The 72,089-nt window shown below is 31.2% G+C and overlaps 3 protein-coding genes and 2 pseudogenes across 4 annotated transcripts; all 5 read right to left on the bottom strand.

The window, feature by feature from the left end:
• Positions 1-4,374: 4,374 nt before the first annotated feature.
• Positions 4,375-6,547, bottom strand: LOC111288991 (cell morphogenesis protein PAG1-like; annotated as a pseudogene).
• A 20,539-nt stretch (positions 6,548-27,086) lies between these two features.
• LOC149519334 (cell morphogenesis protein PAG1-like) lies at positions 27,087-28,566 on the bottom strand. The gene has a single exon (XM_089758866.1). The coding sequence runs from the start codon at positions 28,416-28,418 to the stop codon at positions 27,087-27,089; it is 1,332 nt and encodes a 443-aa protein (XP_089614992.1). The 5' UTR covers positions 28,419-28,566.
• Positions 28,567-33,561: 4,995 nt separating this feature from the next.
• LOC111288702 (putative nucleoredoxin 1) lies at positions 33,562-36,632 on the bottom strand. Its single transcript, XM_022879701.2, has 4 exons — positions 36,447-36,632; positions 35,376-35,855; positions 34,778-35,254; positions 33,562-34,447 (listed from the first exon to the last, which is right to left on the bottom strand). Exons 1-4 carry the CDS (start codon positions 36,558-36,560, stop codon positions 33,773-33,775), a joined length of 1,746 nt encoding a protein of 581 aa, XP_022735436.1. The 5' UTR covers positions 36,561-36,632; the 3' UTR covers positions 33,562-33,772.
• Positions 36,633-37,702: 1,070 nt separating this feature from the next.
• LOC111288700 (uncharacterized) lies at positions 37,703-63,176 on the bottom strand. Of its 2 annotated transcripts, XM_022879697.2 has the most exons (19): positions 63,014-63,176; positions 62,785-62,907; positions 61,373-61,491; positions 60,696-60,741; positions 60,356-60,428; positions 60,215-60,272; positions 59,554-59,649; positions 57,842-57,959; positions 57,497-57,763; positions 47,603-47,704; positions 47,036-47,393; positions 46,840-46,953; positions 45,006-45,637; positions 44,711-44,907; positions 43,945-44,167; positions 42,649-42,768; positions 41,591-42,364; positions 39,848-41,168; positions 37,703-39,733 (listed from the first exon to the last, which is right to left on the bottom strand). In XM_022879697.2, the coding sequence occupies exons 2-19, from the start codon at positions 62,878-62,880 to the stop codon at positions 38,112-38,114; spliced, it is 6,336 nt and encodes a 2,111-aa protein (XP_022735432.2). In that variant the 5' UTR covers positions 62,881-62,907; positions 63,014-63,176; the 3' UTR covers positions 37,703-38,111. The 2 variants fall into 2 exon arrangements, with proteins under 2 accessions (XP_022735432.2, XP_022735428.2); XM_022879693.2 differs by having other exon boundaries at positions 37,703-41,168.
• A 1,232-nt stretch (positions 63,177-64,408) lies between these two features.
• LOC111288990 (glucan endo-1,3-beta-glucosidase pseudogene) lies at positions 64,409-65,381 on the bottom strand (annotated as a pseudogene).
• Between the last annotated feature and the right edge of the window lie 6,708 nt (positions 65,382-72,089).

Genomic DNA, 72,089 nt, shown 5'->3' with positions numbered 1-72,089 from the left:
TATTATATTTTGATTGTATTAGATATTAATTTATAATTTTGTATATGAAATTTAATAATTTTTTTTGTTGTTTTGATATTTATATTGTTGTCAATTCTTTTGATATTAGATTAGTTCTTATTATTTTTGTGTAATTATTGAAGATTGTATTTATTATATAATTATTTGAAGTTATTTGTGATAAAAAAAATTAATATCAATTAGTGTATCAAAAAGATTAAGTTATTTAATAATATTCTTAAGATTAAAAACTAAAAATTAAAAAATTTAGTTTAAAATCAATTTTTAATGATGTAATAAGTAATATTAATATTTCTAAATATAAGTTTATTTTGTTTTTATACAAAATAGTAAGTATGCCACCACGTGAAGAGTTCTCAAGTAAAGGAGTAGAGGGCATGCTAAATGATGATATAGGTTGGCATTTTGAAACACCTGTGCCAAATATAAGAGGAAATGTTTCATGTAAACATTGTGGTAAAGTAGTAAAAGGAAGAATAACACGTTTCAAAGAACACATTGCTCGTAAAACTGACAATGTTGCACCATGCCCCAACGTTATTGGTATGTTATGTTTTTTTAATTTCTTTGAAAATATTATTGTTAATTTCTTAATAAAAATTATAAAATTATATAAGCATGTGCAACTAATTTTCTCTTTTTTTTTAAACTATATTATTAATAGGTATAGTAAGAGAAAGTATAATAAAACTCCTCAAGAAAGCAAATAAAAAAAAAGCTGACAACAAAAGGAGAAAAAATAAAATTTTTATCACAGTTAAAAGGGGAAGATGATTATGAAGGATTTATTGATGAAGACATTGCTACTAGACAAGCCGTGCGAGATAGTATTCAATCACAACATGAATGACACAGAAGATAAGAATTCAGACAAAAAACTAGTGGTTGGAGTAACATATATGAAGAATGATGAAGCTCTCATGGTTCAGTTGCTGAATATTTTGAAGAAAGAACAAGGAAATCAACTCCAAATGAGTCTGAATTTTCATTAAGGGGAGCTATTCTTGAATTAGTTAGAAGTAAAAGTTCAAGACAACCAAAAGTAAGTGATTCATTTCTAAAGACATTAAGAAGAAAAATGGGTGAATCAGTATCAAAATTTTTGATATATGATCGACTTTCTTTTCAATTAGCAAATTCCCCATGGTTGCATAATTTGATTTATGTGGCAGTAGAAGTTGGCCAACATGTAAGACTTCTAATTCCTTTTGAAGTCTCAGATGTGTATTTAGAGTCTGAGTATCAACAAGTTCATGAATGGGTTAATGGATTAAAAGCTTATTAGAATGAATTGGGTGTCACTTTGATGTGTGATGGTTGGACCAATAGTTTGAATCAAATGCATATCATTAATTTCCTTATTTATTGTACTAAAAGGATCATTTTTTGAAAATCTGTAGATGTCTCAAGTGTTCGTAGTAGAGATACAAATTTTTACTACAGATTATTAGATGAAGTTGTGAAAGAAATTGGAGAAAAATATATTGTTCAAATAGTCACTGATAACGAGGCAGCACTTAAAGCCGCAGGAAAAAGACTAATAGAGAAGAGAAAATATTTGTATTGGACAGCATGTTCAACTCATTGTTTGGACTTGTGCCTTGAAGATATTTGGAGGAAAAAAATGTGGCAAAGGTTTTGGATGATGCAGAGAAAGTGACTTGTTTTATATACAATCACATTTGGACTGTTAATTTGATGAAGAAATATACACAAGGGAAGCAAATACTTCGTCCTGCTCTTACTCGATTTACCACTCATTTCATACAATTAGAAGAAATAATGAGGCAAAAGCAAAGTTTGAGAGAGATGTTCAATTCAAAGGTTAGTACTTAGTAATTAGTACAATTATTTAAATCTAGCATCTTTTTATGATATTATTGTTTTAAAATATTAATTTAAAATATATTACTCTAAAAATTTATTGATGAATATATAGGAATTTAAAGATTCAAAATGGGGACAACAAAAATCAGGACCTACTTATGAAGTCAAAAAAATCATTTTGAGAAAAGATTTTTGAAAAAAAGCAAGCGATATAATAAAAGTTTATGAGCCTTTGGTAAAAGTGTTGCGCCTTGTGGATGGTGATGAAAAACCAACAATGGGCTTTATTTACGAGGCTGTGGATAGAGCTAAACAAGCAATTCAACAAACTTGTCGTTATTCTGCTAAATATGAAAATATTATTGATAATAGATGAAGTTTCACGCACTCTGACTTGCATTCAGCTGGTAAGTAAACCAAAAATATAAATGGTATTTAAAAAATATATTTATTTTTTATACTTAAATTGCTTATATATTTATTTTTTATTACTTTAATATAATATTGTTATAAATTATGTTTAGGTTATTATCTAAATTCACAATTTCAATTTGGAGTGAAACATTCTGCAAATGTATTTAAGGAAACATTAGAGGGTATAAAAGCAGTTATTAAAAGATTTGAACCTTCGATAGATACTCAAATCAGAATGATTAATCAGGTTAGTATTTAATACTATTTTATAACTTTAACATTTATTTTATGTATTAAAAATTAAATTATTTTTTATTTATTCATTTATTATTGTATTTTCAATCGATGTAGTTGTTATTATTTCGATACAAGCATGAAACATTTAGTAGTCCACAAACACAAAGAGCTTGGAAGCAAATGAATCCAGGTAAATAGTAAGTTAAATAATTATAATTTATTTATATTATTTAATTATATAGCCCATTGAAATTTAATTTAAATAATTTTATACAGTTGAGTTGTGGATGATATATGGCACTTGTGTTCCTGAATTACAAAAACTAGCAATCAAAGTGCTTAGTCAAACAACATCTGCATCAAATTGTGAACATAATTGGAGCACATTTAGCTATATTCACACCAAAGCAAGAAACAGATTGAAGTTTGAAAGACTCCAGAAACTTGTATATACCTATTATAACATGAGGTTGATGATAAGACATCAGAAAAGAATGAGCATTGATGAAATAAATAATAGTTTTAATCCTATTAGCCTTGATCATATTTTTGAAAATGATGATCCACTACCAGAATGGCTGTAAGAGAAAGAAAATCCTCTATTAGATGGTCAAAACTCTGATTGGTTGCCTGCAAATAATTCTGATAATGAAATGAATGTTGAACGATCACGTCAATCTCAAAAAAGGAACGTGTCTCATTTAAGTTCAAGTCTAACACTAAGTCAGAGTGATGATGTGGTGGTTTAAGTCCAGATGATGATGGTGATGGAAATGGTGATGGTGATGGTGCGAATTTTGGTGATAATATGGATGCAAATCAACCTTACAGCCCACTTGGAGGAGAATTTGGGCTTGCTGCTACTGGTGGACTTTTCATTAATATGGCAGAATACGAAGAAAATCCATTTGCTGAATCTAGTGAGGGTTAAAGTGCACGTACAGCTCGATCAAAAGGAAAAGTGAAGGAGTACCACTAAGAAATTTCTAGAGGTTCTTCATCTTCAGGTGAGAGACAAATTCTAGTAACTTTGAGTATAGTGAATCATCTACTAGTACTCAAAGACATTACTATCCACCAGAACAACATAATTTTTGACCTCCTCATGGTTGTCCACCTTCATATGGTTATTATCCACCTCAAATGTATCATCCACCTCCTCAAATGTATCAGTTACCACAAATGTATCAGTTACCACAAATGTATCATCCTCAAATATATCCTCCACCTTAAATGTATCAAGAACAAAAGCTTTAGGGATGGAGATGGAGTCAACTTGGCTCTTAAAGTGAAGATAGAGAATCTGATCCTCCTCGTCATTCTACCATGTGGTAAAATTTGAAATATGTATCAATAATTGTAGTTGATGGAATTTAAATTTATTATATTTTTAAGTTTGTAATTTTATTAAATTAAATGCTTGGTATTTAACATATTATATTTTGTTAATATTTGATTTGTCTAGAATTAATATTGAATATGAACTTGGCCAAGAAAAATTTTATGGATAAACCAAATATGAATGCTTTTTATAATCGAAATAAAATTGTGAATAATTTTTTTAGAAAATAAAAAACATAGAGTGTCATAAACTATTTTTAAAATCATTGAATAAGAATTTTTATAATTATAATTATTACATTTTATAATAAATTATGCAACAAAAAAAATATTTAGGACCGTGATGACTGTAGTGACAACAATTATCTCCGTTGTATCCGAAAACACGATAAATGTTACGTGACCGAAAACGTGATCGCGATCACTATTTAAATCCCTGATGCAAACATTTACACAGCCAATCAAATTCCCAATGTAAAATTATTGATAACATCCTTCAGGACCATGACAGCGGGCTTAAAAAAAATAAAAATAAAAACTGGAAGTTTGATGGTAGCAAAAGCGAAGGAATGGTTTGAGAGAAATTTAGGAATTACACAGTTATAAAGAATAGGCATGGAATGCTAACACTTCCAAAAATATTACACCACTATCAACAAGTACAGACTTATGATGCCCAGAGCCAGGTCCCAAGTTTTCCCAGCGCTTGATCTAAAAGTATAATGTAAGCTACTTAAAATTAATAGCAAAAGGAAAAGAATTAAAAATATATATAAAAATATTAAATGTGCAGGCTTGCAGGTCATGGGTTTCCAATTGTGGTCACAAAAGGCACCAGCCTTCTATATTCCCTTCTTCTCCCCAGTGCGCAGCTGTCGAGCACCCTCCCAAGGATCAATCGAGTGTTTTGCAAAGCCACTTCTCTAGGTGTCATAACTGACTCCGTGGAAACTGCTTGTGGAACTGATGTTGAACTTACCCCGAAACCAGATACCATGGCATACTGTAGTGGCCCACTTCGAGCCATGAATGAGGTCTAAGAAGCTAGCATCTTGTCATCTGTCCCATTTTCAATTGGCCCAGACTCAAGTGGGTGTGAACCAGGCAATGAACTACAACTCTGCAAAAGAGCTTCTAACACACTTGGTGCCTCCCAACACAAGGTGCTCTCAACTAGCTGTGATACAATGGCATACATGTGTGGGCTCTGAGCCGAATCCATGGGGGTATGCTGGAGCAATGCCTTAAGCATGAGCAATATTACACGTTGATACTCAACTGGACCTCTCTCCAGTAGCCGTAGCAGGTGTCCAAAAGCCAGAGCTGAGTGCTTAGGGAGCCATTCGTTGGACAATAACGGTGAGACACAGGCACGGAGATTATCAATGCTTTTGGTCTCACGTCAGGTGTAAGCCATAAACACAGTGGCTAATTCATCCGATGATTCTGCTCGACACAAAATTGAGATGTTGGCAGCAACGGAGCAGGCTTTTTGGTACTGTTGTTGCAGTGGTGAAGCTGGGCCCTCCAATGGGTCTTTTCTGAGCTGTAAGCAAAGCCAGGGAAGCAATCCTGTAATCTGCATCAGTAGTCTAGTCTTGCGATCCCCAAAAATGGAGTCACATGAGTGCACTATGATACGAGAGAGGACCTGAATTGCTATGACTAACAGTGGACATGAGTCCTTTAAGTACAAGGGACTGCACTCCTTCAAATGCTGGCAGATTGCCACTGGTGTTTGGCAAATCATAGCCCCTATATTCAATATACTGAAAATCCCCAATATCAACATTATCAAGCTCATCTCGAGGCATGCTGGAAAGGAGAACATTTTCAATTGTTCTGTCCTGGAATGATAAAAGGTCAATCATATGCGAGAAAAGCTCAAGAACCTGGTAGTTGACATGAATGAAAACTGTGTGCATCATGGCCACACAACCCCAAAAGAGTTGTGGGTAGAGAATCACCTTTTCTGGCTCCATGTTCTCCACCATTACTTTCAAGTTAAGTAAAATTTCCATGATGAAGCCCAGAACAGGAGGTATTGGATTTCCCAAGCATCTATGTAGGCAACGAAGGAGTAATACACATGTATCACTTGTAACACTAGGCCGCAATGCAGGATAGATCTGGTGAGAACGACAGGCAAGGTGTCTTGACGTGCATTCCATAGCCCATTTGAGTGCCTCAACACCCCAAGTCTCTTGAAGATCTCCTTGGAAGAAGATTGCATCAAACCATACTCTAAACAAGTGCAGACAGAAGTGCAGCACTAGGAAGCTCTGTCCTTGTAACTGTAGGGTCCTCATTCTCCCACACCATACTCCCTCGCTTTGACTGAACATACTTGATCAAACTGACAACCTGCTGCTTGTTCTCTCCATCGTTGCTTTCAACCTCATACAGCTCCAAGTGCCGACCTGCAAGTGAGTATAGTTGATTAACAAGCAAATGCTGGCAGTGCTCCAGTACAATATCCTCAGAGCTATCCATTGAAACAAATGTGACATGAAAGGGCAGAGGTAAGTGCTCGCGAAAGTCTTCATCATTCTCATATGCAATTTCTGCAAGTAGAATCAATGCTATATCTGCATGAGTGAGTGCTGCTGATGCCCTAGCAAAGCTGACTGAAGTTCTTTAGCATTAACACCGTGCATCCTAACCCCAGAATGCAAGATATCTTCACCAGAATTTCTTTTGGAGTGTTGTTGTTGAGTACTTAAATTTTCATGATTCATCAGATGTATCCGATTCTTGAAAAAATCTCTTAACAGTACTCAAAAATTTAGGAATTAAAATTTTACTTTTCCGTGATATTCTAAGATTTTGAAAAAAAAAAAACCTTTATTTCATATTTAATTTGAATAAAAAAATTTTTTTATTTTATTTTTTTAAAAATCAATATATGATAATGAAATTTAAAATTTTTTAACAAAAAATAAATATCACAAATATTATGTTTATTGAAAAATGTGGGATAGCATTTGAGTTTTTTTTTTTTTAAATGTCAAATATGACATTTATATAAAAAAATACAATAATTATGAATTTTTTTATTTTTTTCATTCAAATACTGAAATTATAAATTTTAAAATACAATAATTATAATATTTACCACGTTTCTTTAAATAAAAAATACTATTTGACTACTATGAAATTTTTTTATATTTTTTAATTGAATATTACGTTTGAAGATTTTGAAATGCAATAATTATGATCGTTTACTGCGTTTTTATTTTTCACATGCCATTCCACTCTTTTGAAGTCGTTAGATATGTGGCAGCGGCTAATATGAGTCTCTCCGTTGCATTAATTGAAGATGGGATCAACGCGCTATGAAATGAGGGGACCAAATAAAATGTAGAAGGAACAATTGGAGATGGGACCCATGCGATGGATCTAAAATTTTTTTTAGCTATCTACTTATAATATATACAATGCCGATGAATTGTTGAAAAATAAATAATTATTGCGTTTCAGTAAAATTAAACGTAGTAATTATTTTTGTAATTTTTTGTAAAATATATAAAAAGCTTAATCATTGTATTTTTTAATAAATGTAATAATTTAATTATTATAATTTATTTAAAATAATTAAATACTACATCTTTTAAAAAGTAATAATTATTCATTATAATTTTTTAAAATAATCAATTATTATATTTTGTTTAGTCATAAATGCAGTAATTATATATTGTAATTTTAATAAAATAATTAATTATTATATTCTTTTGAAAATAAATGCAATAATTATTCATTATATTTTTTTAAATAATTAATTATTTTATTTTTTAAAGATAAACGTAATAATTGTATATTATAATTTTTTAAATTAATCAATTGCTGTATTTCTTTAAAGCTAAATACAATAATTATTTATTATAATTTTTTTAAAACATATGTAAAATCAATTACAGCATGAAATTAATGCTATAATTGATGATTAATTCTTTTTTTTTATAATTAGTTAGTCGAACACTGGGTTTCTATAATTTGAAACATATTATTTGTTGATTATTTTTATTTAACAAATTGTTATGTTATTATGTAGTGAATGATATTATAATAAAAATAATGACTAAATAATCTTATTTTCTCTCTAACCAAACATAAAAATTTAAAAGTGAGATACTATGAAAAATTACACTTTCTCAGAAATCATGATTTTAATTTTTTAAAATCTAAAATTTTGTGAACCAAACATCCCATAATAATTAAAACTATATACCAATGATTAAGAGTTTGAGAGATATTAGTACTACAAATAGTATTTTTTATTTTTTTATGATTAATGTCACAAATGATTTTGAATAATAAATATTTAACGTGATGCATAAATTTAAAAATTTTTTAATATAATATTTAAATTACAGATTTATTAATTAATATAATATTTAAATATTATTTATTTGTCACGTATCATTATTTTAGATTAATTATATTAGAAGCAAACACCATATTAACTAATAGATCCATTATTCAACTACCTAAAAATTTTTAAAATTCTAATATCACATTAAATATTTTATTATAATTTAAAAAGCATTCATAACGTTATATATATATATATATATAATTAGAAAGGTGTTCATATGTTATCACAGATAGACCTATCAATTCGTGTATTCGTGTTATATAAAATATTAAGAATTCATATATTTATATTGTGTTTTTTACGAAAATTACGTATTATAATTCTTATGGATACAAAAAAAAAAAATGAAATGCATTTTTTATTTATTTTGCTACAATTTTAAGTTGTGTTATTGTCATTTTTTATATCTTTTTCATATCATGCCATTGAGCCATGTTTTGAACTATTTGATCTAATTGCAAGTAAATTTTTTTTTTTTGTTTTACCATATCTAATTATCATTTTTTGTTGCAAAATTTATCAAATTAAAAAATATGTAAAATACTATAAGAAAATGAAAGATTAGTGACTGCTTTATATTGGCATTTCACTTACAAACGTCGCTAACTTTTTTGCTTTTATAAAACTTAAGGCGTTTATTATCAAAATACCACTAAATATTCAAATAGTGGTGTTTTTACTTATAAATGCTACCCAAGACTTGATGTTAGCGGCGTTTATCGACTAAAACACCTTGAATAATCTTGTTTTAAAAATTTGAGTGAATACTAAAGGCGTTTTTGGTAGACAACACCTTGAATAATCCCTCATAAAAAATATATGTGATTATTGAAGGTATTTTCTGCAAAAAACACCTTTAATAAATTCCACGAAAAAATTTCACAGGATTATTAAAGGTGTTTTTGGTCAAAAACACCTTTAATAAATATCCTATCAAAATTTAAGAATCACATGGTTGTTAACCATAAGGCAGTAGGTTTGATCACTTCTTTTAGCTTTTTTTGGATTTTTGAAGGGATTATTTATAATGGATTATTCTATGCGTTTTTTGGGTAAAAATGCCTTTACCAATCGATTTAAAAAATTTTGAAGAGAGAATATTAAAAGCGTTTTCGATAGAAAAACGCCCTTAATATATCCAAAGGAAAAATATGGAATGAATTCTTGAAGATGTTTTTGGCCAAATGTGTCTTTAATAATCGAATCAATAAATTTTTATGAGTGATTATTGAAGGCGATTTTGGTAAAAAATACCTTTAATAATCCATACAAAAAAAGTTGGAACGAATTCTTGAAAGCATTTTTAGCCTAAAACGCCTTTAATAATCCAGACAACAAATTTTTAGGTGAGATTATTGAAATCAATTTTGGTTAAAAACACCTTCAATGACATTTTGTTAAGAGATTATACAAGGTATTTTTTTGCTAAAAACACATTCAGTAACATTTTGTTTAATTATATATATGAAATCAATTGTAGATTTATGACCAAAAAATATTTGAAGTCAGTTGTAGGTATACCAAAAAATATTTGGCTTATATATGTAATATTACAAATTACATTTCAAAATTTACATTATGAATATTATTGTATTTCAATAAATGGATCACACAGTCGAATTTAAAATTGATAATGTTGCCATATTAATATACTTTTCTCAAATAATCGTGCACAATATATGTGTATTCATATAAAATAAATACATACCAATAATATTAAATCAATACCCTAATCTACAACATAGCATGTTAAAAATATTATAACAAACGATCCTCATATATTTACATTAAACCAATAATGTTAACCTCAAGGTCTATCAATATCTGATAATACATACTCACACCATTTTTTACGAACTTCATTCAGTTCATTTACCGTGAAGCTTTCTTTACTCTTCCACTAAAAAAAAAAAATCAAAAGTAAATGCTAATAAACGAAAACATAATTTAGCTTTTTATTTTTTTAAAGATATAACGACTTTATGAAATTTATTCTAATCTTGAATGGTGTGGTCACAAAATCATATAAAATTATCTCCTATATAAAACGAACGATATAATATCTACATTCAGTATTTTTGAGTTGACGAGGTACCTGAAAATTAAATTGAGTGGGTTTAAGAAACATTTATCTACACAAACTCAGCATGAAAGAATAAATTTTATATTTATCGATAATGACACTCATTTTTTCTTTGCCTTCTTATAGAATGCAGATATTACCTTAAATTGAAATGAAAAAAATTACTTAATACATAAATAAAATTACTTATAAAGAAACAAAAGATATATAATATAATAACAAGTAATACCTCTTTATAAAAGTTTGAACTTCGAGGTTAGGCATCGTTATTGGATTAGCTGAATTAAGTAAGTATGGCATTACGGATTTAATATCAATCATAATAAGCACCCAATGATAACTGCAAAATAATAATAATGATATACTCAAATTAGGCATCATATCAGATTCGAGTAAAGTTAGAATAATTATTTGTATGAATATAACTTACTACGCATTATATGGAGCAAATAATAATCAATTGATTTTTTCATGCATTCAATCACATGATTAGTATGATAAGTGACTGTGCCACTTTGCTCACTAATGAAGTTGAAATCAACGAATCTAAATTTGTGGGTCAACTATCTCACCTTGACCTCTTATATAAGAAGCTGCATGATAACAACAACCATACTAATTAGTATTACATCGTAATATAGATTAATACATATTGAGTATGTAAATTTGTATTTATAAGTTAACCTCATATAAGCAACAATATCAACAGCTGATATTTCATCCAGTTCATAAAATTCTTTAACCTCATCTACACCAATGTAAGAAAATAATAGTTTATCAAATAACCCTTCCTCAGACTCAATGGTTACGTAATTTTTTTCGAATAAATGCTCAAGGGAATAATTAGATAACTCATCCATGGTAGCCTGAGCAAGGGTCATACTTTGAGTTCCAACATCCTACTACAATATATAATGAAATATAAGTATTAAAACCAAATCAATAAATATAACAAACAAATTAATATTAAACATATCAACAAAATCATACTTCATGGCCAATAACGGAGGTTAGGTTCCCTACTTGACTTGCAATGAAAACTTGTCCTACATGGACGATGCTATTCGAGTGACCTACAGGCATGCTATGCTACATTGCTGCCAACATGGCCTTCAAAGCAGTGAGTCTTTGATGTTGCTCATTGAAGCGTTGCTCCCAGTCATTAAGTCATTGCTGTTGTTGCTTAATGATTGCTTTATGCTGTGCATTTTTCATTCATAGGGTTTTAGGTTAATTACTAAAACACTTTGATGGCAACACAAATTTACCAACTCCACGAACTTGACCAAGCCTTTTTTTAGCTCCTAATGCTAAAGACAATGGATCTTCACCATATTGGGTTGCCAATTCTTCGGATTTAACTCTGGTAACATAATCATCCTGAAAAATAATAATAAGATGGGCTGTAATAACAAATCTATAGAAGCTAGTATAGACTTATGCATACAAGCACAATGCCAATCATACATAATATTAAACAAACAGTTATATATATAATCTTTTTAGCCACTTCTTCGGTTGCTTCATAAAAAAAAAATCTATCTTTTCATAGATGTCCTTGTTTTCAGACATCCCATCTAAAAATTTTGATGTTAGAGCTCATTGATAGTATTAAATTACCATAATATAAGAATCAAAATGTATAAAATGAATATTCATAAATATTCATTAATGATTATAAAATAAGTGTGCGAATACTTACAAGCTCATACTTCATAGTTGTATATTCCTTTCTTATTGTCCAATAGTGATATATTTGTTTGGCCTGAATGTTCTGTTGGTTTTCTTTGATTTTTTACAAAAGAAAGAAATTACGTCAATCACATATGAAGATATCAATATATTGCAAAAAATCTTATAAATAATTTTTTTGGTAATGAGTTTATGAACTGAGAAATCTTTTGATAGTCGATCTCGAACAAAATTTCTCTAATCTTTAACACTTATTTCATCCGCATATGATGTAGGTGAAATAGCCAATACATCACATTGATCAACCAACAATAAAATATATTGGATTGTCAATCTGCTTTTAAAGTCTTTGAATGCTTTCCCAGCAGATTATAACATAATCTTTTTATAGTAAATTGAGACATTGAACCGTTCTTAAATAATTTAACACAATTAGTATGAACACATTTAATTTCAAATAAATGATCATTTAATAAATTTTATGAATAGTTGAATAAACATACCATGATCGACTGCCATATACCATCTTTGAGATTATCAAGAACTTATTGCCAATTGGTGTATGTAATTGAAATGCTACTATGGACGACAACACCAATATGAGTAGCCAACTTGGCAACTCATTCAAACACAGGCTACCTACTTTGATTGAATTCAATGTAAATTTTTGTGTCACTCACTTTAATTTATTTATTTCGTCCCCTTTTTTTTCTTTTTTGGCCTAAGGTGTGTCTTGTACAAGTTTAGTATGAGGAGATTTATATTGTTCAGAGTCCATAATGCATGCAATTTTGATCATAATTATACAAAAATACACCAAAATGATCATTTAAATTTAACACTATACATAATTAAATACAACCAATACCATACTACATACAAAAATACCATTTAGTAAACTAATCAGCAATGTGTTGAGAAATACCATTAAACAAATCAATGAGCAATGTGTTCAGAAACACCATTCAGCAAATCATTGAGAAAAATCATTCAGCAAACCATTCAGTAAACCATTCAACATACGATTTAGTATACCAATATACAATACCATTCAGCAAAATAATATTACACATTACCATTCAGCAAAATAATATTACACATTACCATTCAGCAAACCACAATATCAACCCGTAAACTACATAAAAACAACATACATGCAATGAAATGTGCTTGGATGACTATGGTTATGGTGAAATGAATAAAAATATATATATGCATATATAAATAGTAAAGAATAAAAAAAAATAACTTTATCAAATAATATAAATAATACAGTAAACAAAAAAAATAAAAACATACAGGTAAACGGAGAGGTGCGTGCCGTTGAGTTGTTGAAGGTCGATGGTGACGATAGAGATAAAGAAACCAAAAGTCTTATAGAAATATGTTCATGGTTTTGGTTTGGTTTATTAATGTAGCTTTTAATCGATCTCTATACTTGCAGTTTGTGATTCTGATGTTCAAGATAGGGGAATGAATATAAAAATTATAAATGAAAGCATTTTTTTGAAAAAAAATACCCTTAATAATCCCCTTAAAATTTTAGTATGAGATTATTGAAGGCGTTTAACTAAGAGATGCCTTTAATAATCACAAAAAAATTTTGCAAACAAAATTATTAAAAACGTTTTTCCTCAAAAAATGCCTTTGATAATTCTAAACAAATATTATTGAAGGTATTTTTAGTAGAAAACTGCCTCCATTGATATTCCCTTGATAAGAATAGAAGAAATTATTGATGCCATATTATGCAGAAAATGTATTCAATAAATTCATTCAAAAAATTACAGCAAATTAGTATTTATCTGAAAAAAAACACCTTCAATAATCCCCTTAAAATTATTGAAGGCATTTTATACTAAAATACGCCTTTAATAATCTTAAACAATTTTTCAAAGAAAATTATTGAAAGTGTTTAATCCTCTTAAAATTATTGAAGGCATTTTAGACTAAAATACGCCTTTAATAATCTTAAACAATTTTTCAAAAAAATTATTGAAGGTGTTTCCTTTAAAAGAAAAAAAACACCTTCAATAATTTTGTTACAATTGGTTATTGAAGGTGTATGATGAGAAAATGCCTTCAATAATTTTCACTTAACAATTGGAGTGAATTATTAAAGGCGTATTATGCAGAAAATACCTTTAACAAATTCTTTCAAAATATTATAACAAATTAGTGAAGGCATTTTTTTAGAATAAACACCTTCAATAACCAACTTAAAATTTTAGTAGTATAATATTGAAGGCATTTTCTACTAAAAGACACATTTAATAACGTTCACAAAATTATAGTAGTGGAATATTGAAGGCATTTTCTACTATAAGATGCCTTTAATAATCTCAAATAATTTTTAAAATGAAATTATTTAAGGCATTTTGCATCAAGAAACACCTTCAATATTTCTTTACAAAAATCATTTAAGGCATATAATGCAAAAAATACTTTCAATAAATTACTTAAAAAATTAAAAAAAATTAGTGAAAGCATTTTCCTGGAATAAACACCTCCAATAACCATATAAAAATTTTACTAGTAGAATATCAAAGGCATGTTTTATTAGAAGATGCCTTTAATAATCCCAAACAATTTATAAAAAAAAAATTATTGATGGCGTATAATGCAAAAAATGTCTTCAATAAATTCTTTCAAAAATTAGAACGAATTAGTAAAGGTGTTTTTCTGGAATAAATACGTTCAATAACTGTTCACAAAATTATAGTATTAGAATATTGAAGGCATTTTCTACTAGAAGACGCTTTTAATAATCCCAAACAATTTTTAAAATGAAATTATTGAAGACATTTTACATCAAGAAATGCCTCCAATAATTCTCTACCAAAATTATTGAAGGTGTATAATGCAAAAACGCCTTCAATAAATTACTTCAAAAATTAAAATGAATTAGTGAAGGTGTTTTCCTAAAATAAACGCTTTCCATAATCGTCTAAAAAATTTACTAATGGAATATCAAAGGCATTTTCTACTAGAAGATGCATTTAATAATTCCAAACAATTTATAAAAAGAAATTATTGAAGGCGTTTTTCTCGTAAAACACTATCAATAATTTTGGACAAAAATTATTGAAGGCATATAATGCAAAAAACGCCTTCAATAAATTCTTTCAAAAATTAGAATGAATTAGTGAAGGTATTTTTTGGAATAAAAGCCTTCAATAACCATTTATAAAATTATAGTAGTAAAATATTGAAGATGTTTTTTACTAGAAAACGCCTTTAATAATCTCAAACAATTTTTAAAATGAAATTATTAAAGGCGTTTTGCTTTAGAGAATGCCTTCAATAATTCTCTACAAAAATTATTGAAGGCATATAATGCAAAAAACGCCTTCAATAAATTACTTCAAAAATTAGAATGAATTAGTGAAGGCGTTTTTTGGAATAAACGTCTTTAATAACCATTTAAAAATTTTACTAATGGAATATCGAAGACATTTTCTACTAGAAGACGTTTTTAATAATCTCAAATAATTTATAAAAAAAAATTATTGAAGGCGTTTTTTCTCATAAAATGCCATCAATAATTCTGAACAAAAATTATTAAAAGCGTATAATGCAAAAAATGCCTTCAATAAATTCCTTTAAAAATTAGAATGAATTAGTGAAGGTATTTTTTTTAAATAAACGCCTTCAATAACAATTCACACAATTATAGTAGTGGAATATTGAAGGTGATTTTTACTAGAAAATACATTTAATAATCTTAAATAATTTTTAAAATAAAATTATTGAAGATATTTTGCATTAAAAAACACCTTCAATAATTCTCTACAAAAATTATTGAAGGCGTATAATGCAAAAACGTCTTTAATAAATTACTTCAAAAATTAGAGTGAATTAGTGAAGGTATTTTTCTAGAATAAACGACTTCAATAACTATCTAAAAATTTTACTAGTGAAATATCGAAGACGTTTTTTACTAGAAAATGCTTTTAATAATCTCAAATAATTTATGAAAGAAAATTATTAAAGGTATTTTTTCTCATAAAATGCCATTAATAATTCTGGACAAAATTTATTGAAGGCGTATAATGCAAAAAATACCTTCAATAAATTCTTTCAAAAATTAGAATGAATTAGTGAAGGCATTTTTTTTTTTGAATAAACGCCTTTAATAACCATTCACAAAATTTTAGTAGTGGAATATTGAAGGCATTTTCTACTAGAAGATGGCTTTAATAATCCCAAACAATTTTTTAAAATAAAATTATTGAATGTGTTTTGCATCAAGAAGAGCCTTCAATAATTCTCTACAAAAATTATTGAAAGTGTATAATGCAAAAAAAACATTTAATAAATTACTTCAAAAATTAAAACAAATTAGTAAAGGTGTTTTCTTGGAATAAACACCTTCAATAACTATCTAAAAATTTTACTAGTGAAATATTGAAGGCATTTTTTTATTAGAAAACACTTTTAATAATGCCAAACAATTTATAAAAAAAAAATATTGAAGGCATTTTTTCTCATAAAATGCCATCAATAATTTTGAACAAAAATTATTGAAGGCGTATAATGCAAAAAAAATACCTTCAATAAATTCTTTTAAAAATTAAAATGAATTAGTGAAAGTATTTTTCTAGAATAAACGTCTTTAATAATCGTTCACAAAATTTTAATAGTAAAATATTGAAGGCGTTTTCTACTAGAAGACACCTTTGATAATCCTAAATAATTTTCAAAATAAAATTATTAAAGGTGTTTTGCATCAAGAAATGCATTTACTAATTCTCTACAAAACTATTAAAGGTGTATTATGCAAAAAATATCTTTAATACATTACTTCAAAAATTAAAACGAATTAGTGAAGGTGTTTTCCTGGATTAAATACATTTAATAACCATATAAAAATTTTACTAGTGGAATATCAAAGGCGTTTTCTACTAGAAGATGCCTTTAATAATCTCAAACAATTTATAAAAAAAAAAAAACTATTGAAGGCATTTTTTCTCATAAAATGCCATCAATAATTTTGGATAAAAATTATTGAAGGTGTTGAATACAAAAAACGCATTCAATAAGTTCTTTCAAAAATTACAACAAATTAGTGAAGGTATTTTTTTAGAAAAAAAGCCTTCAATAACCGTCTAAAAATTTTAGTAGTGAAATATTAAAGGTATTTTCTACTAGAAGATGCCTTTAATAATCCCACATAATTTTTAAAATGAAATTATTAAAGGCGTATTATGCAAAAAATACCTTCAATAAATACATCATAAAAATTAAAAAAAATTAGTTAAGGCATTTTTCGAGCAAAAACACCTTTAATAATCGCTTAAGATTTTACTGTGAGAATATTAAAGATGCCTATAATATAGCCAAAAAATATTTAAGAGGAAATTATTAAAGGCATTTTTCTTCGTAAACACCTTCAATAATCTAGTCTAATTAAATTATCCCCAAACTTAGAGCATCTAATCACCAACTTCAAGGTTCATCTTCATTATTGTACTATTTCTCTTTCTAGGTCAACTACAAATTACTTTCCCTTTCCTTCAGCTTTTAGTATTTGAGCTTTATCTTTTAGAACCATATTTTGACTATTCATTAGTTATTTACTTTAGCATTTGTTTCATTCTACTATTTCTTCAGCTTTTGCTATTCGTAATATTTTTTTTGGTATAAATTTTCTCCAAAACCCACCTTCCTAAAATATCCATTTGGAACCTATCATCCACTTCTCCTTTCCCTTTCATTTTCTTATTTTTCTAGGTTTTCTCTGAACTTGTTTTACCTTATTTCAACTCTAACTACAAATACTCTAGGATATTATCTAGGTTAACAGCATAATTTTAAATGCTTAATATCAACTAGCTAAGAAAATACTTCACAATAAGGAGTTCTAGTCTTCTGTAAGTACTAGTCTTGTTATTATCTTTTGTTTAAAATATAGTAAACTTAAGTATTTTACATGTTCATTTTTATATAAATTATTTATATACATTTGGTATGGTAATGTAGCAAGTAGTAAATGGATATGAGTTGGATGCAAAAGTCAAGATTAAGTCAATAGTACAAAGATAGAGTGAAAAATTTTCTTAATTTTGTATTTGAGAATACAAATGAAGATAATATGATATTATGCCCATGTGTGAAGTGTGCTAATATCGATTGACAAATGCATGAAGTTATTTTTGAATATTTAATTTGTATTGGATTTATCTTAGGATATGTTAATTGATATTTCATGAAAAGTCTGTACCATCAAGATCTTCCACTAGAGTTTCTTCAACTTTAAGGGCTCCCCTACACCAACATAATCCTTTTATAATAGATGACATTAAAGACATGTTATGAGATGCTTTTAACATTCATAACCAACATTTTGTAATCCATCTCCCCAAAACGATGGATTTAATCATTTTAATGTTGAAATGAATGAATTTGGTAAACCTATGATAGGTGTAGGTGACCAATAACCTAGAGAAAAAGTATCAAAGTTTTATAAGTTGATTGAAGATATGAATGAAAAACTTTATGAAGGATCGAAACATTCAAGGTTATCTTTCTATGTTCATATTTTTCACTTGTAATGCTTATATAGATTGATGAAAAACTCTCTGAATTTATTATTAGAGTTTATGAAAGAAATATTTTATTTTACAAAAATCCCTGAATCTTGTAAGGGATCAAAAGATATCAAAGATTTGGGCCTCAGATATGAGAAAATTCATAGTTGTCCCAATGATTGCATGTTGTATTAGGGTGATAGAAAAAATCAAAAATCTTGTCATTTGTGTGGTATTTCTCATTGGGTGGACAAAACCCCCGATAAAAGGTTGAATGAAGATGGTGATAAGGTTTATGTAAAAAAGAAGGCTATTAAGGTTTTATGCTATTTTTTTATTAATATCAAGACTTCAACGACTCTTCATATCTTTAAAAACTACAGATTTAATGAAGTGGCATTATGAAAAGCGAATGGATGATGGATCATCGAGGATCTTACAGATTATTTGGCATGGAAATCATTTCATTCTAGGTTTCTAGACTTTGCATCTGATCCTCAAAATGTTATACTTGAACTGGCATCTAATGGATTCAATTTGTTCAAAATAATGAGTACTTCTTATAGTACTTGGCCAGTTGTATTAATTCTTAACAATTTACCACCATAGATTGCTATGAAGCAACAGTCATTTATATTGTCTATGATAATTTTAAGAAAAAAAACTGGATAATGATATAGACATCTACTTATAACCTCTTATTACAGAGTTAAAATAATTATGGGAAAGAGTTAAGACCTATGATGCATTAAAAAAAAAGAACTTCAATATGCGTGCTACTTTATTATGGATTATCAATGATTTTTTTGCTTATGCGAATTTGTCTGGTTATAGTACAAAATGTCATTATGCTTATCCATATTGTGCTACATAGACATGTTCAAAGTAGTTACCTAATGGTAGAAAGCTCTATTATATGAGACATCATCGATGGTTAGATGATAATCATGGATTTAGATTTCAAAAATATCGTTTTGAAAGAACTGAAAAGTTAAAGAGATTGCCTTTACCAATTAGTGGATCTAATATTTTATCAAAGTTAAAAGATATCAATTTCACTTATGAAAAAAAAAAAACTCCATAAAAAAAAAGAGTAAGGAAAATCTTTGAAGGTATTTGGCCTTAGATTACGCAAGTTGGTGATACTAATACTCAAGTTAGTAATCTTAATATTCAAAGTGATGAAGAGGACAATGAAAAAAATGATCTCAATGAGTCTGAGTTGTGAAAAAAAAAGAAGTATTTTTTCTTAGTTACCTTATTGAGAATATAATTTATTATGTCATAACATTGATTTGATGTATATAGAGAAGAATGCTTGTGAAAATTTTATTGGAACAACTCTCAATGTGAATAGAAGATCAAATAATGACTTAAAGAGTCAACTTAACCTAGTTGATATGGGGATTCACCTTGACCTTCATCCGAAGTTACTTTCTAATGGCAAATATCGATTGCCTCCTACCAGTTTTGATATTTCTAAAGCTAAGAAAGATATGTTTTGTAAGGTTTTGAAAAATGTCAAAGTTTTGGATAGCTATGTGTCAAATATATCAAGACGTATAAATCTAAAGGGGCAAAAACTTTTTTTATTGAAGTCACATGATTATCACATTTTGATGTAAGACTTACTTTCAATTGCTTTACATTCATAAATGTCAAAACAAGTCACTTCTGTGATAATTGAATTGAGTAATATATTTAAATCTTTATGTGAGAAATATATGAATGTGGAAGAGCTTAACAAACTTCAACATCAAGTCGTAATTACTTTATGCCATTTAAAGAAGATTTTTCCTCCAAACTCCTTCACTATTATTATGCATTTGGTTATCCACCTTTCATATGAAACAAAAGTCAATGGGCCAATTTATTATCGATGGATGTATTCTATCAAAAAATATTATTTATTAATAGATTGATTAGGTTGTTATTGATGATTATGCCACTCTAGTTAAAAAGATATATGACTAATATTTTATGAGGTAGGTTTTTGGGGAGGTTAAAGTCTTATTGTCGCAACAAACACTATCCGAAAGGTACTATTATTGAAGGATTTTTAACAGAAGAGTGTATGATATTTTGTTCTCATTATTTGGAAGATATTGAAATGAGATTTAACAGACTATCGAGAAATATTAGTATGTAGCATATTGACTCTGCCTACAGTTATCTTTTTGAAACTTTTGGACAACCATTAGGCAAAGCTGAAATAGTGAAGTTAGATGATAAATCTTAGGCACAAGCACATCGATATATTCTTTTCTATCATGACTCAATTGAATTGTTTCACACGTAAGTTTTTTAGCAAAAAAATTATTCATTTTATTAAGCATAATTTATTATTTTTTTATTGTTAATACTTTATCATGATGCTTTATAATGAGTATAAAAATAATTTGAGAGCTCTTGCACATTATAAGTGATCAAACCCTTGAGAGCTTGATAAGTTATTCATCGAAAACTTTCATGAATGGTTAGGAGTAACTGTAAGTAATGTTATACTTCTCGTTATGAGAAATCTACATAGAATGTTTACGGTATAACTAACATTAATAACATATATATTTATTCCACCTCTATAGGTTTGTAGTGGAAGGCTCATTAGTGAAAAGGTGAACTATCTTTCACAAGGTCTGAACAAGATTGTGAAACGATATAAAGATTTCATCATCAATGGATTTAGATTTCATGCTAAATCCCGTAAGAGATTTAGAAGTATACAAAATTCAGGAGTTGTTACTTCATCAACTATTAGTTATGCTAGTTTTAGGGACACCAACCCTTTAGAGAGAAATGTTAATTATTATGGTATGATTAATGATATCATTGAGTTGGATAATTATGGCAAGTGAAAAGTTATCTTATTTTGCTATGATTGGGCTAATGTGAATAGTATGAAAGGTATTAAGAAAAATTAGTATGGATTTATAATTATGAATTTTTCTTGATTAATTTACACTAGACAACAGCTCATCGATAAACCTTATATTTTTTCATCTCAAGTTAAATAAGTTTTTTATTCTAAAGATCCCAAAGAATTGGGTTGGTTTATTATTCTTCGAAACACACCTAAAGATTTATTTGATATGGGGTTACATACCAGAGATGATGTTGAACATAGAACTGAATGTTATCTTTTTGCTGAATAAAACTTGGATGAAAATATCTCCAGTACCTATGCTCAGTGGGTTTACGAAGATGTTACTGAAGATATTTATGAATCATGATGGATCATCTATATTTTGTAATTTGAGTATTTAAGACATAATGTAGTAAATGCTTGTATGTAATTAATGTTGTATTCGCTATTGTATATTTATTGTATTGTAAATCATACATTATCTTTTGATTTCATTAAATCGATATGCTTTTTATATATCATAGATTATGATTGTTTAACTTCTCAATGTCTTTATATATGTTCTAAACTAATATATTTTATATATTCGTTTTTATGATGTAGGTAAGCTAGAATGTAGAGGAATAGATTGAAAGGAATACATATCAGATATATTAGTTCATAATCATCTATGGCACCCGTTGATATTGGCTATGGACTAAATCTTTTGGAGGGGAATGATCATACTGTCGGATCTAACTCAGTCACTTCTAACCCTTCAACTACTATTGGATTTAGCAATACGAGAGGTTTCAGTTTAGATAGCATCTCGTCAATTGATTATGTTTTAAATTTAAATTTAGGTATCATATACCCCATATTTAGAATTCGATTATAATGATTAAAGTATTGGCATTTTACAAATTAATTTTTTTTATAGTTGATAACAATGATCAATGGAGGACTAGAGGCTGGACAACTTTGAAAGAATTATTTGCACTACCTTCGAACAAGCGTATTGTATTATCTGCAAACTCTTATAGGCAACCAATTGGTGAAGAGGCTCAACTGTTGATTGGATTCCTAGGCATGCTTGCCCGTAATGGAATGAAGTTGCCTATTCACTATAAAACATAGCATAAAGTTCTAGCAGAAGTTAAGGCCGATGCTTTAAACTTTATTGAGGTATTACTATAATTAATTACATATAAAAATATAATTATTTTATATTTTGTTTACTTATTTAAACTTCTCTTATTGTATTATTACAATCAAGATTTATACTTAAAATACCAACTTCATTTGTGCTTAAGTCACTAAGAAAGAAATGAAAAGATTATAAGCATAATTTGAAGAATAAGTATTTTGATCAAAATACTACTATAGAGGCGATGATGGAAAATCTACCCCGTAATGTGATTAGGTGGCAATATGAACAATTAGTTAGATTTTGGTTCTTAAGAAAAGGAGAGATACTAATTTTTAACTTTGTATAGTAAAATGAAATAATGAAAGTGTTTTATGCTTTAAGTTGGTAATATTTGTATATCTACTATAGACGCAATTATTTTTTATGACAGGAAAGAGAACATATTAGGATTGGTAGTAGAAAGTAATAAAAATATAGCCGTACAAATGGATCAAAAAGTTTTGCAAAAAAGCAAAAAGAAATAGTAAGTTTATGATTTTAAACTTATTCCAATGAATGAACTTTTTGTGTTGTTAAAAGGTAAATATGCAAATTAACGGTTATTGTTCTATTTTAATAGTTTTGATAGTTTTAATACATGATATTAAATTTATCGAAAGTATTAAACTTAGTTAACACGGTTGATATGTATGAAAAAATTATTGTTTACGTTTATTTAGGAAAAATACAAAATTATTGTTATTGTTCTATTTTAACAGTTTGCATAGGTTTAATACTTGATATTAAACTTATTCGATTAATTGAACTTGGTTTCTAAGGTTGATATGTGTGAAAAAGTTATCATTTATGTCTATTTAGGACTATTTTTGCTTATACAATGAAAAAATACAAATTAAACTTTTTGATGGCATTGAACAGTTTGGATGGCTTCAATCCATGATATTAAACTTGTCCAAATAATTGAATTTAGTTTCCATGATCGATATATGTGAAAGGCGAAAATGCTTTTATTGTTTGCGTTTGTTTAAGACTATTGTGTTGTTAAGGGTCAAAATATAATTTTACTATTATATTTATATTTTAACAATTTAGATAGATTAAATACATGATATTAAAATTGTTTGAAATTTTTGAACTTGATTGACAACCTTGATATGCATGAACAAGTTACGGTTGATATGTTTTTAACAATAACATATGTTTTTGTATAGTAATTAAGATGGGTGGTAAAATTAGATGTGTTGAACTATTTTACTTAACACACATAAAAAAAAAAGAAAGATCTTACTTGAATGTTGAAACACAAAAAATTATGGTAATTTATAACATCTATTTTAACAAAAAGTAAATATTTACTCTTTTTAACATATTATCAATTAATCATTAAACTTGATAGTTGTATATTACTAATTTACAAGACAAAGTGAAAGAGAAATGACTACTGAGATCGAATATTCATAGAGGTTGCTAGAAAAGAAAGGCATGGACAGGTTCGAGGTGTTGGATTGGGTCCAACACCATCTATTTACTATGGAGGTAGCTCTCAGCAATTTATATTTTCAGCAAGTTAGTCTTCACGAGACATTTCGATGTTGATATCGGAGTTGCAAACTATGCAACAACGTTTTCCAACAAATTGAAGCAAAAAGAGAACAGGAACGTGTCAAATTTAAGGAAGAACATGTTAGAATGGAGCAATAGCATGCAAAATTTTAGCATTTGCATGATCGATTCGATTATCTTATGAATTTTGTGCAACAACAATTTTCATAAACTAATCTCAGGGGTCCACCAACTCATGTATTATATTTAGTAAATATTTATATTTTTTAATATAAAAAAGTCTACTATTAAGTGTTAAAAATTGTATGGTATTATTGAGTAGGTTCTTGAGCATATTAGTGACCAAGGTGAAAAAATTCCTTCATCAATTGGTAATTTTTCAAATCTATGCAGTCATCAATTTCATACATTTTAATTTTTTTTGTTAATGTATTAAAACAATTTGAATGTTATTATATTAATTATTAAACTTTATATTAATTATATGCATATTTGATCATGAATTAAGTATTTATTAATTTTAGTTTCAAAATTTAAGTTGGTTTTTATTAACAGGAAAAATTAATAGGAAAAAATATTAACAAAAAAATATTAAAACAAAATTAAATTTATTAATTTCGTGGCGTTCGTGTTTAAGAATTCTGCTAAATTCTAAATTCAATGGTGTTTGTACCATAAAACGCCACTAAAAGTAGCAACGTTCTTATAAAAAAAAGTCACTAAATCATATAAATGCCACCATATTCGCAGTGTTTTTCTGATACAAATGTCACTAAATTAACGACATTTTAAAGATACAAACGTCACTAAAATAGTGACATTTTCTATATATAAATGCTTCTAATATAATGGCATTTTATAGAAAACGCCATTATTTCCCCTGACGCGTGTATAGCCGATACTTTAATTGGTATTTTTTACAAACGTCGCAAATCTTTTAATGACGTTTATAAACACTATTAAAAGTAGAAAAAAAATGTTAATAAAAACCTAAACCCCTAGAGTGAAATGAGAAACAAATAAATGGAGATGAAACGTGTATATCCTAATTGATCAACTTTTCTTGTAAAATTAGTCCAAAAAAATGAAAAACACAAAAAAAAAAAACGTAAAAAGTGAGAGAAAAGTAAATGAAAAAAGTTGAAAAAAAGCTAAAATTAAGTTATAAAAAGAAAAAAAAAGCAAATAAAGGATGATACGTTGACATCTCATATTAAACTTAAAATAAAAAATCTTAAATTAAAATAAAAAGAATTAATTTACTAATAGAATACATATATGTAACTAAATATATATATATATATATATATTATAAACACTTCAAAATAGATCGTAACAAAATACTATAAACACGCTTCTTACCTAATCTTATCTTTTTTTTAAAAAATTCAGCTCATCGTAATTCAATCTTGATTTTTGAAAATCATCCTTTTATCAAAATTAAGATGAATCAAGAATCAAGAGATAGAATTGTTTTGACATATTTATAAATTTGCAACTTGCATTGCAAAAATTATCTTATTAAAACAATGCAAAAAAGAAACTAAATATAAACAAACTCAAATGGAGTGTCATGTGAAAATCATAAAAAAAAAAAAGGAGATTAGGGTTAAAAATAAAAAATAAATTAAACAAAGTAAAGGAAAGCTCATTGGGGTATTATACAAATTATTTTGCCATTGCTATGAATCAACTCATTTTATTATAAAACTTACTTGATTAAAAAAATTGAAAGAAAAAAAAATAAATTGAGGTATCACTTAGGTGTTTATATTTTTTTTTTTCGCAAAATTTATCAAAATAAAAAATCTATAAGAAGTTAAAAGAAAATAAAAAGATGACACATTGAGACTTTAAATGAAGATTAAACAAAAAAACTAAATCAAATTTATCTAATGGATTAATTGTATCTTAATTTTGCATAAATATAATTTCTTTAATTAAATTAAGGTATTAAATAATAATTTTATTAATATAATACATATATCAAAATAAAATTAAATAAATAATTTAAACTATAATTTAACATATATAATTAAGGTATAACAAAACATCATAAACTCATCTTTGACTTTATCTTAATTTTTTTGTAAAAAAGTCTCAATTTGATCTCAAAGAAAAAAAACACCTATAAGATCTAGACGAATTAAACCTATCGGATGTTGGTTATTTTATATCCATATCTCTATTAAAAATTTTCTTTCAAAATTAATTTATTGACTGTCTTTGTTATCAATTATCTGACTAAAAAAAGAAAAAAAGAAAATATGATGACATGTGTACAAATAAATTATTTTTTCTTAAAAAATTATCTAATTAAATAAACAAAAAAGAATGGAATAAAATAATAAAAAAGTAATAAAATAAAAAAAAGTTGAGCTATCACGCGATATTAGTAATAAACTTTTCTTGTAAAATTTATATTATATATTATATATTTTTGTTTACTTTTTTATATTTAATTTTTTTGATTATATTGTTTTTTTTTTAAAAACAAATTTGATATTATGGATTAAAAATATCATTTTTTAATATTATAAAATTTTAAAAAGTTTGAAAAAAATCGAATCTAGATGTCATGTTGATACATCTATTAATATATTTCTATACAAAACTATTTAATTACAAAAGAAGGTACAAAAGTTATTTTAATTATTGTAAAAATTACCCTACCCATAAAAGAATAAATAAAAATATTTATTAAATATAAAAGTGAAAAAAAAAAAAAGGAAGAAAAAAAACTAAAGAAAAAATGAAGAAAAAAAATAATTGAGTCGACCCGTAACATCGGCAATAGTTATTTTTAGAAAAACTTATATCATGAATTTGTAAAAAGATCAAAAACCAAAAAAAAAGAAAGGACAAAAAAAATAAAATTAAGATATGACATTGACTCCTCGTTACTATTTTTTAAAATTATCACATAAAAAAGTAAAGAAAAAATATATCTTTAATAATAATAATAATAATGGAAAAATATATCTTTAATAATAATAATAATAATGGAAAGCTTAGGGAGCCATTCGTTGGACAATAATGGTGAGACAGGCAAGGGGATTATCAATGCTTTTGATCTCACCTCTGGTGTAAGCCATAAACACAGTGGCTAATTCATCCAATGATTTTGCTCGACACCAAATTGAGATGTTGGCAGCAACGGAGCAGGCTTTGTGGTCTTGTTGTTGCAGTGGTGAAGCTGGGCCCACCAACGGGTCTTTGCCGAGCTGTAAGCAAAGCCAGGGAAGCAATCCTGTAATGTGCATCAGTAGTCTAGTCTCGCGATCACCAAAAATGGAGTCACATGAGTGCACTATGATACGAGAGAGGACCTCAATTGCTACACCATGACTAACAGTGGACATGAGTCCTTTAAGAACAAGGGGCTGCACTCCTTCAAATACTGGCAGATTGCCACTGGTTTTTGGCAAATCATAGCCCCTATATTCCATACGCTGAAAATCCCCAATATCAACATTATCAAGCTCATCTCGAGGCATGCTGGAAAGGAGAACATTTTCAATTGTTCTGTCCCGGAATGATAAACGGTCAATCACACGCGAGAAAAGCTCAAGAACCTGGCAGTAGACATGAATGAAATCTGTGTGCATCATGGCCACACAACCCCAAAAGAGTTGTGGGTAGAGAATCACCTTTTCTGGCTCCTTGTTCTCCACCATTACTTGCAAGGTCAGTAAAATTTCCATGATGAAGCCCAGAACAGGAGGTATTGAATTTCCCAAGCATCTATGTAGGCAACGAAGGAGTAATATACATGTATCACTTGTAACACTAGGCCGCAATGCACGATAGATCTGGTGAGAACGACAGGCAAGGTGTCTTGACGTGCATTCCATAGCCCATTTGAGTGCCTCAATACCCCAAGTCTCACGAAGATCTCCTTGGAAGAAGATTGCAGCAACCATACTCTGAACAAGTGCAGACAGAAGTGCAACACTAGGAAGCTCAGTCCTTGTAACTGTAGGGTCCTCATTCTCCCACATCACGCTCCCTCGGTTTGACTGAACATACTTGATCAAACTGACAACCTGCTGCTTGTTCACTCCATCGTTGCTTTCAACCTCAGACAGCTCCAAGTGCCGACCTGCAAGTGAGTATAGTAGATTAACAAGCAAATGCTGGCAGTGCTCCAGTACAAAATCCTCAGAGCTATCCATTGAAACAAATGTGACATGAAAGGGCAGAGGTAAGTGCTCGCGATAGTCTTCATCATTCTCGTATGCAATTTCTGCAAGTAGAATCAATGCTATATCTGCATGAGTAAGTGAGTGCTGCTGATGCCCTTGCAAAGCTGACTGAAGTTCTTTAGCATTAACACCGTGCATCCCAACCGCAGAATGCAAGATATCTTCACCAGAATTTCCTTTGGAGTGTTGTTGTTGAGTACTTAAATTTTCATGTTTTATTAGATGTATCCGATTCTTGAAAAAATCTCTTAACAGTACTCAAAAATTTAGGAATTAAAATTTTACTTTTGTGTGGTATTTTAAGATTAAAAAAAAACTTTATTTCATATTTAATTTGAATAAAAAATTATTTTTTATTTTATTTTTTGAAAAATTAATGTATGATAATGAAATTTAAATTTTTTTAAGAAAAAATAAATATCACTAATGTTATGTTTATTGCAAAATGTGGGATAGCATTTGAGTTTTTTTTTTTTAAATGTCAAATATGACATTTAGATAAAAAAAAAATACAATAATTATGAATTTTTTTGAATTTTTTTCATTCAAATACCAAAATTATAAATTTTAAAATACAGTAATTATAAAATTTACCACGTTTCTTTAAATAAAAAAATAGTATTTGATTACTAATAATTTTTTTTTATATTTTTCTAACTGAATATTACTTTTGAAAATTTTGAAATGCAATAATTATAATCGTTTACTGTGTTTTTATTTTTCGCATGCCATTCCACTTTTTTGAAGTAGTTGATATGTGGCAGCAGCTAATATGAGTCTCTCCTGCGTTAATTGAAGATGGGATCAACGCTATGAAATGAAGGGACCAAATAAAATGTAGAAGGAACAATTGGAGATGGGACCCATGCGATGGATCTAAAATTTTTTTAGCTATCTACTTGTAATATATACAATGCCGATGAATTGTTGTAAAATAAATAATTATTGCGTTTCAGTAAAATTAAATGTACTAGTTATATTTTGTAATTTTTGTAAAATATATAAAAAGTTTAATCATTGTATTTTTTTTAATAAATGTAATAATTAATTATTATAATTTATTTAAAATAATTAAATATTTCATCTTTTAAAAAATAAACATAGCAATTATTCATTATAATTTTTAAAATAATCAATTATTGTATTTTGTTTAGTCATAAATGCTGTAATTATATATTATAATTTTAATAAAATAATTAATTATTAAATTTCTTTGAAAGTAAATGCAATACTTATTTATTATTTTTTTAAAATAATTAATTATTATTTTTTTAGGATAAACACAATAATTGTATATTATAATTTTTTTAAATTAATCAATTACTATATTTTTTAAAAGCTAAACGCAATAATTATTTATTATAATTTTTTTAAAACAAGTGTATAATCAATTACTGCATGAAATTAATGTAATAATTGATGACTATTTTTTTTTTTTTATAATTAGCCAGTTGAATATTGTGTTTCTACAATTTTAAATGCATTTTTTGTCAATTATTTTTATTTAACAAATTGCTAGATTTATTATGTAGTGAAAGACATTATAGTAAAAAAAATGATTAAGTAATCTCATATTCCTCCTAACTAAATATAGGAATTTAAAAATGAGATGTCATAAAAAATTACATTTTCTTCGAAATCATACTTTTTCAAAGATCATATTTTTCTCAAAATTTAAAATTTTACGAACCAAACGTCCTGTAATAATTAAGATTATATACCAATGATCAAAAGTTTGAGGGAAATTAGTATTGCAAATAGTATTTTTATTTTTTTATGATTAATGTTACGAATGGTTTTGAATAATAAATATCTAATGAGAAGCATAAATTTAAAAAAATTTTAATATAGTATTTAAATTATAAATTTATTAACTAATATAATACTTAAATATTATTTATTTATTACGTATCATCATTTTAAATTAATTATATTAGAAGTAAACACCATATTAACTAACAAATCCATAATTCAACTACCATATTTTAATTTTTTTAAATTCTAACATTGCATTAAATATTTTATCATATTTTAAAAAGCATTCATAACGTTATATATATATACACACACACATATATTTATATATATAATTAGAAAGGTGTCCACATAATGTCACAGATAGACATGTCAATTCATGTAATCGTATTATATAAAATATTAAGAATTCGTATATTTATATTATGTTTTTCATAAAAATTAAATGTCATAATTCATATTAATGCAAAAAAAATATTTTTTATTTATTTTGCTACAATTTTAACCTGTGTTATTTTCATTTTTTATATCTTTTTTCTGTTATTCCATTGAGTCATGTTTTGAATTATTTGATCTAATTGCGAGTAAATTTTTTTCGTTTTACCATATCTAATTATTGTTTTTTGTTGCAAAATTTATCCAATTTAAAAAATATATAAAATGAGAGAAAAATAAATGGAGATGAAACATGTATATCTTAATTGACCAACTTTTCTTTTAAATTAGTCCAAAAAATATGAAAAACACCAAAAAAAAAAAAGTAAAAAGTGAGAGAAAAGTAAATGAAAAAAGTTGAAAAAAAACTAAAATTAAGTTATAAAAAGAAAAAAAAGAGCAAATAGAGGATGATACATTGACATATCATATTAAGCTTAAAATAAAAAAATTTTAAATTAAAATAAAAATAATTAATTTACTAATAGAATACATATATGTATGTATATATATATAAATATAACTAAACAAAAAATAAAAAAAATATTTTATAGACACTTCAAAATAGGTCGTAACAAAATACTATGAACACACTTCTTATCTAATCTTATCTTTTTCTTAAAAATTTAACTTGCCGTAATTCAATCTTGATTTTTGAAAATCATCCATTTGTTGAATTAAGATAAATAAAGAATCATGAGATACGAATTGTTTTGACATATTTATAAAATTGTAAATTGTGTTACAAAAATTATCTTATTAAAAAAATGCAAAAAGAAAAACTAAAAAAAAAAAACTCAAATGGACTGCCATGTGAAAATCATAAAAAAAAAAAAAGCAAGATTGGGGTTAAAGTAAAAAAAAAAAAAAAAAAAAACAAAGTAAAGGAAAGCTCATTGGGGTATTATACAAATTATTTTGTCATTGTTATGAATAAGCTCATTTTATTATAAATTTTACTTTATTAAAAAAATCAAAAGTAAAAAAAATAAATCGGGTATCACTTAGGCATCTATATTTTTTTGTCACAAAATTTATCAAAATAAAAAATCCATAAAAAGTTAAAAGAGAAAAGAGAAAAAAAAAAAATGGCACGTTGAGACTTTAAATGAAGATCAAACAAAAAAATTGAATTAAATTTATATAATAAATGAATTTCATTTTAATTATGCATAAATATAATTTTTTATTAAATTAAGATATTAAATAATAATTTTATTAATATAATACATATATAAATATAAAATTAAATAAATAATTTAAACTATAATTTAATATATATAATTAAGGTAAAACAAAACACCATAATTTATTTTTGATTTGGTCTTAATTTTTTGTAAAATAATGCTATTAGATTCAAATAAATTAAAACTTATCGGATGTGAGTTATTTTATACCCGTATCACTATTAATTTTTTTTTTTGAAAATTAATTTATCGATTGTCTTTGTTATCAATTATCTAATTTAAAATATATAAAAAAATAAAAAAAATGATGACACGAGTATAAATAAGTGATTTTTTCTTAAAAAATTATCTAATTAAATAAATAAAAAATAATGGAATAAAATAAGTTGAGTTGCACGTTACATTGGTAATTAACTTTTCTTGTAAAATTTGTATTATATATTTTTATTTTTATTTACTTTTTTATATTTAATTTTTTTATTATATTGTGATTTTTTGTTTGCAAAGCCAATTTGATATTATTGATTAAGAAGATCATTTTTCTTATATTATAAAATTTTAAAAAATTTTAAAAAAAATCAAATCTAGATATCATGTTGATACATCCATTAATATATTTCTATACAAAACTATTTAATTACAAAAGAAGGTACCAAAGTTATTCTAATTATTAATAAAAATTACCCTCCCCATAAAAGAATAAATAAAAAATATTTATTAAATAGAAAAGTGGAAAAAACAGGAATAAAAAAACTAAAGAAAAAAATAAAAAAAATTAAGTTGACACATAACACCGGCAACAATTATTTTTTGACAAATTTATATCATGAATTTGAAAAAAAAAACCAAAAGAAAGGACAAAAAAATTAAATTAAGATATGACGTTGACCTCCTCGTTAATAATTTTTAAAATATCATATAAAAAATAACTAAAAATAATATATTTAATAATAATATCAAATTTGTTCATCAGTTAAAAAAATATTTCAAATATATTTATTAAATAAAAATAAAAAATTTATCAACAAGAAAAAAAATTAAACAGTAAAAGTAAAAAATAAATAAATTATTTGTTACTCACATATTTTTGACAAATTGATAAAAAATTAAAATCTAAACAATAATTTATTAAATATAAAAAAAATGAAAAAATATATAAAATCAAAACTTAATTAAAAAGAAACACAACATTTTGTATCAACTAAGTAATAAAAATATATAATAAATAATTAAATTTTTTTAAAAATTAAGAAATGTATCCCTTCGAAATAAAAAACCTCGCCACCCTAAAAGATTAGTAAAAAAAACAGATTCCAAAAAAAAATTATAATAGAATAATGGGTTTCTCCCAAAATAATGGATCCCTTTGAAATAAAAAAATAAAATATATAAAAAAATTTGAAAGTTTTTAAAAGACAAACCGTAAAAAAAAAAAAAAAAAAAAGAGAGTCCCACAAAGCACAAAGAATTGTGAATCTTACTTTCAAAAATTTTTTTATAGAAAATATAAAGAAAAATGAAAACATATAAAAAATGTAAAACTGAAAAAAAAAATTCAAAAAAAGTGAATCCCAGCCCTCATTGGAAAAATATAAAATACATAAAAAATTTGAAAAAACCAAACCGAAAAAGAGTCCCACCAAAAACAAAAAAATTGTCTCATTTTAAAATTTTTTATAATTAAATATAAAAAGTAGAAATATATGATATTAAAAAAAATAAAGAAGTAGAGCGCACCAATAAGAGAAAGCTATGAGAACCCCAAAAACGTTTTATAATAAATATGTAAAAAATTAAAAAAGAAATCAACACGTGGAGTGGACAGTGCAATCCAATCTACAGTACATGGAGCACCCAATCTGCAGGTTTTTCACAGTAGATATGCATTCAAGTTTAGAACACCATTGCTACTTAAGACCCGCTTTCAAAGTTTTTATTACCTCGTAAGATATGACATAGCTTCATAAGAAAAAAACCATAGAGCACCACTGCTACAATACCCAAGTATTTCCAAGCCCAACAAGAAACAAACCATAGAGTAGACTACCACTGCCATAACTGAAAACATACATGAAAAATAGAAAATTGCACCACCAAACCCATGGATAAAGTTCATCAAGCTCTTTTGCAAACCTCCCCATCACAGACCCAGCCTTCCTTTGGACTTTCTTCCTCCTTTTCATCAGCTTTGGTTTCTTTATCTTTTTCCAGGGCACACTTTGGATGCAGATCAAAGTCACATTCTTCACAGTAGAATGACCAGATTTGTCCTCGTTCATTGCATTTATCACAATAGTAAGACCTGCGACGAGTTAGCACCAGCTCATGCTCCTCATGCAGTTCATGTTTTAGCTTCTCAGGCCACTCCTTTGCCATCTCCTTTGCCGTCTCCTCATACTTCGCCTCAATCTCCTTCAAACGCTCCTCAGTGAAAGGATAAGCATCGGCCCCATGGTCCATTATCAGATTCCTGGTCTCATTTGTAACAGCTTTTCCAGTTGGTCCGATGGTAATAAGCATAGGGATGCCTTGGACCTTGAATTTGCGACTCAACAATGGCTTCCTAGCATCACCAAAAGGAAGTGCCAGCCAGGGCATTTCTGAATAATATTCCTCAAAGGAGGCTTGATCCTTGTCACTAGAAATAAAAACCACTTCAAACGCTTCATCTTTTGCCTTGATCTTGTTGTATGCTTCAACAAGTTTTGGAGTGAAGGCACGACATGGGGGGCACCAATGTGCTGAGAAGTACAAGAGAACAGTCCTCCCTACCAAGTCAGTGACCTGAACCTGAAATGGGATATAAATTGATTACTCATCAGAAATATGGGGGCTGAGTTGAGTAGCCTTGCTGCCAACCATTGCTTATACTCGTATGGAGCATGAAATACTTGAGAAAAAATAGTTAAAGAGCTGTGAAAGAGAATGCGGGCAGAATATGGTGGGGTGTGTAGTGACAAAACTATGGTCTAATGCATGACTAGTGACTAAAGTGAAGCTAAAAAAATGCTGAAGAAACTCCAAATCAATATAAGGTCAAATCATTTTGGTTAAAACAGAATTTAAGGTTGAGAGGATATTGAAGAATTAGCAGCATCTAAGGAAACCTAAAAACCATACCTTAGCACCATCCTTCCCAATGACAAAATCCAGATCCCCTGAAATCAGAACCGATTCCAGAGTTTGTGCTGCCTCTCTTGCTTTCTCTATTTCTGCAAGCTCTGCAAATTTTTCCGGGGTGAAGGGATAGGCCTGAATCCCATGTTCTTCAATAGCTTCAGCAACATTAGAGTGAAGAGTTTTCCCATCTGGCCCAATAATAACAATAGTTGGAAGGGTAGAGAGCTCAAAGTACCTAGTCAATTTCTCACAGCTCTTGTCTTTGAAAGGCACTGCCAACCAAGGTGCCACAAAGCTTTCCTTGAAAGATTCCTCTTCATCATCAAGGGATATCACAACAATCTCAAAATTCTCCCCCTTTTCCTTCAATTTCTTATAAACTTCGGCAAGTTTTGCAGTAAAATCGGCAGATGGCTTGAAGGTAGACACTGCAAAATATAGACCTACAGTCTTCCCCTCAAGTTCAGACACAGGTACCTAGTATACAAATAAAGAACAAAGTACAGATTGGGATAGCAATGATAATTTCAAACCCATCCAAAAAAGCCATAAAAACTACAACTGCGTTGTAAACAATCAGCACAGTTATCAAAGTTACCTTGTTTCCATCAGATGTAACTACAAAGTCGCGTGAACGGGAAACCAAGATAGTTTTTATGGACTGTTCAGTCCTGGCCTTTTCTTCTAAATCTTTTAATTCTTGGATCTTTTCAGGGGTGAAAGGATACCCTTCCTCTCCATACTCTCGAATGATCCCAACTCCGTCATCAGTGGAGACTTTCCCATTTTCATCCAAGAGCACAAGATGAGGTATTCCCATCACCTTGAACAACTTATCCAACCCCTCACGTGTTTCTGAATCAGAAAAAGGGATTGCAAGCCATGGCATCTTAGAGAAGTAACCGTCGAACGACTCTTCATCTTCATCTCCCGAGATAAAAATGATCTCAAAATCGCCTTTGGGAGAGAGTTCAGAGTACACCTCCACTAACTTAGGGGTGAATCTTCGACACGGACCACACCATGATGCTGAGAAATACAATCCAAGTTTCTTCCCCTTCAAACTGTCAATTTTAACCTGTAAAATGAAAATCTCAGGCTACATTGCCAAACATAATTACCGCAAAGAACAGAGAAAAGAAAAAACCTTCCAACAGTGACAGTTATCCAGATCCCACTAAAATACACAGGATAATATCCAACAAACCATAAAGCTCATATACCTTAAACGAAAATCACAACAGTAGATCTCACACTATTATTATTCATCAGGTCCAGTCATTGAAAAAACATATTAAAATAAACGTGAAGAGACAGATATGATTATTATTATTGAAAAGTATAATATTTACCCAATATAACTCGTCAATTTCATTTGAATTAGGCAGCCAATGGAAAGCTCCAAACCCAGTTCAGAAAACATCGTAAATCATTATCCCAGTTGACTACATCTAATCTTAAAAGAAACAAAACTCATTCCCAAAAAATGTAATTTCCCAGCTTTCCCTTCTAGAAGATTAAAACTGAAGCACAGAGAGTTTAAAAGGAAAATCCTAAACTCAACTGTTTTCCTCTTCTAAAAGAAAAAACCCTGTTAATCAAACATTGATAAAGGTTACAAGAAGACAAAAATCAGACAAGAAAGATTTGTTCTACCGGACTTAGTTACCTGATCACCGTTGTTACGGACGAGGAAATCCCTGTCTGAAGAAGACAGAAGCGACTTAAAATCGTGACAATCACCGTTGATCGTTTCAGCAACATTGTTTTCAGCCTCAGCCATTGTCGAAACAGAAAAATTTTCGGTTTGGTAATTTTTTTTTTCTTTTGGGTGATGAGTGAAGGTAACAGCGTTAAGCCACTGCACCCTTCAGCTGCTGATTTATAGCATATAGCATAAGGAGGAATAAGAAATGGTCCGGACGCTTCTAGAATTTTCATTTTTTTGTTTTCTTGACAAAGAAGGCAGGGGCAAGGCAAGGCCGACATCCACGTTGCCGAGAGTCCATGGGGACCAATGGCGTCAAGGGATGTCGCATCATGTTTGTTTTTTAATGTAATTTCGTTGGAGTTTCCTGCTTAACTGTTGACTTCTCCACGTTTTCATTTCTAAGTCTTCTGATCTTATCTTCTTTTTTTTTTTTTTTAAATATTACAAACTTTGTCATTAAGGAAAGAATAAAGAAGAATAAATAAACTAGTGAAATATTCATTCGGTATAAAATTTATGAGTTATGAATTAAAATTTTAGTAAAAATTATATATAAATTTAAGAAAATTTAAAATATTTATTTAGTGTTTAATATATTAAACATAAATTATAAAACTAATTTTTAAATCTTATATGTATTTAATTCAAAACAATAAAAATATAAATAAACTACAGGAATTACCAATCTACCTACACAGACAAAGCATATTCAAATATGTTGATACCGGAAACTTATTTTCATCTCGGTTGAACTGCAAAAAGCTAAAACGTAAAATGTAACTGCTAGACAAAAACGTAAATGAAATTGACGATCACATCGGATAAAAAAGGCAAGATGAGTTACAACAGAACCGGAAATCCAGAAGCCGACTTCTTATTGTTATCAGCATTTTTTTCGACCACGGAAACATCTTTGCTTTTGAATTATGGAATAAAACAGAAATAGAAGCTCCTAAATTGATGAGCTTACTTTACAACCAATTTCGAGATTCCTTTTCTCCGGCTGATCGATAAGATTCGTTCTCCTTGAAGCCTGAATTCCACATCATAGTTAATAGGAATTTTCCACATCATAGTTAATAGGACTTTAAAGTCTCATTGCAGTCCATTAAATATTGAGTAGCACATAAGAGATATTGTTCGCTCGCCAACTTGTTAAATATTTATCCACTTTTACCTGTTGAATCCCACGATATTGCCGTGAAAAAACAACCTAAAATCGAAGACATACAAACATTTAAATAGCCAATCAAATTCTAATACATAATCAATGTAAAATTATTAATAACTTCCTTCAAGGCCACGACAGCTGGCAAAAAACAAAAAAAAAACTGAAAGTTTGATGGTAGCAAAAGCGAAGGAATGGAATGGGGAGAAATTTAGAAATTACACAGTTATAAAGAATAGGTGACATAAGGCATGGACTTCAAGGGGCCTGGAATGCTAACACTTCCAAAAATATTACGCTACTAACTACAATTACAGACTTATTATGCCCAGAGCCAGGTCCCAAGTTTTCCCGGCGCTCGATCTAAAGTATGATGTAAGCTTCTTAAAATTAATAGCAAAAAGAAAAGAAGTAAAAAATATATAATAATAATATTAAATGTGCAAGCTTGCAGGTCATGGATTTCCAATTGTGGTCACAAAAGGCACCAGCCTTCTATATTCCCTTCTTCTCCCCAGGGCGCAGCTGTCAAGCACCCGCCCGAGGATCAATCGAGTGTTTTGCAAAGCCATCTCTCTAGGTGTCATAACTGACTCGGTGGAAACTGCTTGTGGAACTGATGTTGAACTTACCCCGAAACCAGATACCATAGCATACTGTAGTGGCCCACTTCGAGCCTTAAATGAGGTCTGAGGAGCTAGCACCTTGTCATCTGTCCCATTTTCAAATGGCCCAGACTCAAGTGGGTGTGAACCAGGCACTGAACTACAACTCTGCAAAAGCGCTTCTAACACACTTAGTGCCTCCCAACACAAGGTGCTCTCAACTAGCTGTGATACAATGGCATACATGTGTGGGCTCTGAGCTGAATCCATGGGAGTATGCTGGAGCAATGCCTTAAGCATGAGCAATATCACACGTTGATACTCAACTGGACCTCTCTCCAGTAGCCGTAGCAGGTGTCCAAAAGCCAGAGCTGAGTGCTTAGGGAGCCATTCGTTGGACAATAACGGTGAGACACAGGCAAGGAGATTATCAATGCTTTTGATCTCACCTCTGGTGTAAGCCAGAAGCACGGTGGCTAATTCATCCAATGATTCTGCTCGACACCAAATTGAGATGTTGGCAGCAACAGAGCAGGCTTTGTGGTACTGTTGTTGCAGTGGTGAAGTTGGGCCCACCAATGGGTCTTTGCTGAGCTGTAAGCAAAGCCAGGGAAGCAATCCTGTAATGTGCATCAGTAGTCTAGTCTCACGATCACCAAAAATTGAGTCACATGAGTGCACTGTGATACGAGAGAGGACCTCAATTGCTACACCATGACTAACAGTGGACATGAGTCCTTTAAGTACCAGGGGCTGCACTCCTTCAAATGCTGGCAGATTGCCACTGGTTTTTGGCAAATCATAGCCCCTATATTCCATACGCTGAAAATCCCCAATATCAACATTATCAAGCTCATCTCGAGGCATGCTGGAAAGGATAACATTTTCAATTGTTCTGTCCCGGAATGATAAACGGTCAATCACACGCGAGAAGAGCTCAAGAACCTGGCAGTAGACATGAATGAAATCTGTGTGCATCATGGCCACACAACCCCAAAAGAGTTGTGGGTAGAGAATCACCTTTTCTGGCTCCATGTTCTCCACCATTACTTGCAAGGTCAGTAAAATTTCCATGATGAAGCCCAGAACAGGGGGTATTGGATTTCCCAAGCATCTATGTAGGCAACGAAGGAGTAACACACATGTATCACTTGTAACACTAGGCCGCAATGCACGATAGATCTGGTGAGAACGACAGGCAAGGTGTCTTGACGTGCATTCCATAGCCCATTTGAGTGCCTCAACACCCCAAGTCTCACGAAGATCTCCTTGGAAGAAGATTGCATCAACCATACTCTGAACAAGTGCAGACAGAAGTGCAGCACTAGGAAGCTCAGTCCTTGTAACTGTAGGGTCCTCATTCTCCCACATCATGATCCCTCGCTTTGACTGAACATACTTGATCAAACTGACAACCTGCTGCTTGTTCTCTCCATCATTGCTTTCAACCTCATACAGCTCCAAGTGCCGACCTGCAAGTGAGTATAGTAGATTAACAAGCAAATGCTGGCAGTGCTCCAGTACAATATCCTCTGAGCTATCCATTGAAACAAATGTGACGTGAAAGAGCAGAGGTAAGTGCTCACGAAAGTCTTCATCATTCTCATATGCAATTTCTGCAAGTAGAATCAATGCTATATCTGCATGAGTAAGTGAGTGCTGCTGATGCCCTTGCAAAGCTGACTGAAGTTCTTTAGCATTAACACCATGCATCCCAACCCCAGAATGCAAGATATCTTCACCAGAATTTGGAGTGTCAATCAGGTAGTCGCCACTGTCCCGGGAAACATGGCGGCTCCGTAAACTTCCTGTGGAACTTCGAACTCCCATTAAAGGCCCTGACATGTTTACCAACACTGGAAGGAGCTGCCCTGACCTGCCTGCAGTTACTGGAACAATGCTTAATTCTGGAGGCATTGGACTTAGTGGGCCTGAGGCACTTCTTCCTGAAACACCAGCTGTACGCCAACTCAGGCTTCCACTAGTATTTCTCAATGGACCATCAAGGGAACCCCGCACAAGTAATGGGGACATATGTGGCTGGCTGTCTGCAACTGCTGCAATCTGGGCCGCTGCAGGCCCCTGAGAGAATTCCAAAATAAAATTTCCATTGGCATCAGCCCTGTTTGCAGCTGGCCCAATTGGTTCGATGCTATCTTCCAGCATCCGCAGAGAAAGCTGGTAAACTAGATGATCAATTGTGCGTTGTGGACATATACGTGCTAGATACAGACTTACTCGCTTGGCAACTGAGAAATATGTGGCAAAAGCACCACTTATTTCAGTAGATGCATTTGAATCACAATCTTCAATTCCCTTTGTAATCAAGAAATCTAAAACTGGACTAATATTTCGGGGCTTGCTAGCAATTGTACTCCAAAGTTTCTCAATTTCATCAGGAAACTGATCTCCATGCCTCCATGTAACATAATAGAGACTTTTTAATAATCTTTCACTCCAACCTGAGTCCTTGAGTTTCCAAAAATTCAGGTTTTCAATCCATGGAGCCATACAGGTTAACACCTGATGCTGAGCAATTATATCAACAGCATCAAGTTGTCTCTGCATGATCTCTTCACACAGAAGCTGGCTCAACTCGGGATGATCTTTGGCTAATTTGCATGAGAGCTTGTACTGAAACTGTTGGTAGGAATCAGGGAGGTTACCAACAACAGCAGCTCGATAGCCACCTGAGCCTTCAGTGCCATCTTCAGCCCACTCACGAACAGAGAGTGTCTCAAGCATCTGAAGGGCATCATCACGGATATGTCTAGATGGGTCCACTACCTTGTATAGGATCAGACTCAAGAGCCTTTGAATTTCACATTTTGGTATCTCTTGCCGCATGTAGACCTCAGCCAGTACACTGAAGTAACCATCGGCTATAGCAGGGTCAGAGTAATAGCACTGAAAATCATAAGTGTTAATTAGTGCCTTGCATAAAAAAAGAACAATGCAGCATTCCACAAACCAACTTAAGAGAAACATAAAAGACAGGAAGAAGCCCAAAGTTTAGTAAACCACAAGAAGTTGGGATACAAATAAAAACTACACAACTTTGAAAGTTAAATAAATAGGAAAAAGATTTTAAAATTTTTATTTAAGATAATTATTGAAGGATAAAATTCTTATCAACTTCATTCTTCATTTTTTTTTGCTTACAACATTTGTAAACTTGGCATAGGCATCATCTGACTACAACTAATTAGAAGCTTCAAATGTTCTTTTATAACTGGGATACAACAGATCCAATAATCATGCATTCACTTAATAGTTGTAAATGCATCTTTTGTTTGTCAGGCGAATGTTACCTATATCAAGTGACATACCTGATCAATGCAAGCAGGAAACAGATCCAAATTTGTAAGAAGAAGATTTTTCAAAGCTAATTTTGCTAAAGCAACGCGATGATGGCCACCTTTATTCCTATCACGACCAGCAGCTCCACGTCCTTCTCCTGTGTACTTGGAATAAGATGGGGTTCTTGGGTCAACTGGTGAGTAACCATATGGGGCCTTAGGTGGAGGCTCATTGAACAAACTATTAATCCAAAATATAACCCTGCCAGTCATTTTTCTTGCGTTGTCATCAAAACAAGGCCCATACAAAAGCGAAGCCATTGCAGTCATAGAGGCCCACTGGATTGCCTCAATTTGTTCACTCAATTCTTTGTCAAATGAAAGTTTGTCCACAGAATCTTTTGACCTCTGCTGTGAAGTCTTGTACCGTTCAACTTCACGTCGATAGTCACTAACACCATCCTGTCCCCATGTAATACTTCCTGTGTCATCGCACCAGGATAGAAGAAGATCAAATAGTTTCTTCCTATTTCTAAGATCAAATCGCTCTGATTTTGAATCCACAAATTCAGGGGCCAGAGACTTTAACACAGAAGCAAGTGCATAGCGGAGTGATTGTGTTTCTTGGAAGCTCTCAGCAGATAATGGTGCAATCTGTTTAGTTGTGTCTTCAATAAACCTTAAATAATGACGACGGAACACAGGCTTTCGGCCCAAGAATCCTGGCCAGATGTTCTCGGCAACAGTGCGATAAATATTGGCAATATGAACTCGAAGATCCTCACGGCGTGTCTGTTTTTGACTCTGCAACCAAAGGATGAGTGCAAATATTTGGAATCAATCTAACTATTCATAAAACAAGAATTAATCTTTTGTTCATGTCATTAGGATGAAAATAAATTTCATTCAGCCCAAGCTGATGGAACTTTACCTTAAAATAGCATCACTTCAAAAAAAAAACAAAAAAAAAAAGGAAAAGAATACTCCTGGTGAAATCTTCAGAAAGAGGTCAAAAAAACAATTAACCTCCATGAAATGAACCAAACATAATCAAAGATGTATTGGAAGTGCGTAGATAATAGAATTACCTTCCACTTTGGTTTTCCGTCTGTTTCAGAAGAAACCTCATCCACAAAAGATGTGAGTTCACTGAACATTATCTCACAAGATTCCAGGTGTGAGTGCCCAAGAGCCATGGTGGCAGCATGCTTAAATTATTAGGAAAACAAACCAATTTCAGCACTCAAAACAAACTTAGAATCATATAGAGTAACAAAGATAGAAAAGAGAACATTATAGACTGATTTATACCTTACCTCAAAGAGTCAGACTATTGATATTAAGCTGATTTCAGGTTCCACCTCTTAAAACCTTGAACCACCCCCCCCCCCCCCCCCCCCCCCCCCAAGATACACCCAATACAACAATGGAGAAAGCAAAAGGCGTAGAAAAAAACTTTATATATATATATGTGTGTGTGTGTGTGTGTGTGTGGAAAGCAACAGAGAGAGAGAGCAATTAGCTACTAAAATTTATTCACTCATATGTATTTGAACTTTCAAGCCCCAGTGCACTCAATTGGAGACATATCTATGCATCCATCATCTATAAATATAAGTACATATCATCCAAGTATGTATTTTAATATGGATATATGGCGGTACTCAGCAAACAACATTTTTAGCCATAAATACTAGGCATATTCTCAAGTTGCTTCCCATCAAGAGTTAAAAAAGTAACCCTAACTCTGAAGAAAACCTAAGCAATTTGTCATCTCCAATAAGAATCAAGAAAAAGACAATGCAAACTTCAGGTTCGTTGTTTCAGACACAAGTTAATACTTGCAAGCAGGTAGCTAAATGTATTTAGTAAAGACACATTAGTTCAAGGTACCCAATGCAGCAACCATGAAAGAGCATTAAGAACCTCCTAGAATTCCTTCAAATTCTTTGAATGTATAATAAAAAGTTCTCAATTGGGATTGACTTCAAAACTTCTGAATTTGGATGGATCTACCAGCACAGCTTTTCAAATTGAAAGAAAAGAATTAAACAGAATTCAAAATTACCCAACCTAGTTCGTATAACATCTGTTTACCATCCCCCATTCTCCTTGAATCTTCTATAGTTCTTTCAAACATGAAAAACCTACGAAGGAACTGACAGTCAATTGTAGTCATTAATGTTGGTAAATCACAATCCAAAAGAAACAGTATGCACAATTGAATGAGGAAGCCATTGGACACTGTATTACAAGCAAAAGCATACAGATGGCACTTCAGCCTATTTCTCATGTTCTAGGAGAAACAGTGTCTCATGATTAGTGTACTCAAATCATTTATTCAACTCTAATAAAGTGGAATGATCTCGTTAGCAAGTACTTACTACGTGTGCTTCTGATCCAGATTTCAGAGAGGGGAAAATAAGATGGTAAAGTTCTCTTGTTGCAGCTATGCTTCCAGCTTCTCTACTATCTGGTGGACATGAACATACAAACATTGCATACATGAGCCACTGATCCAGTTTGTTATCTACATCTTGTGACTGATGAGCTTTTCCACCTAACTCTGAAGGTGTAATATGAGCAAGACGTTGCAAAACCTCCACCCTGCCAAGTGAGAATGGGTTAGAAGAGGATCCATGGATTCATTAGAGTTAAACTAATTAACCTGGATAATTTGTATGAAAGCAATTGGGAAATAATTTCCATCCCCTTTTATTCCCATTTTGGAACCAAAGATGGAAAAGGCTGAAAGCAGTTTCCGAGGACAATCAATGTTCACTGAACTCTATGCTAACCAATTACTTGTTGCTAACTTTTACATTTTCAAAAGGAAATCACATTAATGCCAAATTAACCATCAAGTAATTAGCTGATTTAACAGAAATAAAGCTACCATCAATGAACAACCACTGAAGTATGCATGTTTATTTGCTGAACAATGACAAAATAAGACCCCACAGAACCCCATATTGTACAGACCATAGACATGGTCTGTCACATTCTTCCAACCCTGGTTTCATTTATTGATAATAGTACTTATCAAGAGAACATCTGAGCAGTTCTAGGCAAAATACAATGACATTATACAACACATATTCCTGGGCAAAGACATGTAACAATTATTCGTAGTTATCTTATTGTACCTACTTTGCATCTTGAACTGAGCTTGGGCAAAGTTCAGCTGCATATTTGACGAGCTCACTAAGACACCTAGCCCACCTGTTCTTATCAGGACTCTCAAATATTATAGACTGAAGAGTCACTTCAGGAGGAATTGCATCAGATTCTCGTCTGTAATCAAACAGACGACCAGAGTCCCAGTAACAACTCTGAACTATGTCATCCTGCAATATTTAGCTTAAGTTCAAAACACATTGCACTTCATAGAGAAATTAAATAGAATAAGTAATATAAAGGGAATCATAAACTAAATATATCCCACCCCATGTTCTTCCAGCACATCAATTATAAATATGGGCTCAGCCTCATATCTTATATTATGATCTGGTTGCTCACGAAGTGTCAGGTCTTGTATGTCATTCCTTAAGGCACGTACACAGCGCAATAACTCCAATGCTGTGTGACGGATCTGGCTATCCACGGAGCTAAGAAAGATAAGACCAACTGCATCAATCTCTGACGCATGAAATTCAATAGTTTCCCCGGGTTGACGGAAATAAGACTTCTTGAATCCATTGTATTGCTGCACCATACGCTTTGCATCTTGAGCATCTTGTTCTAGTTTATCATCAATCAGACAAGCTCTCCAAGAACGCATAAGTTCTAACAGTCGCCCCAATGACGTTTGGATCAGAAGAGGGAACTCATCAGGTAATCGGAGGACAAAGTTCGCCATCCCTCTCATAACTGCAAAGCGACGATGAGGAAGGTACCTTACAATCCGGTTCAGTACCTGAGCTGCTTCCTCACGAACACCAGGATCAATGCTTATCCCATGTTGAGGTATTATTTCAGTTATTTTATCACTTCGGCCAACTTCTTCAATCAGGTAAGGAATGCACTTCAGCACTGACCGGAACAAATATCCTTGAGACTTTTCCTTGGTTACAGCATCTGGAAAGCAAAGAATTCATATAGCAAGTGCCATTGCATCCAGATAAGGGGAAAATAGAAGTTAAAAGGGCAAACCTAGCATTCATAGCAGCAATAGATCTTGAAGCAAGTAATTCAATAATGAAAATGCTCAACAGATGCCCAGAGAAAAAAATGAAAAATGGAGATATTTGATTCACAGCATATGAGCAGAAGAATAACAGAATTAACACTTCTTTCTACAATACAATCTTTCCAGCAGGTATATCATAGTCAGAAACATCAGCAGGTAGTCTGGTAAAATATATATATACCAATAATATTTTATCCCATCTCCAGATTTAAAATTTCCCATTCTAAATTCATCTACAAATAGAGAAAGAAAGTCTTCAACCATTGCTAAGTAGGTGATAAAGATACTGGACTACAAAAAAAGAAAAAAAGAAATCACTTGACTGTATTATATAGTCTTTGATTCTTTCAGTCTTATGCATGACATAACATTGGCCATCTCTAATTTCTTCTGTTTTCTACCTGAAAATAACCATTTTCCTTTCTTTTTTCTGACTCTGCCATAATATCGTCCAACATAAGTTCTCTTGCATAGCTTAGGCATAATTAAGCTTTCTCTGGCATATCTAATGCATAAATTGCTTATGACAGAGAAAGACTGAAGAAAAATAAGTCCAAAAAGAAAAACCTAAAAAATGAGTAAACAGTCATATTTGTTAGACAGATTCAAGCTGTCTTAGGTCGGCTTGGTTGAGGTCATTTGTTTGAGCACAAATCAGTCTAGCAATCACACTAAGGCATATCCTCATGTCTATTTTTTTCCTAGGGAAACAAAATTCAGTGACTTCAATTCAGTTTCATACATGATTGATTGCTGCGTCAGATTGAGCTGAGGCTTGATTCACAGACAACTGCCACAGTTCAAGATTTGGATGTCTTTAACCCAATCGTACAACAAATAAATTTTTAAAAGTAACAATAATTTAGCAGGGAATTGTTATTTAGACATTACTATGCATTCAAATATTTTTACCTTAACAGCCAACAAAACTTGGAACATAAGCGCTAGATTGATCCACAAAGAAATAAACTACATGTTAAGTACACAAATTTAAGCTTTCTTTGTCCTTTTGTATTCATGTGATCAGAAACCAAATTTAAGCTAATTTAATACTGATTCTACATCAACAAGATTTTAGAGAAGGAATTACCTATTGTGGTCCTTGAAGAAGTCAGAAGAGCCTGGCTATAGGTCCTATTGCAAGACCTTAATATTAACTCAATTGCAGCCTTTACTTTTGGTATATAGTGACCAATATCATGACCTGCGCATTCAACATAATGGTTTAATGATTGGTATGAAATCATGTGACAATTATTTGTGTTATACGACCAGTTATCAATTACCTTTAAATATTTCCAAGCCAACATGTTGGCTTGAAGGTGACATAACAATTGCAAGCAAAGCACGTAAACCAATAACTTTTGCTTCACTTGGACTATCTTGCTTCAGCAATTCCAAGAGCATATGGTTCATTGCAAAATCAAGGTTATGTTCTGCTATAGTCACACAGAATTCGACAAGTTTATCATGTTGTACATCCTGAGTGAGCATTCCTTTCCTCAAAACTGTTAACAGTTGAGAGGTTACACTATCAAGGTAATCCCATATACAATTTGGGGGTTGATTAGCTGCATGAACACTCAAGTAGAATCTCAAAACTCTATGAAGACAGTCCAAAGCCATGAAACGATGATTCTTGTCCTGCATAAATATCACCAGATGCATTGTTATGAGGACAGTTGAAATGGGAACTTGAAAATATGATCAGAGGGAAGAGCCCCCAGAAAAAAAACAGCAGGTAAAAGCCTAAGAGGAGTTGGGAAAATCAACCAGGTGACCATTGTATGCATGATCTGTCCATCCCCCAGGGCCCAGACAATATATAGATGAAAAAAAAAAAGTAAACTTACACGTAAAAGCTTGTAGAGTTGCTCCATGTGAGAGCTTAAGTTGTTGTCGAATATTTGAGGATCACCAAGGCATAGAAGAAGAGTCACCAAAGGATAACCAACCTAACACAAAGAATTGTTCATATGAAAGAAAAGATAAACACCATGCAGAAAAACATGAGAGACAAACGAAGATCAGCGTTTGATAAACATTTCCAGTAAAACTTAAAAATTAAAACAAAAGGATATTATCTTGGAAGCAAGATAGCAATATAACCCTCTACTAGTAGTGTTCAAACTTTAATCATAAGAAAAAATGAGAACATTCAGAAAAATAGTGAAAAATACTTTTCAAATAAAAATTTCACATTCTAAGCTAATATGGATAAGTATGGGCAACTGACTATCTCTCTTCTTGAAATAGGTTTATGGAAAAACAAAATTGTGAGAGTACACTTATTTACAGCTGGTTGTAATCTTGTAATTTATATATTTATATTTGTATCTCTAGAATTAAGGACAAAAAATTAGGATAGAAAATCCCTCAATTATAGGATCAGTTTTAGGAAGATTTAGTTTCCTAGTTTACCCACTAGTTAGTTGTATATAGACCTAAGGTACTTGTATAATTCTTAAGAGAAGTTTTTCAATATACATTCGGTTTTACTCTTAGTTTTCCACACAGCTTTACTTTTTAGTTTTTCCACATGTTATCAAAGCTTTAGGCTCTTCTTGGGAAGCAAAATTTTCACCCTTCATTGCTAACTTTCTATTTTAGGCCTTCATAGCCATTTTATTTTTCCCTTCTTTAGCCTTCATTACTAAGATTCATTTCTGGTTATATCTTAAAACTTGTTTTAGTTCAAAAAAAGATAGCAATGTCAAATATAACAAAATCTGCTATCACTACCACCCGATTTGAGGAAGTGTCAATTGATAAAACCACCAGAGTACTACAAAAGTCTTGGGAACAAGGTAAGTTGGACAAAAAAGAGATTGCAAAATTGAGAAACCTATTGAAAACCCTTGAAAAGCCTACTGAGGTATGTTCCTTGGGTAAGGTCTCAAGTTCAAGTAAAGTCTCCAATTTTCATCGATTAAATGTCTCGGTTAAGCCTATTACGAGTTCTTGGGTTATTGACTCAGGAACCACAGACCATATGATACATTCCTCAGAGAAGTTTAGTACATATTGTGGGAAAACACTTATTTACAGCTGGTTGTAATCTTGTAATCTGTATATTTATATTTGTATCTCTAGAATTAAGTATTTGTATCCCTAGAATTAAGAAAGATTTAGTTTCCTAGTTTAACCCCTAGTTGGTTGTATATAAACCTAAGATTCTTGTATAATTGTAGATAAGCAGTTTTTCAATATACATTCAGTTTCCACATGGTATCAGAGCTTTAGGCTCTTCTTGGGAAGAAAAATTTTCAGCCTTCATTGCCGACTTTTTTAGGCCTTCATTGCCGAATCCTGTTTAGGCCTTCATTGCCGAACCCTTTCAAAGAAAGATATCACTATCACCAATTTGAGGAAATGTTAACTGAAAAAATCACTGGAGTACTACAGATGTCTCAGAAACAAGGAGAGTTCAACAGGGAAGAGATTGAAAAGCTGAGAAACTTATTGAAAATCCTTGGAAAGCCTACTATGGTATGTTCTTTGGGTAAAGTTTCTAGTTCAGGTAAAGCTTCCGGTTCTCATGGATTAAATGTCTCGGCTAAGCCTATTACGAATTCTTGGGTCATTGACTCAGGAGCCACAGACCACATGACACATTCCCCACAAAAGTTTAGTACATATAACCTGTGTCCTAGTAATAAGAAAATTGTTGTTGCTGATGGTTCACTTATCACAGTGGCAGGATTAGGAGACGTTCAAGTTAATCCCTCGTTTGTTCTCAAAAATGTTCTTCATGTTCCTGGATTATCTACTAATTTGATATCTATACAAAAACTTACCAGAGATATGAATTGCAAAGAAACTTTTTATCCCTCTTATTGTGAATTTCAGGACCAGAGTTCGGGGAAGATGATTGGACTTGCTAAGGAGAAGGATGGACTATACTATCTTGAGACATCGACTAACACAAGTAGTATCAAAAATAGTTTACCTTTGTCATTTCTTTCTGAAAAATCTTCCAATAAAGACAAAATCTGGCTTTATCATTTTCGTCTTGGACATCCTTCTTTTGGAACCTTGAGAAACATGTTTCCTTCTTTGTTCAAAGAATTAAATGTTGAAGATTTTCATTGTGATATTTGCGAATTTGCAAAACATAGACGTGTGTCTTTTCCAATCAGTAACAAAAGAAGTTCTACTCCTTTTTACTTGATTCATAGTGACATTTGGGGTCCCTCTACAATTCTTAATATTTCTGGTGCGAGATGGTTTGTTTCATTCATAGATGATTGTACTAGGGTCTCTTGGGTTTTTTTACTTAAATCCAAATCAGATGTGAATAGTGTGTTTTTAAGCTTCCAAAACATGATCCAAAATCAATTTGGAGTAAGAATCAAGAGATTTAGGTCTGATAATGCAAAAGACTACTTCAACCAGAGTCTATCCACCTATTTTCAAAAAGAGGGGATTATCCATGAGTCATCTTGTGTTAATACTCCACAGCAGAATGGAGTGGCAGAGAGAAAAAACAGTCATTTATTAGCCACAACCAGAGCCTTTCTTTTTCAAGCAAATGTACCTAAATCTTATTGGGGGGAAGCTGTTCTCACTGCCACACACATTATAAATAGGTTACCTTCAAGAGTTTTGGGATTTAAAACTCCTATGGAACTACTCTCACAATTTTATCCCAACCTCAATACCACAAACACTCTCACACCTAGGATATTTGGTTGTACATCATTTGTTCATGTTCACAGTCATAACAGGGGAAAGTTGGATCCAAGAGCGATTAAGTGTATTTTTGTGGGGTATTCTTCAACTCAAAAAGGATATAAGTGCTATCATCCTCCTACCAAAAAATTTTGTGTCTGCAGATGTCACTTTTGAAGAAAATAAACCATTTTTTACTCAACCTTATCTTCAAGGGGAGACTTCATTCATGGAAGATAAGGATAAAGACTTCTTTTTGCTTGATTTGCCCCCTTCTTCAACATTTACCCCCATTAATTCTTATGAGTCGAAACCTGTTTCTGCTGAGCCCAAGTCAAACATTGAATTTGAGTCTGAACCGATTCCAAATACGGAAGATGTGACAAAGGATAATATTGTTCTTGATTCCATGAAGGAATTACAGGTGTACTCAAGAAGGAAAGTTTCAGATCCTGAACCAGTGCCAGTCCAAAAACTTGATCCTAACTCTGAAAATGAGGTAACTACAGTTTTTGACTCTGTTTCTCAAAATGAGCATGAATCTCCTAAAACTATAACTAGTGATTATGATTTGCCTATTGCCATTAGGAAAGGAACCAGAGAATGTACCAAGCATCCACTATACCCAATATCTAATTTTGTGTCATTTGAAAAATTCTCACCATCCCACAAAAATTTTCTTGTGAGCCTAGACACTATTTCTGTTCCAACTACATTATCCGAGGCATTATCCAGTGAGAAATGGAGGCAAGCCATGAAAATAAAAATGGAGGCCTTAGAGAAAAATCAGACATGGGAACTGGTAGAGTTGCCTAAAGGAAAAAATCCAGTGGGGTGTAAATGGATTTTCACTGTAAAATACAAGGCAGATGGTACTGTTGAAAGGTATAAAGCCAGGTTAGTGGCTAAGGGCTACACTCAGACCTATGGAGTGGATTACCAGGAAACCTTTGCTCCAGTTGCCAAGATGAATACAGTTAGGATTTTGTTATCATTAGCTGCAAATTACAATTGGCATCTTCAACAATTTGATGTAAAGAATGCTTTTTTACATGGTGATTTGGAAGAAGAAATATATATGAAGGTTCCACCGGGATTTGGAGGTCATCTAGAAGCAAACAAAGTATGCAGGTTAAAAAAAGCTTTATATGGCCTTAAACAGTCTCTTAGAGCTTGGTTCGGGAGATTTGCCAAAGTGATGCTAGCAATGGGATATAAACAGACTCAAGGAGATCACACATTGTTTATCAAGCACTATGATTCAGAGAGAGTCACAGTTCTATTAGTGTATGTTGATGATATAATTGTAACTGGAGATGATAAAAAAGAGAGAGAATCTCTAAAACAGTGTTTGGCTAGAGAATTTGAGATAAAAGAGCTAGGGAGATTGAAGTACTTCCTAGGAATTGAAGTAGCTCACTCACGGCATGGTATTTTTATCTCACAACAGAAATATGTAATGGATCTTCTTAAGGAAACTGGGAAGCTTGCATGTAAACCTGCAAATACCCCTATAGATCCTAATCATAAAATTGGAGAAGCTAATGAAGATGCTGCTGTAAATAGAGAGATGTACCAAAGATTAGTTGGAAGACATTTATCTCTCACATACTAGACCTAATATAGCATATGCTGTGAGTGTAGTAAGTCAATTTATGCATAGTCCTAAAGAAGTGCACCTACAGGCTATTTACCGTATATTGCACTATTTGAAGGCCAATCCTGGGAGAGGTATCTTATTCAAAAGAGATTCGGGGTTAGTTCTAGAAGCATATACAGATGTTGATTATGCAGGTTCAGTAACTGATAGAAGATCTACCTCAGGCTACTGCACTTTCTTAGGTGGTAATCTTGTGACTTGGAGGAGTAAAAAACAGAATGTGGTGGCAAGATCAAGTGCTGAAGCAGAGTTCAGAGCAATGGCTCAAGGAATTTGTGAACTACTATGGTTAAAGATTATCCTAGAAGACTTGAAGATCAAGTGGGATGGACCAATGAGACTCTACTGTGATAACAAGTCTGCAATAAGCATTGCACACAATCCTGTGCAACATGACAGAACAAAACACATTGAAGTAGACCGGCATTTCATAAAGGAGAAACTAGTCAGTGGGTTGATTTGTACATCTTATGTATCAACCAAGGGTCAACTTGCAGATGTGTTGACTAAAGGTCTCAGCAGTGCAACATTTCAAGAAATTATTTCCAAGCTGGGAATGGAAAACACCTATTCACCAGCTTGAGGGGGAGTGTGGGAAAACACTTATTTACAGCTGGTTGTAATCTTGTAATCTGTATATTTATATTTGTATCTCTAGAATTAAGTATTTGTATCCCTAGAATTAAGGAAGATTTAGTTTCCTAGTTTAACCCCTAGTTAGTTGTATATAAACCTAAAATTCTTGTATAATTGTAGATAAGCAGTTTTTCAATATACATTCAGTTTCCACACATATACCTATGTCCTAGTAACAAGAAAATTGTTATTGCAGATGGTTCACTTACTAAAATGGTAAGATTAAGAGATATTCAAATTAATCCCTCATTTATTCTTAAAAATATTCTTCATGTTCCTCGATTGTCTATTAATATGATATCTAACAAAAACTTATTAAAAACATGAACTACAAAGTGATTTTTTATCCTTCTTATTTTGAATTTTAGGATCAAAGTTCCAGAAAAATGATTGGACTTGCTAAGGAAAAGGTTGGACTATACTATCTTAAGACATCAAACAATACAAGTAATATCAAGAATAATTTACCTTTGTCATTTCTTTATGAAAAATCTCCCGATAAAGGCAAAATCTGGTTTTATCATTTTCGTCTTGGACATCCTACTTTTGGAACTTTGAAAAACATGTTTCCTTCTTAGTTCAAAGGATTAAATGTTGAAAATTTTCATTATGATGTTTGTGAACTAGCAAAGCATAAATGTGTCTTTTCCAATTAGTAACAAAAGAAGTTTTATTCCTTTTTACTAGATTCATGTGACATACGGGGTCCCACTACAATTTCTAGTATTTCTGGTGCAAGGTGGTTTGTTCCTTTCGTAGATGATTGTACCAAGGTCTCTTAGATATTTTTACTTAAATCCAAATCAGATGTGAATAGTGTGTTTTTATGCTTCCAAAACATTATCCAAAATCAATTTGGAGTGAAAATCAAGAGATTTAGATATGATAATGCAAGGACTATTTCAACCAAAGTCTATCTACTTATTTCCAAAAAGAAAAGATTATCCATAAGTTATCTTGTGTCAATACTCCACAGTAGAATGGAGTGATAGAGATGAAAAGAGCTATTTACTAGTGACAACCCGAGCTTTACTTTTTCAAGCAAGCGTACCCAAATCCTACTGAGGGAAAGCTATTATCATTGCCACACATATTATAAATAGGTGATGTTCAAGGGTTTTGGGATTTAAAATCCTATGGAACTACTCTCACAATTCTATCCCAACTTTAATACCACAAACAACCTTACACCTAAGATATTTGGTTGTACATCATTTGTTCATGTTCACAATCATAACAGGGGGAAATTGGATCCTAGAGTAGTTAAATGCATTTTTGTGGAGTATTCATCAACTCAAAAAGGGTATAAGTGCTATCATCCTCCTACCAAAAAAATCCATGTCTCTACAGAAGTCACTTTTGAATAAAGTAAACCATTTTTTACTCAAGCTTTATCTTAAAGAAGAGACTTCATTCATGGAACAAAAGGATAAAGACTTCTTTTTGCTTGACTTGTCCTCCTCTTCTACATTTTCACCATTAATTCTTCTAAGTCTAAACATGCTGTTTCCTCCTCAACATTTTCACCCAGTAATGCTTTTAAGTCTAAACTTGTTTCTTCTAAGTCCAAGTCAAACACTAAATTTTAGTCTGAACCCATTTCAAACACAGAAGATGTGATAAAAGATAATATTATTCTTGATTATATGAAGGAATTACAAGTGTACTCAAGAAAGAAAATTCCAACTCCAGAACTGGTGCAAGTCCAAGAACCTAACCCTAACTTTGGAAATGAAGTAACTATAGTCTCTGACTCTATTTTTCAAAATGAGCATGAATCTCCTAAAACTATAACTAATGATTATGATTTGCCTATTGCCAGTAGGAAAGAAACCAAAGAATGTACTAAGCATCCATTAAACCCAATCTCTAATTTTGTGTCATATGAAAAATTCTCACCATCCCACAAAAATTTCCTTGTGAGCCTATACACTATTTCTATTCTAACTATATTATCCGAGGCATTATCCTGTGAGAAATGGAGGCAAGCCATGAAAATAGAAATGGAGGCCTTAGAGAAAAATAAGACATGGGAATTGGTAGAGTTGCCTAAAGAAAAAAATCTAGTTAGGTGTAAATGGGTTTTCACTGTAAAATACTAGGCGGATTATACTATTGAAAGGTATAGGGTCACATTGGTGGCTAAGGGCTACACTCAAACTTATGGACTAGATTCTTAAGAAAATTTTGCTCTAGTTGCCAAGATGAATGCAGCTAGAAATTTGTTATCCTTGGCTGCAAACTACAATTGGCAGCTTCACCAATGTGATGTAAAGACTGCTTTTCTACATGGTGATTTGGAAGAAGAAATATATATATATATATGAAGGTTCCACTGGGATTTGGAGGTCATCTAGAAGCAAACAAAGTATGCAAGCTGAAAAAGGCTTTATATGGCTTTAAATAATCTCCTAGGGCTTGGTTTGGTAGATTTGCCAAAGTGATGCTAGCAATGGGATATAAGCAGAGTCAAGGAAATCACACATTGTTTATCAAGTCTCGGATTCAGGGAGAGTCACAATTCTATTAGTTTATGTTGATGATATATAATTGTAACCAAGATAATGAAAAAGAGAGAGAATCTTTGAAACAATGTTGGGTTGGAGAATTTGAGATAAAAGAGCGAGGGAAATTGAAGTAGCTCACTGACGGCAAGGTATTTTTATCTCACAACAAAAATATGTGATGGATCTTTTGAAGGAAACTAGGAAGCTCACATGTAAACCTGCAAATAGCCCTAAAAATCCTAATCATACACTTGGAGAAGGTAATACTACTGTAGATAAAGAGATGTACCAGAGATTAGTTAGAAGACTCATTTATCTCTCAATACTAGACCTAATATAACATATGCTGTGAGTGTAATAAGTCAATTTATACATAATCCTAAAGAAGTGCACCTACAGGCTGTCTACAATGTATTACACTATTTGAAGGTCAATCCTAAGAGAGGTATCTTGTTCAAAATAAATTCGAGGCTGATTCCAGAAGCATATAAAGATGCAAATTATGCAGGTTCGGTAAGTGATAAAAGATTCACCTCAGGCTACTACACTTTCCTAGGTGGTAATCTTGTGACTTGGAAGAGTAAAATACAAAATGTGGTGACAAGATCAAGTAATAAAACAGAGTTCAAAGCAATGACTCAAGGAATTTGTAATCTACTATGGTTAAAGATTATCTTAGAAGACTTGAAGATCAAGTGGGATGGACCAATGATAACAAGTCTGCAATAAATATTGCACACAATCCTTGCAATAAATATTGCACATCACAGAACAAAACACATTGAGTAGACCGGCACTTCATAAAGGAAAAATTAGATAGTGGGCTGATTTGTACACCGAATGTATCAACCAAGGGTCAACTTGGAGAAGTGTTGACTAAAGTTCTCAACAGTACAACATTTCAAAAAATTATTTCCAAGTTAGAAATGGAAAACACCTATTCACCAGCTTGAAGGGTGGTGTGGGAAAACACTTATTTACAGTTAGTTGTAATATTGTAATCTATATATTTATATTTGTATTCGTATTCTTAGAATTAAGTATTAGTATCCCTAGAATTAAAGACAGAAAATTAAGATAGACAATCCCTCAATTATAGGATCAATTTTAGGAAGATTTAGTTTCCTAGTTTTCTCACTAGTTAGTTGTATATAAACCTAAGGTGCTCATATAATTCTTAAGAGAAGTTTTTCAATATACATTCAGTTTTAGTCTTAGTTTTCCACACGGTTTTATTTTTTTAGCTTTTCCACAAAAATAAAGGAAGAAAAGTTGTTAAAGAAACACCTAGGGCATGCTAATGAACAGAAACTGTCACAATCCCACAGAAAAATGCAGTAATTGAAATTTTTGGCAAAATGATCAGGAGTCCAGAATGATGCATTAGTTTCACGTGTACCCCTTAAACTTCTAGTTGTAACAACTACAATAATAGATGGACAAATGGTACCTATTATTTAACATACAATAAATTCTTTGACAGAAAATGTTACTGAGAAGCATGAGACCAAGCTTAATAAAAAAAATGAAAGCCCTGAAATATTTTCCATTTGAAAAAGTAACAAAACTAAAAGGAGAGAATTTATTGACTTGTTTCACATACCTGGGAAAGAGCTTTTGATGGAATGAAAATCAAAGAAATATACATGAAATGAACCCAATTGAGAGTCTTAGTGAACTTCGCTCTTTCACTCTAACCAAGCATTGAAATTTAAAACTAACTAATTCTACACTTTCACTGTCTTTCACAAACTTTGTGGGGAAAGGAGCAATAGGATCCTTAAAAGGGAATAAAAAGTTTTGTGACTGCTCTCTAGATTAGGAATTCTGCAGAAATAGAATTTTTGGGATTTCTCTTTCTTTGGAAATTCATTAGCTAATTTCCTTCTGAAATTTTTTGCTGTATGAAATCTTAAGCACTAACAATGGAGAAAAAGAAAAGACCAACGGACAGAAAATTGGCATCAAAAGGAAGTTTGATAATGTAATGTCTCTTTTACCAAATAAGGCATTTTCTGATTCTATAAACAAGAGCAGATTTCATTTTTGCAAATGTAAGCCCTTCAGGCATTTGATCAATTTTAGTCAATTTATTCCTATTTGGAATTTTGGGACAAACTAAATAATTATAATGTTTTTTATGGAACTAGTATGTGTTCTTTTTCCATGGCAAGTAGTAGAATTATAGGCTGACCTCTGTGCTTTCATGTTACAAGAAAACCAAACAATTTGAAATTCCAAGAAAAGCAGTAGATAAACAAGGATGCTCTTACAGCTATATGTTTGCTCTGTTTGTCCATCCAATGCAGGAGATTCTCTCTAATTCGCCCAACAGCCTCATACCACAGAGTGAGTGCACGCTCTACACCTGAAGGAGGCCATTGGTTTTTCCCGCCATCTGCAAGTGGTGCTAGGATGTTTGAAAGCATGTTGCATAGTGCATGGTAAAGCTCACTTTTCCGTTTATGTGGAGCACGGATAAGAGGGTTTGCTTTTGCCACAAAAGAGGCTGATGCATTCAATCCTCCCTCAGTCTTAACCTGGCAACTTTTTATTGTCATACACTGGTCCTCATGACATCTTTTTCTTTAAGGGGAAAAAGTATAAAAATGGCATACCCCTAGCTTCAGGTAGCGCATCCCATTTATAATACTAAGTGTTTCACTTCTGGCAACACTACCGTCTATCCGACGAGTATTCAATTCCATGAAAAAACGTTCAGTTACAGAACTAAATCTGTCAAAGAAAAAGAAAGAACAATTTATATATATGAATATATATGAATAGAATGAAGCTTAACTTTGGAGATATGCCACAAGGCATTAATGGTTATTTCGAATCCACATTTTCATCCATAACTTAGATCTATAAAACTACAACAAATGAATGCATCTAAATGTTAGAAACTATTAAAAACACTATTCCATTTAGTGGAGACTGTTAGAAGTGAAAACACTTAAAATGGTTTTTATAAGTACTAAATTAATAATAAGGGAAAGGCAAGGGTGAGGCCTACAACTACGAAAACAAAAAGTATGCAAAAAGGCAACTAAAAGGAAAGGGTAACAATCTGAAGCACAAAATCTAATATATTAAGGAATTTCTAGAATGATTCAGTAATGCAAAATTATTGGAGAAAGGTCTCCTAAGAACCATGGACACTAAAAGAATCTCTTCAGTATTGTACTTTGGTCAGAATGAATTTCTTTGTAGTTTTCACTAAACCAACCTAACTTCTCAAATGAATGCCATAGCATTGTTCTTTGGTAACAAATGAGAACACTGTCATCAATAAAGCCCAAGGAAAAGAAAAAAAGACCACAGGATAACATCGTCTTTCAAAGTAAGATTGCATAAAAAAATACCATTGGCATTCTACAAAATCTAACAATACATCTTATGCCCACAAAGGTTGATAATCTACAATTGGGCTTTATTTTAGAAACAAAACCATTATATATAATTCCCCTAGCTAGAAAGGTCCAGATTCAGTGATGAACACTTTATGAAATGTGGTATCATAAACTGAAGAAAAAACCACTTAAAAAAAGAAAAACCAAAACAGTACAGAGCTAGCTATGGCCTCTAATTTAATTGGTAAGAGAGGCATCAACTAGAAAGTTTGATATTTAGAAAAGAATGGTTAAGAAACCCAGAAAAGATGTCCAACCTAGTTAGTCACCCCATGTAATTCCCCAGTTACATGAAAAATAGGCTGATACTAGAACGTTTGATGTTTAGAAAAGATTAATTAAGAAGCTAGCAAAAGATGTTGAACTCAGTTTATTCACCACATATAATTCCCCAGTAAGGTGAAGACCATAAGATTCTTCTCATGCATAGCAGATTCAGGATAAAAAAAACAGCTAACCAAAATGGGTAATAAATAAACTCTTAATTTCATCAATTAATATTACCTTTCTTTTTTAGTACATCTAAGAGCCTGTTAGACCCAGGGCTACATAATAGAAAGTGCTTCACTCCTATTGCATAAACCATAAACCCACTCCAAAATGTTCAAGTTTGAGACCTCCAAGATAAATGCCAAGATCTTTCACCAAAAAAGAAAACAGGAAAAAAAATATAAATCCCAAGGTTTAGCCATTGGGATGTCCCCTCGTAGACATTATTATTTACCATTTTTTGATAAACAGAATCCACATCAAATGAATTTTTCACCTATGGATAGGGGGAAAATGTCATCACATGAATTCTGTCAAAAGATTTCATCAAAACTAAAAATTCAGAAGCCATTTCGTAATGGTATGACAAGTATTAATCACCGACATTTTTATCAAATTTAAATGTCACCAGATTATAACACAGCTACCTAATCCGAGACAAGGCACCCAGGAGTTGAGCAACTAAGTCAAGAAGGAGACCCCGCAAATCAACTAGTGAAGGATAATCAACCTGGCTAACAACCCTGCAATAAGAATTTATTGACTTCAACAGAGTAATCCAGCAAGATCACGCATAAGTAAATTGTTCAAGCTAAAAAATGTATCAACCCCGTCGGCATTATTTTCTATATCAAATATTATACCAAGACTCAAAATCCAGTTGACCATTTTTCTTGGGCCAAGCAATGAGATTCTTTACCCTTTTTTGCTCAGAAGAAAATGCAGCCAAGCAATGAGAATTATTTTTGTGGTTTTGTTTCCCTTTTTAGGATAAGAGGGGTGACCAACGCAAGGGAAACAGGCATAAAAATGCAATGTTTGCATAATATAATATTTGTGACAAATGTCAATATAACATCCATCTGATGACGCATATAGATGCAGTGACATGATAATGCTTATAGCTTAATTAACTTCTCAAATGCAAACCCGATATTTGAATACTTCAGTGACCATAAATACAAATTTGAAATTAACACAAACAAATGCTGAGAATTGTACATAAAACTAGAAGGCATTAGCAAAGCATATAATATAATCCACAACTTGGATTTAAGCTGGTTCAAGACTCATCCTTAGCAGCCTTACCTGTCAGCATTAATTAGCCAATCAAAAACAAAATTTTCCAGACCAGACCAAAGCTTCTCTGCAAATGAAAACATAGCACTTCATTGAATTATGAGAAAAACAAGTACAATTACAAAAGCAAAAATAGTAAAATGAACAAACCAGTAAGCCCCTCCTGCGGACAGCACTCAACAAAGCGAATACAAGCTGAGCAAAAAATGCATTCCACAGCAAGCTGATTCCCATTGAAAGACAACGTTGAACTCAAAGTGATTTAAGCAGATTAATAAAAGTCCTTCATTAAATTCAAGAAAACTAAAAGGCAAGCATCCTTGTGTAGTGGGTTTCTTTCTAACACTCATTTTCAGTTTCCTTTCTACCGATATATATTTCTTTTCTTTTCTGAGGGTAAACAAAAGGCAATCTTCACAAGCCATTGAATGTAATAGAAAATCACTGAGGTTCTTTGTAATAAATCTATAAGCAATTAACAATTACAAACCTTTCTTTGGAATGTAGATGCATCATTTGCGCCCTTTGGGGATTCACTACAATCAATATCCCAAAAGCAAAAGTAAGATAATGAAATCTTACAGTTGTAAAAAAAGTTAGACATGATGCCCATGTGCCACAATAGTGGCATTATCTTCTCATCGGATTTGTATGAAGAAAACATGAGATGATTGATTAGAGATTGCAGACTACAGTTTCATAACAAACAAACCATCAGTATATACCACTCCTAAGGAATCAATTTAATTCTTGGAAAATTTGATGCAAAAGAAACAGTTTGAGGAAATAGAAAGCTGGTATTGTATGTTAGTTGCACCTTTAAATACACTCCGGTCTCCAACAGAGGATTTTTCAGTAAGGCTTTTAATTTAAACTTTAAGTAATGGTTGAGATCGGCTTTATTTTACACAAGGAATTATATATTGATTTATTGAAGTGTGATCAACAGAAACTTCATCTTATCTGAAATCCGAAATTTTGGGCTACCAAGATACTTTCTTGACCTATACTTTTCTCTCTCCATTATCATCAAATAATATTGTGGATAACGTTAATATAAGAGACAGATATTTTCAACACAAGAAACTATTGGGAACTAAAAGGCATTTGGGACTAAAATTTGTAGGAAGGGAAAAAAATGGTAAAGTAAATAAGTAAATGATTCACCCTTCTCGCCATCTTAGAAGAGCTTCCAGAAGAGGAGCTGGCGTGTGCCGTGCAACCATAGCCAAGGAATCTAGTACTTGCTCATAAGCAGGGTCGGTTGGTCGAAGATACTGTCCATCCTGTAGATTCAACAGGAAAGAAGAACGTTATATGTTGAGAGAGACATCAATCCAGAATGGCAAAATCACCATTCATTAGCTAAAAAAAGACCACAAACATCAATGGCATATTTTGGTATATGTTACTGCTAATGTTGCTAAACAAACAAAACAACATAGGCAAACTTCCCATCCAACATTCCAACTCTTGGTCCTCCTCCTTTTAGGTGAAGAAAATGATAACCAGTATTATCCTAATCTCCCAGAATCTTCTTGTAGAACTTCTTCGCTTTGTTATACCAAGAATCTAAGTCCCAATAGAATATCCTTTTCTTGAAGGTTAAGGCAAAAAGCCAATACCAGAGATGAATTCAATCAAATTATATTAGAGATGAAAATGGGAAGAAGAAGAAGAAGAAGAAGATCCGAGTCTCTAGGCTTTTCAAACCAAATCAAAATGATGTGTTTCTACCAATGATATGTTCAATCACCAAAAGCTCATTAAAGGTCAATAATTAGAAAGCAAAAATCTAGAAACCATGAGAAAAACTCCTGTTTATCTAAAGCCATGTTTGTCATTAGCTTAGAAAAGTTTTGGCAAAAAGAGCTTTTCCAAAATTGGACGCATATGCATCACAGATCAGTCACCAAAGTCTCTCTCTCTCTCTCTCTGATGTTTTATAACCCCAAATGAGAAACATAATAGCTGGCGTATCAGCAAATTCACTACCTTCAATAATCCACCAGGTCTAGTCCAAACTCATGTAAACATAGTCAATCCGCAACAGATACTAACCCTAAAGTCAAACTACTTCGAATTCATCATCTGCCTTAAGCAAGATTCTGTGATGCTAAGTTATAGAAAATTGGCATCTAATACAAGAGTTTACTTGCCAAAAAAGAGCAGTTCCTTACCAAAACTCATGTTATTAAGCACTAAGTATGCTATCAGATGAATTACTTAATTTACCCTAAACTCTTTATAAAATAAAATCTTCACATGTCTAAAATTTTTCATTGAACTCCATTTCTCTTAACCCTCTTTTGATATTCAAATTCATGCGGGTGTAAACTCACACCGAATACCACTTTATGATATATCCAGAAATTTTATCACATACATTTTTCAAATAAAAGGGCTTGTGGGATAAAACATCATTAATTTAGAAGTTAAAAGAAAAGAATAGACTTAAACACACTTTTAGAATACTTAAAAGTTAAAATCATGATTACTATCAAATTCAAGAAAATTAAAATTACGCCAAATAAGAACAAATTTAGGAACAAATTAATAGAAAAATGAGCCAAGAAAACCTGAGCCTGAGCCGTTTCGATGTGGCGCCGAGCAAGAGGAAGAAACCGCTGCAGCAACGCATCTACAATCAACTTGGCAGCACTTCCTGCCTTCATTGTTTTTTAGTTGCTTTCGTTTTCAACCTACAATTCTCGAAACATAAAAAAAAAAAAATTGAAATAAGGGATTCCACTTGCAAAACCATGTAGGAAAGGTTCAAAGTGGAAGAGAAGACAAGGAAGTAATAACCGAAATTAATAATAAGACAATGTAGATTCCATAGAGAGAGAGCTGATGAAGATCCGAGTTTTTTTTTTTTTTTTTGGGTTGCCGATCGAGGATTGACGAAGAATTTAAATACTTTTGATGTCGCTAACTAAAAATTTCAGCCTTTTTTGGGTTTGTTATTATTAGTAAAACCTGAGTTGTTATTCCGAATTAAGCTACACAAACTCAATCAGGGTATTTAAAAAATAAAATAAAAATTACGAGTATATATGTTTTTTATTTTTTTAAAAATAACTACTCAAATAAATAAATAAGAATAATGAAATTCATTTCCACTTACAGCATTATATTTTAACAACATTTTCGGAAAGAAGAATGATATCCAAACACAATTAATTGTAAGTGATATATTATTCTTTTATTACCAATAGATTACAACATTATAAGTTACAGTTTATTTATATATTTATAAGATATATTAAATAACTTTTAAGTAACAAATCTTGATCCCTTAAAAGCCATTAAAGATACAAATTTTCTTTATAACTTATAAAAATATATATCTTATGACAAGATTGTTTTTGAATTTTTTTTATTTCTTGGATGAATTATGATATAATTTACTTGGAGAATGGAAAAGAATCACAGAAATAGTAAATATGAAAGAAAAAAAAAAAAACCCACAATAGTAGTGGACCAAAAAACCTTTTGAAGAAAAAATTTATAAATTTTTTAGAATAAAATTTTATTGTTATAAGTAAATCATTTTTATTTGATCGATTATAATCTAAATAAATTAAAAAGAAAATATAACTGCATGTAGTTTTCTTTTTTCATTATTGTTTTAAAACTATTAGAAAATATAATTTTTTTATTGACATTGATTTCACTAAATTCAAGAATTTATATTAAATATAATTTTTTACATTTTTAACTAATCTTCGTTACTTTCTATTTCCTTTCTCATTTTTTATACAAATTAATTTAAAAAATTAATACCTTAAATAGTCACTAAATTATTGCACCATATTTTAAAAAATTAAATCACTATTTTAATTTCATTTTCGTTTATTAATTTATCACAAACTTTTAATACTATTAGAATAAATACTTATATGGCAATCGAAAATAAAATTTAAGCATTAATTTAGAGATTTTTAATTAAATATTACATTAAATAAAATCCAATAGTTTAGAAAACTATTTAGGATATTATCCCTTACAAAAACTAATAGTTCTTCTTGTTAGTTCTGAACAATTTTTCATTTTCTTTTCTTTTCTTTATTGCATTTGTTGAAATTGATTGTGAGATACCACTTGAATCTCTCCAATTATTCAATCATCGGTTTCATAGGCTTCAAGTACAAATAAAACGTTTGTGTAAAAAAAAAAATCAAAAATTAAATTGTTTGAGCAAACATGATCATTCCTTTCTATGATTTACTAGATATAATGAACGAACATGTGTACCCTTCATAAGTTATTTTTTACATCAACCTAGTTTTCTCAATTAAATGCAAGGCATAGGCCTTGACCCCATTAGGTCCATTAATTCCAAAATGCTTCTCAACTCGTCCCTGCCTTTCCCATTCTCATCAAAAACGTCAAACAAGTAAACCTCAATTTCTACCCCGGGCCTCTTTGGTGTCCCAACATTTCTCACCACATTCTCATTGTGTGCCGATGCATTTTTCGCGCTGGACGCCATATCTCCGGCCTTCGGCCACCCTGTCTCCGAGACAACCACTGGCACTTCAGCAAACCATTATTTCTCCATCGCATAAAGAACTGCATAAATATTTGCCTCAAAAAGATTGCCATACTACAACATTCCGTCTTGAACCATTTCTTCGCTTCTAAACAATGGTACATGCTTCAAACTGCTTGTGTAGCTGAAGTATGGATACATATTGACCATGAAAGGTGATTCGGTGTGATACAAGAACCTTAGTGAAGGAAGCAACACAGAACGGAAAGACTGATCAAAGGTTCCGAGCGATGGACGGGATGATATGGAGAGAACGGATGCTGATTGTGGTAAAGATAACTTGATAGTGCTGTCAAGGTTTAGTGTTTGAAGGGCTTGGTAAAGATTAACAATGGGGGGTACGACATAACGAGCAATATACTGGATTTGGTTTGGAAATATATGGGCGAATATGTTGGTTTGGAGCCATTGGAGTGCAAAGATAGGGGTGCTTGAGGAAAGGGATGGAAGGATTTCATTAGGGACATCAATCAGGAGATTGATTCCGGTTCCTGAAAAGGACTGTAAAGTAGATGGATTAGCGTCAAAGATTAGCATCGAACCAAGTTCATCCACAGGATCAAGATCACACCAGGATCACCGTATAATATTTAGTGACTCTCACGACTTTACCGCACTAAGTGACTCCCACAATCCTACCGTGTAGCATTTAGTGACTCCCATAACAGCTGATTGGTGATCGCTCTGATACTATTTATGGAGATCCGCATCTAACCTACGAAATATTATCCGTTTTGACTCAAAAGTCTCATGATTTTATCCCACAAAAAGTACCTCATAATTTGAGATTAAGTATTTACATATATTTTTTTTATTCACACATTTTTCTAATATAGCATTGGAGTGGGAAGTTGTCGGCCACACGGCCAAAGTAGATTCCAAGTGTTGTAGTAACTGCAATAAAACCAAATTAAAATCTCAGGAATTAATAACACGAACAATGAGATTCATTCTTATATTTTTCATCCTGACTTGAATTATTGACAAATCTAATAGAAGTAAGAGATTGGCACCTGTTTAAGAAGGAAAAAGCAAGAAGAGCAGTGAAAATAGTAATACAGCACCCTGAATTCTCATTGCTGCCAGACAGAAGCTCTTTTTTAAAAAAAAAAGTTTTGCATCATTGGAATCCAAGCCGAACGAGTAAAATTTTGATGGATTTGTTCAAAAATCATACGAAACTCACCAAGAAATATTTGTTTGTTGAATGTATCTTTTATGACATATAATTGTAATTGCATATTTTATTTAAATTGTTGAAAATAATCACTCAAATCTCAAAGCAGATTTGTTTGAGATTGGTTAAATATTATTTAATGAAAAAAAAATTTGTAAAAAAAAGTAATTCAAAAAAAGAAATTCTTAATAAATAAATTTTTATATTTATAAATAGATAGAATCTTTATAGAATTAATATGAGAAAAAGATATAAGAGAGTTATAAAGTTTTATGAAATAAATACTTATTGGAGTACACGAGTACTAGAGTATTGGGGTGCCAGAGTACTAGAGATACTGTGGGTTTTAGGTCTTATAAGTGTGTTTGAATGTTTGTGAGTGGATTAGAGGAAATTGAAATGGTCCACATAAGTATAATGTATAGATGTAGATGCGTATATGTTTGTTTGTATTAAAAATGTGCACATGGGTATGTCTTTATTTGAGTTGATAATATTTCATAACACTAAAGAAGATTGCAAAGGTTTATGGATATTGGTTATAAGTGTTTAATTTGATCGTATATTTGTAATTATTTATAACTAGTGGATCTTATTTTTCATTTGTGAATGTAAATCGGTGTCGTAACGGTTTTGAGACCGCCAGACGTAAATGAGTTTTAAAATCAAAATAAATGAAGGGAGTCACCACCAATCTTGGCTAGGGTATGATTGGCCACCCAAAAGTATATCCTTGTAATAAAACTATAAAAACGGGTTTAAAGTTTATCAAAAAGATAAATTTCGATCTACGAAAAATCAGGTTGGGTTTGGGAGTCAATTATGTGTGGGGAAGGATTAGCAACCCCACAATGCCTATAAATTAGTACCATTTAATTACGCGTTATTTTCGATGTTGGATAAAAATGATTTTAATTTGAAATTTAACACTAATTCCTTTCATTTGGAAAAATAAAATTTTGCTAAAAATTTTTATTTAAAAATATTGAGAAAATCTTTAAGTTAAAGAATTATCTTAAAATTCTTCAATATCTAGGCAGAATTTAAAATAACTCTTTTCGCTTAAGATTTAACACGATAATCCTTAAAATAAAATAATAATCTTTATAAAAGATAATTGTTAGTGACTCTCCAACATCTAGGCAGAGTACCAAAAATTATTTTCTTCAAAATGTTATTTTTATTTTATTTTATAATATCACAATTTTTTTTTAAATGTATTATTCTTTTTTTATTATAAATATTTTATCATCAAACAGTAAATTAAAAAGAGAATAATGCCGGCAATTATTGATGATAACATGCGAACGTATGTATGCTAATGGATGTCATGCAAAATGAAATGCAATTTAAAAGTTGGGTTCTTAAGTATGAAATTTTCACACGTATCCTTAAAGTTTTGAAATAGATTTAGGGATTTTATTTTAGAGTTTGAAGATTTTAGGTTTTTGATTTTAAAATTTGATGTTTGGGATTTTGATTTAAGGGTTTGAATTTTATGAGGTTTAGATTTAAGAGTTTAAAGGTTTGAGATTTTGGATTTTATGGGGTTTTGGATTTTATGAGGGTTTCGGATTTTAGGGGTTTAGATTTAAAGGATTTTGGATCTTTAGGGGTTTCGAATTTTAGGATTTTAAAAATTAAGAATTAGTGTTTAAGGTTTTGGTTTTAAAAAAATACGAACATCTCTAAAAATCTCCAATATCTAGGCGAATTTTTGAAGTAAGTTCGATTTTTATGATTTTTGAAAACTAATTAAAATTTTCTTATATATTTTTTTTATGAAAATTTATTAATAATAATTCTCCAACATCTGGCATAATTATTTCTTTAGGAAAATATTTTTTTTATTCCCTCCAACATCTAGACAGGAAAAATAAAAAGCTTATTCCATTATTATTATTATTTAAATATTTTTAATATTTTTTTTAGTTATTATCCTATATTGTTTTCATTTTATTATTATTAAAAAAAGAATTAGATATTTATCCTAATAAATTAAAACATTTATAATGCATAAATATAAAAACTTAAAATAACAAAAATAATAGTATATAAAAAAAATTAGAAAAATTAAAAAAAAAAATTTACCTGAACCGGATCGATCAACGTTGGTCTGGGCCGATCTGATCGGTTCGACGGTTCAATCAACGGTTCGATGATCCAGCGGTTCGGATCGGTTCACTAGTGGTTTGTCTGAACTGGTTCAAAGCTGGTTGAAGCGGACAGTTGGATCGGGTTGCACGAATCTCGAGTCGAGTTCGGTCCACGCACGGATCCTCTTATGCCTGAAACGGCGTCGTTTTGGCCCTATACTTAAAACGACGTCATTTTGCTTCTATGTTTTCTATAAAAGTTAATTTTTTTCAGCTATTTCACCATTTTCAACAAAAAAAAATTTTTAGAGCTTTCGGTTCTCTCTGTTCTCCATCGAAATCCGGTGCCGTGGGCTACATCGGTCGTCGTGTGGGTGGCCGCTGGCGGTGGTCACCGATGATAGAAAATTTTGAAATCCTCCTGGAAGCTCCTTTCGACGTGATCTTTCTAGATCCGATCTCTTCTTCACCGAAAACGATCCCGATCGATGTAGATCGGGGTTCGAAGTTTTATGTTTTTTTTTTTAAAACTCAAACTAATAACCTTTTTCTTGTTGTAAGTATCTCCTTGGCGTTGGGTTCCTCGCTGATTCGGTGAGGATTGTGATTTTTATTTTTATAGTTTTTTTGTGTTCATTTTTGTAGATCTGTTTATTTTTCTATTTGGGTATTTTGGGGGTTGTTTAGGTTTTTTTTTCGTCTGAGAGATTATTGGTAGAGGTGCGTGTTTTTTGGTGTTCTGGTGAGGGCATAACCGAGAGTTTTAGAGGAGGGAGATCAAGTATTTTATAAGGTTAGAAACGGTGGTTACGTGTGCTGATGAAGTGAAGGGACTGGACGAGGGGGTGGTATGATGGCTAGGGTAGTGGCATGATGGCTAGGCCGGCTTGGCAGGGTATGGGTGGCCAGCGGTGCCGTGCACAGCGCCCGCTGGCACCAACCCTTTTTTTCTTCTATTTGGATTTTTTTGTTTGTCTTTCTTTCTTCTCTCTTTTTTTAAATTTTTTAATTAATTAAATTTTTTTAAAAATATTATAAAAAATGTAAACCCGAACAAAATCTGATATTTACAGCTACCCCTCTTTGCACATTACTGAAAATCAGTAATAGAGCAAAGATAAAGACAACGATTTTGTCCAAAGCTAACTAACTAAATAAAAGCTATTGGGATTAAATCGTAAGTCAGAAACATAGAAATGACCAAGATTAAACCATAAGTCAGAGATTAAAGACAATTGGGATTGAATTGCAATTCAAAAAAATAAAAATGACTAGGATTAAACCGCAAGTCAAAAAAATAAAAATGATTGGGATTAAACCACAAGTTGAGAAACTATAGGAATAACTAGGATTAAATCGCAAGTCAGAAAGTAAAAACGATCGGGATTAAATCGTAAGTCGAGAAGTAAAGAATCGATTGAGACAACACCACGAATCAAGGAATAACAAGATTAGGATTGAACTCGAATTAAATCACCAGTCAAAAATAAGGAGAGCGGGATTAATCCACGAGTAAGAGAAATACTAAGGATTAGGATTAAACTGCGAATCAGAGAATAAAGAGATCGAGATTAAATCGTGAATTGGAGAATAAAGAGATCGAGATTAAACCGCGAATCAAAAAATGATGTTAACTTGGATTGAATCACAAGTTAGAAAATAAAACGACTGGGAATAAACCATTGTCAGAGGTTAATGACAATCGAGATTAAACTGTGATTTTAAATTAAAGCGATTAGGATTGAATCACGAATCAGAGAATAAAGAGACTAGCATTAAATCACGAGTCGAAAAATAACTTTAACTTGGATTGAATTACAAGTCCGAAAATAAGGAGACTGGATTAGACCACGAGTCAAAGGATAACAACAATCAAGATTAAACTGTGATTTTGAATTAAAGAGAGTGGGATTGAATCACGAATTGGAGGATAAAGAGACCGGGATTAAATCGCGAGTTGAAAAATGACGTTAACTTGGATTGAATCACAAGTCCGAAAATAAGGAGATCGGGATTAGATCACGAGTCAAAGGATAACAACAATCGAGATTAAACTATTATTTTGAATTAAAGAGAATGGGATTGAACTATGAATTGGAGGATAAAGAGATCGAGATTAAATCACAAGTTAGAAAATGACGTTAACTTGGATTGAATCACAAGTCCGAAAATAAGAAGATCGAGATTGAACCATGAGTCAAAGGATAACAACAGCCGAGATTAAACTACGATTTTGAATTAAAGAGAGTGAGATTGAACCACGAATCAGAGGATAAAGAGATCGAAATTAAATCGTAAGTAAAAAAATGACGTTAACTTGGATTGAATCACAAGTCCAAAAATAAGAAGACCGAAATTAAACCACGAGTCAGAGGATAACAACAATCGAGATTAAACTATGATTTTAAATTAAAGAGATCGGGATTGAACCTCGAATCGAAGGATAAAGAAATCGAGATTAAACCACGAGTTAGAAAATGACGTTAACCTAGATTGAATCACAAGTCCGAAAATAAGAAGATCGGGATTGAACCATGAGTCAAAGGATAACAACAACCGAGATTAAACTGTAATTTTGAATTAAAAAGAATGGGATTGAACTGTGAATCGGAGGATAAAGAGATCGAGATTAAATCGCAAGTCAAAAAATAAAATGATCGGGATTAAACTACGAGCCAAACATTGATGACGACTAAGATTGAATCGTAAGTCAGAGAGATAAAAGAGACTGGGATTAAATCGTAAGTCAAAAAATAAAGAAATGATTGGGATTAAATCACGAGCCAAATATTAAAAATGATTGTGACTGAACCGCAAGTCAAGGCTTTATATAAGACTGAGTTATGAGTTGAAGAAGATTAAGTACCCTATAGATCGATAGTTTCGATTTTAGGGAATGTGCTAATATACCATTTTCAAGGCCATCATCTTTGTTTCCAAAAAGAAACATATTGATTCTTTTTGATATCTCATAAAGAAACCTTCTATGCAACTTATCAAGAGATATGAATGCGTGTAATGATTATGATGAATGAAAAAACAAAGATGCCATCAACGAATTATATCATGCATTTTCATCCAAGTTAATTCAACTTTTGGTTCAATTCTTTCAAACTTTAAAAGCAGTTTCCAGTAATCTCGTCTTTTTAAATCTTTCAATTTTTGATAAAAAATCTCGTCTTTTTTTTTATTCTTTATCCCCTTTCTTTTATTTATCTTCAATAATCAATCAATTTTATTTCATTCTTTCTGCCCTCATATTACTATTTTTTGTCATCCTTATATTGCATTCTCTTTTTTAGTGGTGCATTGGTCTATTATGAACTTTATCAATCACTATCTTAATTCTAAATGACAAATGCAATGATTTTAGGTTCAAAATTGGGTGTGAAACAAAGTTAGTAATGGGGTATTTTGGGTTTAAAAAGATAAAGACAAGCCTTTCGAGACACAAAGAACAGTTAACTTAAAAGTATTTTAAGAACCAAATTATCAATTCTCTAGATAATGAACATTTGAATGACCTTGGCCTACCCAAACCAAGTCTTTTCTAAAAACTCATTACATTTGTGATCTTGTCGCCTGTGATTTCATATGACCAATCTTTGCCTCACATCTATGACTAATGAGAACTCGTCCCCTAAAAGTCATCTTTTTTAATTCTGGTGACAATTTGTCCATTCAGTGTCACTCTTTCATTCTTTGAAAAACTTTCTTTGAGCTCCACCTTCATTCAAGCCGTCTTTTCAGGTTTTTAGCTTAAATGATCCCCTTTTGATTCAAATCGCCCTTTTCAGGTTTTCAATTTGAATCACTTTCTTTCTTTTTTTATTTTTTTATTTTTTTTGTTCATTTGTTTTTTTTAAGCAAAATATTTCTTAACAGTGTCTGAATTTACTGGGTTTGGTGATTCACCTTCGTCCATTTTTACCACATATGGTCATTCCCAATTGGGTGTCCATTTTCTTTTATTGTCATGCTAACATGGCAAAATCCTTTTCAAAACCAAATCATCTTCGCGAAAGCATTGGGGTTGTATCCTTTTGTCATGTGCTC

This window comes from Durio zibethinus, chromosome 4 (assembly GCF_047325235.1).
Source record: "Durio zibethinus cultivar Kanyao isolate XHJ-2024 chromosome 4, ASM4732523v1, whole genome shotgun sequence".
NCBI lineage: Eukaryota > Viridiplantae > Streptophyta > Magnoliopsida > Malvales > Malvaceae > Durio > Durio zibethinus.
Note: the sequence above shows the minus strand (reverse complement) of the source record. Positions and strands in the feature narration are given on the sequence as shown.

What these genes read in the sequence shown, in the direction of transcription:
- LOC111288700 (XM_022879693.2), bottom strand. Translation starts at nt 62,880, where the DNA reads ATGAAGGCAGGAAGTGCTGCCAAGTTGATTGTAGATGCGTTGCTGCAG. An exon ending in TGGCTAATTAATGCTGACAG is followed by an intron (nt 59,650 to 60,214) that starts GTAAGGCTGCTA and finishes TTCTTATTGCAG; the next exon opens with GGTTGTTAGCCAGGTTGATT. An exon ending in ATGTGCTGGAAGAACATGGG is followed by an intron (nt 44,908 to 45,005) that starts GTGGGATATATT and finishes TAAATATTGCAG; the next exon opens with GATGACATAGTTCAGAGTTG.
- LOC149519334 (XM_089758866.1), bottom strand. Translation starts at nt 28,418, where the DNA reads ATGCACGGTGTTAATGCTAAAGAACTTCAGTCAGCTTTGCAAGGGCAT.
- LOC111288702 (XM_022879701.2), bottom strand. Translation starts at nt 36,560, where the DNA reads ATGGCTGAGGCTGAAAACAATGTTGCTGAAACGATCAACGGTGATTGT. An exon ending in TCCGTAACAACGGTGATCAG is followed by an intron (nt 35,856 to 36,446) that starts GTAACTAAGTCC and finishes TTCATTTTACAG; the next exon opens with GTTAAAATTGACAGTTTGAA. An exon ending in TTGGGAAGGATGGTGCTAAG is followed by an intron (nt 34,448 to 34,777) that starts GTATGGTTTTTA and finishes ATCCCATTTCAG; the next exon opens with GTTCAGGTCACTGACTTGGT.